The sequence below is a fragment of the Gymnoscopelus microlampas genome, assembly GCF_963454915.1.
Source record: "Gymnoscopelus microlampas genome assembly, chromosome: 9".
Taxonomy (NCBI): Eukaryota; Metazoa; Chordata; class Actinopteri; order Myctophiformes; family Myctophidae; genus Gymnoscopelus; species Gymnoscopelus microlampas.
This window is the reverse complement of record NC_139946.1, coordinates 28,908,533-28,980,621: the sequence shown is the minus strand read 5'-3', so window position 1 is coordinate 28,980,621 and position 72,089 is coordinate 28,908,533. Positions and strand designations below refer to the sequence as shown.

The 72,089-nt window shown below is 40.6% G+C and overlaps 3 protein-coding genes and 1 long non-coding RNA gene across 5 annotated transcripts in view; 2 read left to right on the top strand and 2 right to left on the bottom strand.

Annotated features, from left to right (window-relative positions):
* lrrc8c (leucine rich repeat containing 8 VRAC subunit C) overlaps window positions 1–3,502 on the bottom strand; it is an 8,496-nt gene extending 4,994 nt beyond the window's left edge. The window contains exons 1-2 of one of the 2 annotated variants that reach the window (XM_084067456.1): window positions 3,384–3,502; window positions 502–644 (exon numbers count right to left, since the gene is read on the bottom strand). In XM_084067456.1, the coding sequence (XP_083923582.1) occupies window positions 502–639 (138 nt within the window). In that variant the 5' untranslated portion in view covers window positions 640–644; window positions 3,384–3,502. Of the gene's footprint in view, window positions 1–501; window positions 645–2,653; window positions 2,767–3,383 lie in introns of those variants that run through there. The other variant, XM_084067457.1, reaches the window with a different exon arrangement.
* A 3,477-nt stretch (window positions 3,503–6,979) lies between these two features.
* On the bottom strand, window positions 6,980–8,125 carry LOC311051496 (polyubiquitin-G; the record flags this gene model as incomplete). The annotated part of the gene is made up of 1 exon (XM_084066074.1): window positions 6,980–8,125. The coding sequence occupies one exon, from the start codon at window positions 8,123–8,125 to the stop codon at window positions 6,980–6,982; it is 1,146 nt and encodes a 381-aa protein (XP_083922200.1).
* A 6,524-nt stretch (window positions 8,126–14,649) lies between these two features.
* On the top strand, window positions 14,650–25,763 carry LOC311051974 (kynurenine--oxoglutarate transaminase 3-like). Its single transcript, XM_084066714.1, has 14 exons — window positions 14,650–14,727; window positions 16,484–16,568; window positions 17,524–17,585; window positions 18,079–18,223; window positions 18,634–18,783; window positions 18,952–19,038; window positions 19,203–19,328; window positions 21,209–21,329; window positions 21,597–21,673; window positions 21,757–21,846; window positions 23,050–23,236; window positions 23,863–23,936; window positions 24,058–24,144; window positions 24,272–25,763. Exons 2-14 carry the CDS (start codon window positions 16,485–16,487, stop codon window positions 24,326–24,328), a joined length of 1,347 nt encoding a protein of 448 aa, XP_083922840.1. The 5' UTR covers window positions 14,650–14,727; window position 16,484; the 3' UTR covers window positions 24,329–25,763.
* Window positions 25,764–27,962: 2,199 nt separating this feature from the next.
* On the top strand, window positions 27,963–39,531 carry LOC311052566. Its single transcript, XR_014601523.1, has 3 exons — window positions 27,963–28,082; window positions 30,777–30,825; window positions 39,460–39,531. It is a non-coding gene; the product is annotated as an uncharacterized lncRNA (long non-coding RNA).
* The last annotated feature ends 32,558 nt before the right edge of the window (window positions 39,532–72,089 follow it).

The window sequence follows — 72,089 nt, the reverse complement described above, 5'->3', positions numbered from 1 at the left end:
TTATGAAAAGGGGGTGGGCGGGTTAAAGTTTCCGCTGGTAAACTGCCGCTACAGTGCAATGAATGCTTGCTATAGTACACTAAGTGCTAGATTTGGTCCACACACATAGGCCCAGTGAATGCAGGGACTCTTACTGAGTTGTGGGTGTGTATATATAAGACTGTGTCAATGAACTGGACAGAACAGGAATATATCAACTCTTTGGTGTTTTGTGCTGTTAGAAAATCAACACACGCATACTTCTGAATGCAGCTTGGCAGGCATGCTCTTAGACAAGTGTAAAGCAGTTAGAAGTACTTTCAGATTAGCATGGCTAATTTGCGTTGCTGTTTTGTTACACGTGACACATTTGTTTTGAACCAACGACTGATGTACACAGTGAAATCTGGAGTGTTCATTTAACTCTGAGGGTGTACATTTGCACCCATAAGGGTACATTTTTACACAATAGTGTACTTAAAGTTCTAAAGAATAGACAGGATGGGTGGAGTAGTTACTGACCTGGAGGGTACAGCCAAACACACCAATCATGAGCATCACTACAGAGAGATAGTCTGTGAAGACATCCCACCATGGCTTGAGCACTCGCAAAGCTGGCTGCTGGTCTGTAAACTGACGGAACTCTGTCACAGGAATCATGATGCCTGTTGGGACAAATATTACAAAAGAGCACCATTTCACTTTCTGTGAACAGAACAGTTTTGACAGAGTGATAATTTATCTTTCTTGAGAGAGAAAGGATTGACAAATAAAATGTGAGGAGTGACACATTTGGATAATAGTGAGTGTAGACCTTTATAGGTCCATTTTAAATCAAGAGGGGGGATGTTAAACTAATGCTGGGGATTTTGTTTTATTGTAAAAATGGATTGCTTATTTTACAGAATTCAAATGTACAAAATACAAAATAAAATTATTTCTTAAATTTGAAACCACTCATAATTAACACAATCTGGCTCAAACTGAATTGAAATGCTAGGATGACATTTTATTACATTCTGAAAATATATAAAATGCAGGAGATCATTTGAAAAGAAAAGTAGCCCTACATTAGGCTACTACATTCGAAACATACAGTGGGTCTCAGAAAAAAACTCAATGACTTGGTATGTCTTAAAGTTACTATAATACAGGACTTATTCTAATGAATAAAACGTTATTTTAACCAGTATGTATTGTAGAGTATGTTATTACAATATAGCTAGCACATCTGCAGTGGTTGGAGTTAATCTCCCTACTACTCCCTACAAGAAATGTAGACCCTGCTGTCAGGTAGTCAATAAAGTTTATCATCGCAATAACCTCAGGAGAGGGAGACGGACATAGAATTTATATATTGCAGTTAACTCAAACTATAATCATGGTATAAACACAAAGTAAGTCTGTTAACCCTGACCTACCATTTATTATTTATTATGATATCTCTAATATAAGAACGTTTCAAGAGCATCTTCATCACATACAGTTTAGTGTTTTCACTGATATCTATTTTGTGACTATTGTTTAGCACGGTAATTTCCCCTGGGAATCAATAAAATCAACTTAATCATAATGATGCAGAGTAGTTGGTTATTGGGCTTATCTGATTAAATTAATATCAAATATCTAAATACTGTATCAAGCAACCTAAAAACTGTCTGAGGTGCTCACAAAATCCCCCCCCCCCCCCCCCCTGCCACACGTCAAATGTGGCAGAGTAGGTTCTGGTGGCCTGAAATACCTGGTGGGTCCGACCGTCCGTTCTCGTTCTTGATTGACTATACACTATTGCCTTTTATTGAGTGTACTGTAAGGTTATGATTTTATTAGTATTTTGTCAGGACATGAATGTACAACAAAATTATCTTAGTGGCATGATCAATCCAATGCAGAAGAAGCTATTGTGTACAGTACACTGAGTTACACACTGGTTGTGTACAGTGACTCAACACTTAATATGCGTCTCTGCTGTCCCTGTCCTGTTATTCTGTCACTCTCGGCCGTTTCTCTGGTCACCTTTCGTAATTTGCTTACTACAGCTGATGGTAGCCTATAATGTTTCCAATATCTGAGCCCGGTCCAAGCAGAGAGTTATGTAATTCAGAGGCAAAAAAAAAAAAAATATATATATATATATATATATATATATATATATATATATATATATATATATATATATATATATATAACTATATACTTAGAGTATGTGGTAAAGCCAGAAAATAGCAGAGGAATACACTAATGTCTCATGCAACCAATGTAGTTCAGATAATTTGTGGACCTGAGGTAAACAGCTATTTTCCATTTGTTATGGTCTTATATTAGGCTACTGTTAACACTGTAATATTACAAAGCAAAAAATATTGGGAGCGATGATGGGCAGCTTTGCCCTTTGACTACCAATGACCTTTGATTATCTCATTACTTTGTCTTGAAAACCTTTATTCTTTCTTAAAATAGTAGTGTGTCATAACACTTGGAGCCAGACAGGAAGAATAGGACAATAACTCAGGGGATGTGTAGACAATAGTCTACTGATGGCTACTGTTTTAAGAACTCAGCATTGGTTTATGTTATAGACAAGACTAGCCAAAAAAAAACAAACATGTGTAGGGTTGAGAACAGTTTTATGGGAATTAATTCAAAATGTGAAATTGTTATGTTGTTATGCTACCATATATGTGCTCTCTGTTGTCTTTATGATCAGAGGAAATTACTTCTTTCCACTGGATGAGTCAGCTTGAAGCTGACCAGACTGATCCTTTGTGCCCGCCGCTGTCTCTTCCTGACAGGAAATGTTGCGAATCTCAGATATCCAAAAACAGACTGTTTGGATCACACCCACCCAAGCCCGAGGATACAAAATCCTGTCCAAAATAGGCTTATTGAGGTTATGGAAAAACACACTTTCTTACAATACTGCCTGTCCATTATTTACAATAGAATTAAATGGACTTTTCCCCCACCAGGAACAAAATGCGCACATTATAGCTTATACAGGTACAGTGTTTCATATCGTCGCCACAGGCATATGCCACATCTCCCCCTGTTTCGGCAACTTTGTATCCATGGATGTATTGCTTCCCTTGAAACGGTGAGGATACATTTAAGGTGCGCGGTATCATCGCAGTCACAAAATGCTAGTTTACAGTCGTTTATGGTAATCTATAAATATCCTACTACTACAAGCGCCGTCAATGACAGTACCTTCGCAAGAGCATATTGACGGTAATATTGACAGGCGATTTCTTAGAAATATTAGCTAAACCTCTGGCAACAAAACGTTACTGCTCCGCCGAATAAAGGCTACAACAACACTATATGTCGAACTAATGAGCAGCGTGCTGCTCTCTACAATGAAGTCACCATCATACGTAGTACAGTAAATGCTTTCCATTACTTACATGAAGACGTCAGCCAGAGTTGGGGAAACTGAGCGGTGTGATCTCAGGCAGGGATTCTTAGGGCATGATATGTCCTTGTGCGGTCCGCCGGTCCCTTTTCCGTTATGTCCGGATGGCCTTTCTGGATCCCTGTGTGTTGGCATGTAGGAGCTGCCTGCGCCACCAGGGCGTGGACTTCATGTGGACCAAACGAGAAACTTTTTGGGCTGTTGTTGCTTATGTTTTCAATTTCGTGTGACGGTCTGAAAAGTTTAGGAAACAAATCTTAAATTATGCCATTGAGAAATGTTCAAATAGCACAACCACATAATCACTAGAAATTGAACTTCAACATGTTTAATATAATAATGATTATAATAATAACTAGAAAAAGTGCTCCTCGGAGCACAAGTCTCCGCCAGCAGACTTGTGTTGGGAATGTTGGGAATGTTCTAATTCTTATGTTCTAATTCTTACAAAAAATAGAACATCTTACTGTGTCATAGTAACATGACACAAGTGTCCTATCCGTCTGTATAACTGTCCTATCCGTCCTGTCTGTATAAGTGTCCTATCCGTCCTGTCTATGTAACTGTCCTATCCGTCCTGTCTGTGTAAGTGTCCTATCTGTCCTGTCTGTGTAAGTGTCCTATCCAATTGTTACAGTATCCGCCATTTCTCAGCCATTTCGTGATTATTCCTGTCTTACCTCACTTTGAAAGAGGCTAAGACTCTTTCAAAGTGACACATGTATTTATAGGCCGCTATACGTCACTAGCCAATCAGATCACACTATTTCACCGTATTGTCACGTGTCACGTGAGGCTTGACCAATGTTAGCTTGGCCGAGGGGGGGGGGACGGAAAGTGAAAACAATGTCTCCTGACGGAGACAATTATACGCGAATTATAATATTAATTAATAACTAGAAAAAGTGCTCCTCGAGCACAGGTCTCTGCCAGGTCAGGAATAGGGTATTGTGGGCCAGTAATGTTCGAAATGTGCCAATCAGGATGGAATATGAAAAATCACGTCTTGATCACATGACTATAGAGATAATGTGTACCGATTTGCGTGATGTTTGGACAAAATTTCACAGCAATCACACACTGTGTTCATGATTTGAGGCATTTTGTCCAAACGGACCACTCCTGCAAACTTTGGAAGCCAATCATAGCCAATCAGGATGGAATATGAATGAAAAATCCGATAGACCCGTTTGGTTTAATGACTAAAGAGATAGTGTGCACCGATTTGCGTGATGTTTGGACAAAATCTGTAGGAGTAATGAAAAAAAAGTTTTGCAAAGATCGCCCTGCTGGTGGCACTATAACAGGCCGATGTGAAAAATTTGGGGCAGAGACATCTGCTCTGACATCTAGGGAGTGTGTGCACAGTTTCACGTCGATCTGGCCATTGGCCAACGGTGCCGGAGATTAGCTGTCTGTCCACAGACCGATGGACACACACGGATGGACGGACGGACAGACGGACGGACAGGGTGCAAAGCATAGTCTCGGCCACGCCTTCGGCCTGGTGGAGGCAAAAATAATAATAATAATAACTAGAAAAAGTGCTCCTCGGAGCACAAGTCTCCGCCAGCAGACTTGGGAATGTTGGGAATGTTCTACTTCTTATGTTCTAATTCTTACAAAAAATAGAACATGTTACTGTGTCATAGTAACATGACACAAGTGTCTTATCCGTCTGTATAAGAGTCCTATCCGTCCTGTCTGTATAAGTGTCCTATCCGTCCTGTCTGTATAAGTGTCCTATCCGTCCTGTCTGTATAAGTGTCCTATCCGTCCTGTCTGTATAAGTGTCCTATCCGTCCTGTCTATGTAAGTGTCCTATGTAAGTGTCCTATCTGTCCTGTCTGTGTAAGTGTGATTATTCCTGTCTTACCTCACTTTGAAAGAGGCTAAGACTGATTATGCTGATATGGAGATTCCTGATATCATCAGTATATGCCCATATATGGGCATGGTGATATAGCCATACAGTATATGGAGTTGTATAGCCTGCATATGTCAGTCCTTGCCCCTTTTTTGCCCATATATGGAGATCTCTGTATCTGTCAGTCCTTGTCCCTTTTATGCCCATATATAGAGAATCATATTTATGCCCATGTGGAGATCTCTGTATCTGTTAGTCCTTGTCCTTTTTTATGTCTATATATGGAGATCCCTGATGTCATCAGTAGACTATATAATGATATATGGGCATGGCCCATATATGGAGCTGACGATTTGTTTGCTGATGCCATGACACCACATTGAGGTAAGACGATACACTCCATATTTGGGCATAGCTGCATATGGCTGAGTCGTGATGACATGAATGTGACGTCAGACGTCCGCTCGCCTGCCGGCCGGCCAGCCGGTCCTCCCTTAAGCCAATGGTATAGGATAAAAGAAAGTATGATCAATCAGGCCTTTGTCCTTGCACTTTTGCCACTGTAAATAATTTCATGGAATTACAAAATTGTAATGATCGTTGGGTTCAGCAGGAAGAGAGGTATGGAATGGGGAGGGGGGCTGCAAGCTCACGCTTATAAAATAGCATAGTTGTTCAGAATCAGATCAACTTTATTGTCACATGCACAGGGTTACAGAACCCAAACATTGGGTGAAATTTGTTTTTGTACAAGCTCTGTTTTTGTTATTTCAATAACAAGATTTCAATAAAAAGAGAAAGGGAAACAGAAGAGGGGGGCAGGGGGGGGTGTATCTACATAGTTACATCTATCCGGTGCAGTATGTACCTGAGGTTAGACATAAGGTGCTTGAGCATAGCAGCAGATATATACTGTACATGATATGTGACGTTAGTTAAGGTGCAAGAATAATAAATATCAGCTTGTTGTACATGGGATTGCGGTGGAGAGTGTCCGCGTGTGTCAGGTTCAACCACATACTCCACATGAGGTAACCTTCACTGGTATAATCCACAGGTAGGTCATTGAGGAAGTGCAAAGGTCCAAGTCCAGTCTGTTGTTGACCAATTTGAACAATATTTGGGGACTGGAGTTCCTAGGGCCAAGGAACTCATGCATGACATTTCCGCAGGGAAATTTGACACTGATGGTCCAATAGTAGTTGATTTGTGAGATTAGCCGCAGACAGGCAGAAGTGGGGAAAACATGTTTCTTTCTTCTGTTCCAAGGCCCAGAGAGAGGTTGACATTTGTCATTTGTCAATGTTTATGTAATCTTAATTACATAAAAAATACAATTTTACCAGAGCCCTGTTAGTCAGCATTACCTGCTTCCACCTCTCACGGCGAGGACGTAGGGTTGGATTTTAAGAGGCAAATGTTTTTTAGTTGGGTGGGGGGGTCACTGAGCTAGAGCACACAGAAAACAAGGCATACTTCCCTGCAGCTGAAGGCACTTGACTGCATATATCGTGGTATATGCACTCTTCTCAGTGATCCATCCCACCCTCCCCTTTTTATCTTTTGTAAATTATTTTGTAGGTTTTAGACTAAAATGTACATCATAAAAATTATGATTCACATGGAGCAAACTCTCCTGCCCAAATGGCCAGCTTTTTTTATATATTTATTTACTTAGCCCATATATTGTAAGAAATATATTTAAGATTATGGAATCATTCCTACAGCCCTCCCCTAAGACGTAGCACGAGGTGGAGGGTGGATTCTTTCTGGATGTTGTAGTCAGAAAGGGTGCGACCATCTTCCAGTTGCTTGCCAGCGAAGATCAGCCTTTGCTGGTCAGGCGGAATGCCTTCTTTATCCTGTATTTTGGCCTTGACATTCTCAATGTTATCACTTGGTTCAACTTCCAGGGTGATGGTCTTACCAGTGAGGGTCTTGACAAAGATCTGCATTCCTCCCCTCAGACGCAGCACAAGGTGGAGGGTGGATTCTTTCTGGATGTTGTAGTCAGAAAGGGTGCGACCATCTTCCAGTTGCTTGCCAGCAAAGATCAGCCTTTGCTGGTCAGGGGGAATGCCTTCTTTATCCTGTATTTTGGCCTTGACATTCTCAATGTTATCACTTGGTTCAACTTCCAGGGTGATGGTCTTGCCAGTGAGGGTCTTGACGAAGATCTGCATTCCTCCCCTCAGACGCAGCACAAGGTGGAGGGTGGATTCTTTCTGGATGTTGTAGTCAGAAAGGGTGCGACCATCTTCCAGTTGCTTGCCAGCGAAGATCAGCCTTTGCTGGTCAGGGGGAATGCCTTCTTTATCCTGTATTTTGGCCTTGACATTCTCAATGTTATCACTTGGTTCAACTTCCAGGGTGATGGTCTTGCCAGTGAGGGTCTTGACGAAGATCTGCATTCCTCCCCTCAGACGCAGCACAAGGTGGAGAGTGGATTCCTTCTGGATGTTGTAGTCAGAAAGGGTGCGACCATCTTCCAGTTGCTTGCCAGCGAAGATCAGTCTTTGCTGGTCAGGGGGAATGCCTTCTTTATCCTGTATCTTGGCCTTGACATTCTCAATGTTATCACTTGGTTCAACCTCCAGGGTGATGGTCTTGCCAGTGAGGGTCTTGACGAAGATCTGCATTCCTCCCCTCAGACGCAGCACAAGGTGGAGGGTGGATTCTTTCTGGATGTTGTAGTCAGAAAGGGTGCGACCATCTTCCAGTTGCTTGCCAGCGAAGATCAGCCTTTGCTGGTCAGGGGGAATGCCTTCTTTATCCTGTATTTTGGCCTTGACATTCTCAATGTTATCACTTGGCTCAACTTCCAGGGTGATGGTTTTGCCAGTGAGGGTCTTCACAAAAATCTGCATGTTTGTGCAATTTGAATAGCTACTGTGAACAGCTGTAAGAGGTATCTCAATAGTCCTTTACACTCAGTCTTATCTATGTATTCTATTCACCTCTAACTTATTCTCAAACCCTTCTTAGATAATTGCAAAACCACACAAACTAGAGTTCTTTAACTTTCTGTCTCACTTTTATGTAGGTGGTGATGTCACAGTGATGTCAGCTTGTATGGTGATTGGCTGAGAGGCAATGTAATAGTATCCTAAATTAGATTGTGCACACCCAAACTATATACAGGCTTTTGGGTTATGCACTCTGCATGCAAGTTCTATGGACATGATATCCAAAGCGGCCCTCCGCTCATAAAAGGATGTCTGTGGACACGGCCGCAAAATTGAAGTTCTTTAGCGCTGATCTGTTCTGCCATTCTATGTGTGGCATTGTGTGTGTGTGTGTGTGTGTGTGTGTGTGTGTGTGTGTGTGTGTGTGTGTGTGTGTGTGTGTGTGTGTGTGTGTGTGTGTGTGTGTGTGTGTGTGTGTGTGTGTGTGTGTGTGTGTAAATTGTTTACTTATTTACAAAACTCTTTACTCAAAGGACCACTGATAATGATGATAATGTCTTTAATTCCTCTGTCCTCAAATAGAGTTACTAAGTTTCTCCAAAATATAAAAAATAATGAAAATAATGAAAATAAATAAATAAATAAAGACATTTTCACTTTCCTACATTACTGAATGCATCCAAAATATAAAAAATAAGAAAATAATGAAAATAAATAAATATTCACTTTCCTACATTACTGAATGCATGATCAGGGACCCCATGCAATACCTCCATGGACCACCAGTTGAAAACCCCTGATCTACATCATGACCTTATTTCCTTATCATGACCTTATCCTTCACTATCCTTCTGCTTCTAAGCATTCTAAGGGCATTCAGCCATGCATGGATTGATTCCTTTCTTGATACTGTGCAAATTGTTAAATTGCTATGCAAAATATATAAGCTTGCTTTTGGTTAGTTTAGTAATTCCTTCATCATCTATCTATATTTTCTTTGATTTCTTATTTTTATTAATGTATTAATAAAATGTCACATTGAATATTATCATCATTAGTTTTTGCATATCTTTCTAAGTGTGCTGTTGTGTTTTGGTACAATTCGTATGCTCAATTTCTATTGTTGTGAATTCCACTGGCAAACCCTCATTCATCCAAATTCATAACTTCAGATCATACGTCATTCCCCTACACTGCCATGTATGGTTATGGGAGAAGGATCCAAACACAACACTTTCAGTTTTGAAATAGTTTGAGCTTCTTTGAGAGTCTTGCATCTGGGATCAACTGTGGTCATGAGAAATTCAAGTTCCTTGATATCACACACAGCATCTGGGGACGCCACTTAGGCATACGCGGTGGAGAATTCACTGACCCTGAGTGTTGTAAAACAATTTCTGCTTAAGCTTCTCTAGAGACCGTGAATGATTTAGAATGCCTCAGCTCAGCGTCTTGAGAAGAACTGGTTGTGGTAGAGAAAGGTGCAGGATGAAGGCAAAGTGTAATTCTTAACTTCTGGCATGTCACTGAAATTGTCCTCAGGCAGTAAATCAAATGAGTCTTTGCTAAAAGATTTTCAAAAGATTTGCAATCATTGATTTATTTATGTGACTCATGATCACATGGTATGAAGCTCAAACAGAACATTACTTAATGTTATTTAACATTCTTATATTATTGTAATAACATAATTAAAACATACTGTAGTGTAAATAATGGTGTAAATAATGCTTTGGCAAACAAACACCTTTCTCTATAATTTATTATGCTTACTGTAACATTCTTACATTCAAACAAAGAATGCCACTTATCTCCCAAGCGGTTGTCATTACAAATGTTGCAGATTCTCTGATTTCTATCCAGCCCTTTCTTAAAACGCCCTTGGGTGTTGTTCACCCTAAAGTTACAAATAGCCTGTACTAAAATAATGTCTGTATTTAGATACTTTTACAGAAATATCACATTTCACATTCTGATCTGTGTCTTCTGAAGCTATGGAAACACAATCCATACTATCAGTACAATCAATATACCTGTACATTTTATTTTATTTGACAAAATAAAAAGCATGCAAAATGTTTAAATCATGGAGAATAAGACAATAAAGTCACAGATCATGATCTGCTCATGGAAAGTGAATGAACAGTGAAAAAGCTGTCCTGAAATGGCATCAGAGTTTTTGCTTTCACCACAGTGAAATCAAACAGGATGATATGCTATCTGTATGAATGTACTGCCAAGTGGAATGGGATTAATTCTATTTTGACGATTATTTGCCTCATATAAACGTAATTCATGAGGCTTTTGCCTGCCCCCTCTGTTTTTGTCAAGATCACAGAAGAGTTCTGTTCTAATTGGCCTGTGAGGATCATTTGATGTTGATACTTGAGCATCAAATGACTGAACATTTCCTTCCTTCCTCTTGATTCTCTTGATTCTTGTTTTTGTTTTTTTGGTTGACAACAGTCCCTGACAGGCAACGGTGGTCCATGGGTTAGTCACAGAATAGTGTGGAATGGAAATAAGTGCTTCAGTCTAGATCTAGTGCTGAGTATCTGAACCAAAAGTTGTTCATAATGACACAAGTTACTCTGCTTATGTGAGGATTTTAGCAAAGCTGTGTAATGCATAACTTATTCTCCGTTGTATGAAGGTGTTGAAAATAGACAATCTAAAAGCTCACAACACTCCGCAGTGTGATGCCTCGTGAGCTTTTAGGTCTGCAATTTCCAGCGCACTAAATCGTCATGGGACGAAGTATAAATCAGGCTTGGGCATTCATCATAGGGTAGCCATCCACATATTGTATACTGCATGAAGGTCCAGCCTATTCACCTGTTTCCTAGGCTTTTCACTTCGTATGTGTTTTCCACTTCCTGTCGATTTGATCCAATGAAATCCAATGAAACTGGTCAGATGACTAAAGATATCCAATGAAATCCGACAGGAAGTGGAAAACACACAGCCTAGGAAACAGGTGAATAAACTGGACTGGCACAGATGGGAACTCACTGAAGGGCATCACAGAAATCATCTGTAGTTGTTTGACATGGAAAGAAAACTAATTTGCAATGGGTATCCTGAAAATTACATCCAAGGAGCTCAATTATGAACATTACTATAGAGAGATAATGACTGAAGACAAGACTTCGAAGATAATGTCCCTGGCCTGGGCAATACTGTATCTAATGATTCTATTCCATCACAGATAAGAACACAAATTGCTGAATTGAATTTGGTTTTGGATCAACTATTTTGAGGATATTTGAACAGATGAATGAATACATGAATTAATCTCTTATAAGACCTAATTTAGTTTATAGGCCAATAGAAATAGGTCAAAATGTCAAAAATAGAATCATTTTATTTCTCCAATACAATTTGGACCAACTTAACATACTAAACGTCTATACCAAAATCAAATGATCAGTTTATGATTATTTTTGAAAACATCACTTAAAAGGTAAGTTTCCTAAAAACCTATTTGAATGAAACTATTCAAAGATTCTGTTACAATTAAAGAGCTGTAAGTCCTGTTGTGATGACTTTCAGGCCAGATCATTTCCAAATTGATTCCTAAAAAGAATGTCAATCACATGGTAGGCTACTTTAGGTGGCCTACTTTAGCTGGAAACATTTCTTACAGTCCATTGTTTCTTATTGTCCAGTGAGCAGTGCCCGGGGACCAGCTCCAAATCCAAGGACAGTGGTTTGAGTGTGTCCTTAAAATACATGTCTTTTGGAATGGGAGGAAACCCACATGAACACAGGGAGAACAAGCACCTTCTTGCTGGGAATGGGATACGACAGGGATTTTTATTGAACAGTTGAGCTACTATGCCACCTCCTGGCTGAATGCAGATTCATCATTGCACCGCACAGTATTAGTCTTATCATTGCTGTGCCTTCTGCAAATGCAACCACGTTTTGGTCTTCCCTGTTGTGTGTATGTCATTCTAGAAGAAAATGTTCAAAACATAAAAAATATTTCCAAAATAGCCCATCTACAAGCTCACAAGAATTAACGCACCACAATTTAAAAACAAAAAGGCTTTAAGTGGTTACTAAGCTTGGCAGAGGAGTCCGTAGAACTGCAGTTGTTGGTGTGTGGAGAGAGTAGAGGAGAGGGCAGAGCATCCAGCCTCGCAATGCCTCTGTGCTGAGTGTCAGTTGTGTGTTTGAGATGTACTTTCCCCCACCTCACATTCTGCTTCCTGTCTGTCAGGAAGTTGGTCCTTCACTTACAGAAGGGTTCAGGCATGGGCTGGAGCTCTAGCACAATGGTGTTAAATAAAGAGCTGATTTCCACAAACAAACTCCTCCTTGCCTAGGTCCTCAGGCAGAGAAGGAAGTGCAGGCCCAGGTAAACCACATCATCCACTGACCTATTGGCCCGGAAGGCAAACAGCAGGGGGCCTACCGGCCTAGCATATAGAGTCTGTGATTGCCTTTAGAAAAGCCAGCACAAATCTTTCAATCTTCAGTTACACATCACCTAATCTCTCAAGATAGATTCAGCTAAAAAAAAAGTGTCTTCTTTTTTTTGCCGATGGGTTCCCAGATTGCACATCACCAAACCACAACCTCCCAAAATGTTCAGGTGCTGTAGGCATATCATTAATTTCTGCTGACATTGAAGTTGGTGACCCATTTCTAAACAGCTTGGTGTCCTCTGCAGATCAGCCTATTGCCAGCAAACAGTGAGCATGGCCTTAATATACTGAATATACTGTAGCTCAAATTATGGAGTCACAGACTTTCCAGTTCAGTTTAGTTTGCAGACCCCCTTTGCATGAAATGTGCTGACTACAGGCATATCTGCTCGATGTACGATAATATTGATGCAAACAGTGTGGCTGCATTTATCTTTTGTGCTGTCAAATTGAAACTTGACAGATTGGTTGCTGCCACAAGGTGTCAAGGAAGAACAACCAATATGTTAAGTGCATCCACACTTTTGATTGATTGGCATGGAAATGCAAAAAGTCTGGGATCTGCATGAAAAGCATTGATGGCCCACCGAAGTGTGTGTGTGTGCGTGCGTGCGTGCGTGCGTGCGTGTGTTTATGGAAGTGCAGTGTGTTTAGGCTGGTTTTGTCCACAAACAGCTGGCCAGTGCTGTGGAAAAAAACATTTAAAAATGCTTTCTAAATGAACTTCAAGAAGTTCTAAGAATTGAGTCCCTTGGACATGGGACCCTGGTTTTTCCCTCTATCATTGTTGTCTTCTATCTTTCAGATAGTTCAACTTCTCTCATACTCTTAAAGATCAAATTCTTTATCTATTCAATGTATTTTTTATTTATCATTAAACATGAAAGTTGATACTCAATACCAAATTAGAACTGTAATTGTAACATTTTTGTACATGTAATGTTACAGACTACTGAAACAGTAATGCAAAATAAAAATAAAACTTCTAAAAGTACATACATTCCTCTGAAATGCTATATTTACTCAAACTAAATGTATTTTCACACATCATGTTTTTTCTAGGATAATATAATATTATTGTAACAGGATAGGTGGGCACTACTGATATCTGGACACCTCAGTGTTAAATTGGCTATTTTGTCCAAAAATGTTTAAGTAAGTAAAAGTACACATGATGTGAACATGCTTAAACATTCAACAATTAAGGTCTAATATTTCTACAATAGCTACAAAACCTGTATATCGAGTCATTTGGGGGCATAAACAAGAAGTTGGAGGATAACATTTAGTCTGATAATGATGCACTGTGCATGTTCACATCATGTACTTACTACTTTACATAACTTAGGACCCATTTTTCATTTTGGACAAAATAGCCAATTTTACATCGAGGTGGCCAGATGTGCCTAGTGCCCACCAAGCCTGTATCTAAAATTATTTACAGGATTCCTTTTCTAGCTTGTGTCATCAATCATAATGTTAGATTGATCAGAATGCAATGCACTGCGAGGACGCAGCACGTGGTACCCTGACAATCATAACATGTCATGCGTCCGCAGCGTCCCCAATGTGATTGGACAGGACTGTAGGAGGGGACTACGGATTCATACGAGTGTCTGCAGGATGTGTACAGTGTTGCCATGTCTTCTTATTATAAGCGACTTTGGGATTTTTTTAATGTAAAGTTGCTTGTAAATTATATTGGTGGTTGCGGGTTTTTGGCCTTGTTTCTAAAGTGTAGTGGCTTATTTGGGCTTGTTTCCTAATGTTGTTTAAACCCGTGGTTCTCAAACATCATGTCAAGGAAAGGACCCTCAAATTAATATGCCACTCCAGGGACCCCCATTCAAGATTTGTGTTGTCAAAAATATTTTCAATTTTTTTCCCCCATCATTTTTGGAATAGCAGATCTACAAGCTCACATCGCGACGCGTTGTGAGCTTGTAGATCGGCTATTTTCAATTAAAGGGCTCATGTAGTCATAGTTGCTTCTTTTGGGCTTGTTTTCTTAGAACGGTTGCTTATTTCTCTCGCAATATTTGGCAACACTGGTGTCTTTCAAGAAAGCCAGTACAGTCGGTACAAGAACACACGCAACCCGCTGCCCCACGCTTTCCACTCCACTGCATGGTATGTGTTTACCAACTCAACTGCTGGCATACAGTAGATATAATACTCTCATCACGGAGTGTTAAAAAAACAGAGAGATTTCGCTATCTAGGGCTAAAGCATTTAGCATAGCGTGTGCTAGCAAACGAAACGATAGAGAGAGTGCTATCAGTGCTGCTACACTACACTATTATTTATGGCTGGGGTCATTTGGCTGTTGGATTCCTCATCTGCAATGATTATCACGTCGTGTTAATTCGGAGTTTGTTGCAGTACTACAAGCCGCCCTTGGATCAAAACTATCATAGATGTATTTTATCGAGTTTGACTTTTACTTAAGTATCTACGATAGTGTTTCTTGGCTAGCACCCCACCACCAGTGCGTCCTGCACTTTCACCAGTCAAGCCCGTACTTCTCCGTACATGTACAAAACAAATATATAATGTGCTTACCCGGTTGCCACAAATGTTAACTCGCGCTTCGGAGTCTTTGTGCAGTGTATTAGTCCATATGTTTTCAATAAAGAAGTGTTTTAATCCCGTCTGTGGCCGAACGCCATTTTCCCTCCTCGTTTACTTCCTGTTTACATTGAGTGTAATACCGGCTTTCACCGGACGCGCTCAAAACACTAATACATTGCACAAAAACTCCGAAGCGCGTTTGTGTTGTACATGTACGGAGAATTACGGGTTTTACTAGCCCTAGAATGTCTGTCATCTTACATACATTTCATGTATTTCAAATAGACAGTCATAGAACGCTCTGGCCGACGCGCTGTGTAGCTCACGATTTGCGCGGCGTCAAACTTCTAAACTCCGTCTGTACTCACCCAATAATTAATTCCTAAGACTTGGAGTCAGATATTGTCCTCTAGTTTCATATCATTTGAAAGTTCTGCCAGAAAACGTGTGTTTAGTCAAATATCTCGACTTTTCCACGAGCTGCATACGGACGACTTTCTGTACGGGCTATAGGGGCCAGACTTGAGTGAGGGACCGAATTTATCAAAACTTCCTCTGATCACCACAAACGTGATCACAAATTGACCCAGGGAAGCACAAACGAATGGGGCACACAATTGACAGGTGCGTTGTGATTGGTGCAGGCTAATGCATCACGCCATAAACTAACAAAGCTCACATGAATCACACCACCTGCCAATTGTGTGCCCCAAACATTTGTGCTTCCCAAAGGAAGTTTAGATATATTCAGTCCTGCACTCATTCCAGACCCCTCGCCCGTACAGAAAGTTGTCCGTGTGCAGCTCGTGGAAAAGTGGAGATATTTCACTAAACACACGTTTTCTGGCAGAATTTTCAAATGGATATGAAACAAAAAAAAAGAGAAAAGGACAATGTCTGACTCCAAGTCTTAGGAATTAATTATTGGGTGAGTACAGACGAGTTTAGAGCAGTGACGCTGCGCAAATCGTGAGCTACACAGCGCGTCGGCCAGAGCGTTCTATGACTGTGTATTTGGAATACATGAAATGTATGTAAGATCACAGATATTGTAGGGCTAGGGTTTTACTGGTGAAAGTGCATGACGTATATTGGTGGCTATTTGCCCCAAAGTGTGGTCAGACGCTGCTTCCAATGATGAATGAAAGACATTATCTAACGATACTGAACATTATTTCTTACTGGTCAGAATTTTCATTATCACCTATGGCAGTACACTGTAAATATACGGACAGTGCAGCCTAGTCTGACAACATTCAAACAATAAATGAAAACATCCAGAATTTTAATACAACTTTTAATATATTTTGTACAGCATGAATATAACACGGACAGTCCGGAGGCTCTACCAGGTTGCTTCGGTGCATGTGAACTGTACAAGCAGGTTTTCTACTTCACAAGTAAGTACAATTGTACTTACAAAAAAACAAAACCTATTATTCCAAAACATGCATCAACATCTCAATAGAACTTAATTGCTGCAAAAATAAATTATATTTTAACTAGGTTAAAATAGTTTTTTTTAAACTTTTTTAACTAGGTTAAAATGCAACGTTTTGACAATATGGTTGTCTTCACCTGGCATGCCCAAACATTGAATTTTAGCAGAGGTGATGATTAACAGGCAAAATCCCTCAACAGCGACACCCACCGGCAAATATTTATTTTTTCATTGCAGTTGAAAAGGCTTTAGAAATGTGAGAGCAAAACACCTGCAATGGCTCACTAGAGTGGAATTTTCAGTTAAAACCTTTTATACACCTTTGAAGGACCATGACAAAGACTTTTAATGTGTTGTAAAACTGAATGTCATGAAACCTTTAATTAGTTGAAATACCTACACATCAAGGTCCAGGGCCACCTGTTTATATGGAAATGTGATTGTACATGTTCATTTGCTATTAAATATTGATTACAATGCATACATACATGTCATTGTAACCTACAGTATTATGAGTACAAGATAAGACAAATAAAATGATGAACATGTCTGAGAGCCTTTAAATTTAAATATGTCCTAAATATGTAATAGATTACAAGTTTTCCTACAGTAGGTGGTTTTTGTTCTGTCAGAAACAATTTCAGTAAATTTCCTGATATTGATATCTATGACTAAAGTGCCATCGGTCTGCACTGCTTCAAACTGCACTGTACCCAAAAAACATGCACAATTGCAACAACTAGCCATCTCAAGGCCTTCTTGTCTCGAGTTAGAGGCAGAGAGCACATACATAACACTCTATATTAGAACAGATTCTGATGTTTAAAATCTAGAAATTGACCCTAAAACCACATTGAATTGTTTAAAATAAAAATCACTCATGATGACTAATTGTCTTTGGTGTTCACACACAGCATACAATGGCATCACGGCATAAACCCGCCAAACGAATTGAAGGACTGGACAAGAATGTTTGGTAAGTGGAAGTCTAAACATTTATCATTATCACCTGTAATTTGGAGTTCCGACCAAATTATGCCAACTTTAATTTGATTAATTTGATCTTCTTTTCTGCAACTTTGTCTTGAGTTTAGAGTGTTTGATCGTTGTTGAACTATGGGTCCGCACCCGTGACTACTGATCACATTGCCTTTGCCAAAAATAAACAATGTAAATAAGGGAAACGTGAAAACTCCCTGCATATCCTTGCACATGGCCATTGAGCCCAGAGTTGGGAAAATGCACAAGGATAGACTGACAGACTTGACAGAGTTTTGTTCACTTTATAGTAGGATGGCTTTGTGTTCCAAAGCCAGATGTGAGGTGTGAGCAGTACTTTTGACCAGCCCTGGTATTACAGATATCATATCTACCTGTGAGGTGCTTTTTAAATAATGATATTGATCACAAACATAGGCCTGTGTTCCTGTGTGCTCCACACATGGTGGTTTGTGTCATTGTCTTTCCAGGGTGGCCTTCACGTCATTGGCAGCAGACCCATCTGTTGTAAATCTTGGCCAAGGCTTCCCAGATATCCCTCCACCTTCCTATGTCACAGAGGCACTAGCCAAGGCTGCATCGGAGGACAGGATGAATCAGTACACAAGAGGCTTTGTAAGACTGATTCACACACGCTGAGCTACAAAGGTTTCAAAATTGGCATACGTCTGTGTTCTGGCATGTCACCCTATCTATACATTTACAAGCTTCAACACTATATGTGAACATTTATCTACTATTTTGGGCATGTCATTATAGGCACAACCTTTTTCAAAAAGTGTAAAGATCTACAATCTCGTAACGTGTCGCAATGTGACATGTTCTGAGCTTGCAGATCGGCTATTTTCGTTATTTATCGTACAACAAATTATACAGGGCTTAATTGGCTAATGAACATCTGCAGAATTCAATTGATTTCAGCAGAGCAGGCCACACATACCTTCTAGATATAGCAGTGCGACTGCGTTGGTGGTGAAACGTAATTTCCATTACTCCTGTTATTTCTTCACCCTTTCAATGAATAGGGGCATCCATCTTTGGTGAAGGCCCTTTCTCAGGTTTATGGGAAAGTCTACGGTCATGCGATTGATCCTCTCAAAGAAATACTGGTCACAGTAGGCGGCTATGGTTCCTTATTTAGTACCATGCAAGGCCTGGTGGAAGAGGGAGATGAGGTAAGGAGATTTTCTCTATTAGTAGGACATGCAAACCTCTCTCAAGGACGTTTGCTGATGTGACTGATATGCATTTTATTTATTGTTGGTTTCATTGCATTTTTATCAGGACTCGGACATGCGCATAAACAAACTTATCTGCTGCCTACTGTCAATCTCTTCCTCAAGGTCATTATAGTCGAACCTTTCTTCGACTGCTATGTACCCATGGTGCGGATGGCCGGGGCTACTCCTGTGTTGATACCGATGCGCCTTGTGAGTCATAGCTAATGCTGTTGCTTTTGTTTATTTATCTAGTAGTACATAAACTCACAGTTACTATTCCTGTTGTGCTGGCGTAAGTTGGTTAGCAGCTCCAGGGAACATACAACTCTATATTCACTAAAGATGTTTTTTTCTGATTGTCTTTTATCTATTAGAAGTCTGACAAAGGGAAAGACATATCAAGTGCTGACTGGGTTCTTGACCCAGATGAGCTAGCCAGTAAATTCAACTCTAGGACAAAAGCCATTATCATCAACACCCCCAACAATCCAATCGGAAAGGTATGTTAGCGTCACAATTCTTATGAAAACAGTTTTTCTTTTACAAAGCTCATCCAGCTGTTTAACAATGTTAAGGTTTTCTGAACAAGTTATTTTATCATTTAGAGAACTCTCTATTTATGTGTGCTTGTGTCCTTCATTCATGCATTCACCCAGTGTAATTTTGGAGAAGTAAACTTTGTGTTTAGTGACCTGTGACCTAGGCACATAAAGTTGTGGCCATATGTTGCTGCCATGTGTTGTTGTCAATAGAGATGGGTGCTAAAATGAGTTGTGTGAGGTTTACAGTATGACCATGTGAGAAGGCATTGATGTCAAGTATAGGGTGTAGCTCAGTATGTAAACTGTAGATCCACAAGATATGCTTGGGTCAGACATTTACATTGCATTGTAAATTTAAAGGGGCTACACCATGAATTAAAAAAATATATATTATACTAGAGTTTCGGGGGGCTACGCCCCCCTCAACCCCAGCCGCGCACGGGGCCCAGCGTGGGTGCGTGTATATTGGGGTATCCAAATCGCCGGAGTAAAAGTGTCCAAAAGGAAAAAAAAAAAAAAAAAAAATGTTAATAGTGATTGTTACTTTGGTGGTCCGCGGACCCCCTGGTGGTCCGCCGACCCCTGTGAGTGTTGGGACCCCCGGGGACCCCCCTGGAACATGGCGGACCCCTTCGGCAGTTTTTTTTTTTTTCATGCAGGGTTTGCTTGTTTCTGTCGCTTGTTTTTTAAAACCTGGCAGCAAACTTGGCAACCCGACTGACATCACTGACCTATCCTTGGTATTTGTACTTCCGGGTTGCATAATGATGACATCACTGTCGAGTCCTGTGGTGTCATGAACCTTGCCAGGTTTGTTTAGCAGATTACCGTGGGCAGCGTGCTGTGCTGTGGCTGTTTGTTTTTGTGTTTGGGATGAACATGGAACGTGAAGGACGGACATATTGTGATCGAGACATGAGTGAAGTGAAAGTAACGGCCTGGGTGGAACAAAGGAGGTACGTAAGAAGGGGGGGGAGGTTGAAGCAAAGGAGCTGTGTGTGTGCTGTTGTGGAGGACATGGGCAGAGTGCAATGGCGGCCGCTCGTGTTGTTTCGGCGAAACCCGTCGCCGTGCGGTGTCGGTGGTGTGCACGGTAAACGGTACGAAGCTGCCTCCCCTTCCGTTTTGTCCGACATTTGGTGAGTAGAATTAATTATGTTGCGCGGTGGAAAAGGTGTAGTGAGCAATGAGAGGTCCCCTACGCGACGCGTAAATTCAGCGCGGCCGCCATGGCGAGTCAGTTGGTGACATGTGGTCTGGCGGTGCGTTGTTTATTCGATAACAGAGCTGTGGGGTGTCGCACCTAGGGTGCGGAAGTCGCTCGCCATTTATATAGTTAGATATAAATATTGCCCCCTAATACGTTTTAAACAGGTTGTAAGCCTGAAAAACATCCAGATATTTTTTCTCACAATCTGACTGTCTGTCATTCCAAGCTTTTTCAGCTGCAATACCAAAACGTCCTATTGGGCAGGGGGGAGCTACTGAGCAATTCTGTCTGGCCATCGTCAATGCAAAATCAGTGCAAGTGACATCACTTGCACAGCCATTCTGAACTGGCCTGTTAAGACACGCCCATTCAGGAAATCCATGAAATGAGCATGAATGACTGAATGTTAAAAAAATATATTTTTTGGGGTACAAGAGACACTGGGGAGCCCAAAAAATACTAAAAACCTAAAAAAAAATGAAATTCATGGTGTAGCCCCTTTAAGTCTGCTTTTACTAATAATCTCTCATACTTTGAAATCTGAACTATTGTCTTTGCCTTATTGTGTCATTCTGTTTTCTGAGTACCCAAATACAGAATTTCTTTGACAACAGTTATTCTATTTCAGATATTCACCAGAGATGAGCTGCAGGTGATTGCTGACCTGTGTATTAAACATGACACACTATGCTTCAGCGATGAGGTGTATGAGTGGCTCATCTACAAGGGACACCAACATATCAAAATAGGTACATTTTCAGAAGTACTGGCGATAGCGCTGCACGATCAGTTATGTATTATTGTACGCGTGTGTGTGTGTGTGCGCGGGTGCGCGCCCTGTTGGAGGCTTCATGAAAATACCCAACATATTGATATAAAATGAAAAAAGTGCAATAAAATGTTCCTCAAAACTATCAGTAAATGAACAATCAGAATGTCTTGCAACTTATTTTTGTGCATTATTTGCATTTTATGTATGTATTATTGGTTACTTTTGTTTTATTTGTTCTTAATAGCCACTCTGCCAGGAATGTGGGATAGAACGATCACAATCAGCAGTGCTGGCAAAACATTCAGTGTTACAGGCTGGAAGGTATGAAGATTTATTATTATTATTATGATTATTATTATTTCTAATAATCAAGTCAGTAATTTTCTGAAATGTGTGTCTCTCAGCTCGGCTGGTCAGTAGGGCCAGAGCACCTGATAAAGCATCTTCAAACTGTCATGCAGAACACTCTGTATACCTGTTCTACACCTTTACAGGTAACTACCAACTCTACCGACTCTCCCACTTGACTAGCAACATTTATTTAGGCTTATTGATTTATCAATGATTATCGATAACTGCAGTATCTAGGGTCTTCTGGTGCTGTTCTAGTTTGTCTTGTGAACTGATTCATGGTACAACCAACAGCTAGATTGTAGGGATGATACTCAGCATCTGATTGTACACAAACATATTTACTCACGTTTGGCATTTCCAAACACAGATACAATGCAAGCGTGAGTACCTAACATCGTCCCATGGCTTTACTGGCACGGCACCTTGGTTCTCTGTATGCCTCAGGGCCATTCTGCTGCCAATGACCTCTCCTTCCTATTCAAACAGCTCCTTGCTTGCGACTCTGAAATTGTATCACATGGACTAAACTAATACTGCTCACTTAATCTATTATGAAATGCCAGAACACCAATAAACCAGACAGGAATCTAAAATGCATCTACGATATAAGCCCTTAATATCTTTAATCCATAGGGGTCTAATCTAATCTGATCTAATCAACAGATTAGACCGTAACATTATGTAAAATATTTCCCCATGCATTAGTAAGGTTTAGTGATGTCTCAACCAAGCTTATTTTCCCTCTGATCCTGGTCTGTGTCATTTAATATTGATAATCTGCCGATACTAGTCACCATCCAACATTTATATGTTGCTAGATTATATACAGCTGCACAGTGGATAAGAAAAGTAAAACCATTCCAATTTAGATATAATATGCTTGACAGTTTTGCAGACATTACAAGTGGCTGTTGGGCTGCTTTCATTTTCTATCACTAAATTGTTATTTTAAAGTCTGACATGCTCTTTCTGCGGTGCTCCATATTTGTACTTAAAATATTTCTAGACATTTCTGTCTTATTTTAGCTTAGTTAAACTGTTAGTTTAGATTTTAGTTTTGGTGAAAGCTTAGTAGGTGCATTTCCTTGTTTTTGTCACTGTTGTAAACTGAAGCATTTGATATATCATATGATATATGATATATAACCATCGCTATGGTTGGTAAAGATAGATAAAGTAAAATGTAATTATAATAATAAAAGTATATGTATTGATAATTTTGTCCCGATTGATCAATTCCTAAAATGCATTGTCCCAGCCTTGTATCCTCAAGTACTCTCTGTGTCTCAGAGAAGAAGCCAACTACTAGTAAAGTCTCACTGGCTATGGTTTGTATTGTGCAGGAGGCTGTGGCACAAGGTTTGCTCAGAGACTATGAGCTTATGGGTCAGCCTGAGTGCTATTTCACCTCACTGGCAACGGAACTGGAGGGCAAGAGAGACCGCATGGCTGCCATCCTGCGAGAGTCTGGTATGAATCCCATCATCCCAGAGGGAGGTTACTTCATGATCGTGGATGTCACCGTTCTCAGTGAGTCATTGCACTTCCAGACCAATGTGGGCAATTTTTTTTTTTTAAACGTTTTGTTTATTCGTTTTTGTTCTTTTACATACTCATAGGTAGTACAGACATTTACTGAAGCAAATAAGCAAATAAACAGAGTATCTCCAAACAGTGAAGAAAGTAATTAACAGGATAGACTAATATCAGTAAGAAAAAGGATAAGTTGAGTAAGATATAAACAACATAAAACAAAACAAAACAGACAACACTCACAAAATAAAACCAATGTGGGCAATTGTAGGTGGAGATTTTGGACAACTGTGAACGGGTGATCTGGTTGTGTCCAGTTGATTTAGTATTTCTTAAACACCTAAGAATTCTGCAGAAAAGCAAAATTGAGACAGCCTTTGATGAGCCTTCCAGTAAGACGTATGTTAGTAGCAAAATGTTGTTTGCCTCTCTTGCAAATAAAACAAAACACCCATCGGACCACAAGAGCACAAATATTTACACGTAATATAGTACTATATCTTCGTCTTGTCATGAAAATCAAATGGAAATACCCCCGCCCCCACAAAAAACAAAACAAAAAAACAAACAAACAAACAAAAACGACAAACACATTGAATTCCAAATATCTCTTTTGATTTTAGATCAGGATCTGTCGCATATGGGAGATGATGAGGCTTACGATTACAAGTTTGTGAAGTGGATGATCAAAGAAAAGGTAAGGGGCAGCACTAAGTTCAGTTCATTGACATTCTGTAGATGTTAGGCCTTTTTGGTTTTAGGAGTCAGTTTTATCTCTTCACTGCTGCTTTACTTACTGTAATATGTATTCCTGGTAGAAACTGGCAGCCATTCCAGTCACAGCGTTCTGTGGAGAAGATTCCAAGAAGCAGTTTGAGAAATACATTCGCTTCTGCTTCATAAAGGTAAACGTACAGTAGCACTGCCCCATAATGACATAATAATAATGCTGACCCAGTGTAATTATTATTTTCTTGAGGAACACAGGTTAGTTCTGTTGACTTATCAGTGTTTTTTTCTGTCTCTTAACAGCAAGACAGCACTCTTGATGCAGCAGAGACCATCTTGAAAAACTGGAATAAAGGTTAATTGGTAGGGACGGGAATCTGCAGGGACCCCATTCAGACTGAAACTGTGATTTAGGGCTTTACTAATACACTTGACTGACTTGACTTGACGATATATAGATTTTTAGGTGTTGATTTGATGTTTTGCAAGTATTGCGATGTACATTTTCGGATTCGATATTGCAACTTTTGTTGACTTGCGTTTACTTTTTAAATACTACAGTAGACTTTGAAAAACAGTTTATTCATACTGTCATTGAGTGTTCTACTGTGTCACAAGTAAGATGTTTAATAAGATTAGCAGTGCATCTGAAAAGGGTTTCAATGTTAGGATATACAGTAGTTCACTGAATAATCATGCTCATGTGCTCGTCATGTGCATTTGAAAAAACGGATTTGAAACAAATGTGTTTCATTGTCGTTTTACCCACTTTGAACATAACAAAAACTATTCTGTGCCTAATGTGCAGACATATCAATTCTGCACTCATGCCATGGTCTTGTTTAGTTGATGTCATGCGATTTCAAAACAGCAGTTCAATTTAATAGAGATTTTGCAGCACACGAAGAGGAGGAATTGAAAGTAGTTGAAGAAAGGGCAAGTGAATGAATGAAAACAATAATGCTATGATTAAATCTGTTTTTATTCGATAAACGCACAACCTTATCGTTCATCGCACTGCTCTACTCTGTGCATGATACGTTATTAAACCTACTGTATATACACCAGGATTTGTTTATCAACGGGTTAGACTTTTTGTCAACCAAAAAATCTCATCCACTGAATTCAGTCAAATATTTTTTGTTGAATGTTTTCATCACTGCATTTGCCCTTTCAACAGCTCCACTTCTGTCATATTTAATTGTGTGTTTTTTGGGGGGAATGCCTAGTCAGTCATCTTCAAAGCTTTCCGCATGCTGAAATAAACTTCTCGATCAGAGCTTTTCAAGGGTAAAAAAAATATATTTTATGCTTGCATAGCTGTAGGCTGGCACAAGTTTGTGCAAAGTTCATGGATGTGAATGCTTATTTTTCAGTTACTTTACCTTAATTTACCCTTGTAGGCTACAGTAGTTTGAGCGTTATGGCTTTGATTAAAATATTACATTTACAAAAGCTACATGCCTCATTTTATGAATGAGTCATGTGGGAGGGGTCTGAATGCATTGGCAAGCCATGCCACTATGGGGCAGCAGTGGCTCAGGAGGTAGAGCGGCCCCATGGGAAACGGAAGGTTCCCAGTTCCAACCCGGGCTCCCCCAGAGTTAGTGTCAAAGTGTCCTTGAGCAAGACACTGGATCCCTAATTGCTCCGGATGAGCAGGTTGGTGCCTTGCATGGTTTCCTCTGCCATCGGTGTGTGAATGGGCGAATGTTATGCACATTGTAAAGCACCTTGGATAAAGGTGCTATATAAATGGACCATTTACTATGTAATGACTGAGAATAAAATGTAACTTGGGAGAAACTGGTGATCATATTGAAATGTCCCATGCTCTTCCCTGGACAGCAAGATGGCGATTTGTCTGTGCCACACTTCCTCTGCCTTCTGCAGCTCTTCACGCTGGTATAGGGCAGTGGTTCTCAAACTTTTTCATGTCAAGGACCCCCAAAATGATATGTATTTGGCTGCGGACCCCCCATCTCAAAAATATTTTGTGCCAGTGATTTTTCAAAAATAAGCATTGTGTATACAAGCTCATACACAAGCTTGTATATCTGCTATTTTTGAATAGCCAAAATATAAAATATGGTTAAAATGATTGTGACGCATATTAACCAATTTTGCAGGGGACCCCCGGCTGGTACCCCCTTAAGGACCCCTGGGGTTCCCCAGACCCCACTTTGAGAACCAACGGTATAGGGTACAGTGAGGATATTGGATGATCATTTCCTGTTGATGCCTGTTATTTTTCATTCATATCCTTTTCTTCCTTGCATTTGATGGAGACCATTTCACGAGATTCATGACTCTGCACAGCTCTAATAGATTTCTCTCTTCAGTGCAGTTTGTTCTTGGTGTGTCAAACCCTCCCCTCTCCGCAGCAGTCAGAGCTGTCAAAAAAGCCTGACACATGTCCTGTCTCCCCTTCAGCAGCAGTGGGATGTAATACTGTAATACTGTCACTGTGGAGCTGACATCACAGCACTGTAGGCTACATCTCGCCCTAGTGATTGGTACTAGTATCAGTAAGTAGGCACCGTCGTAGTCGCTGATGTGCAGCTTTCTTGCTTTAGGAGGTGTGACGGGACTTGTAACGCGTATAGACAAGCCTGAAGCCTGGCAAGTCAGATGTAATTGTCAAATTTTACCAGTGAATGACTGTTCTCAGGTATACCATTGTAACTGTGCAGCTCCATTAACAAGGCTGTGGATCAAAACTTTAGTTGTTCAGTTATATTGCACACAACTTACAGTGGCCTTCTCTAATGCGTAAATTATATTCTCCATCGCACGACACGTTGAGATGTGATATTTTAAGTGGGCCTAAAGAAAACGGTAAATATTCAATATTAAATTTAATGTCGTTCATTGCCTTATTTTTACTTTTAACACATGAACCACAAACACATCTAAAATGTGTCAAAGTAGAGTTTGGAAACAGAGTAACCCAATTAAATAAATGTCAATGGCTGATTTTTCTTTTGGAAAAAAAAGTTTCCCTTCTAAATAAAGATAAAAGGTGGCATATGACATCAGTCACATCACAGACTATCATCAAATACATTTCATGCACTTTTTAAGTGCACAGAACTGAACTGTTGCCAGTATTCTATCTTGAGTAATGTGTCAGTTGTATTTCAATTTGTGGGGAAATTGGCAAAAATACTGAGCCAGTCTAGTAACTAAGTACAATAGACTGATTTCAGACATACTGAAGGTACATAGCTACAACAGTATAATGACATCTTGGCATATGGTGTTCAATAAGATCTTGTTGGAAAAACGGGGAGTGAATGGCTTGATATATTCCTATTTGTGAATTGGTGTTGCACGCCAAAAATAGCCAATCTACAAGGTCACATGGAACCCAATGGAAACAAGTCCACCGGGTCTTTTTGTGTTATCCTTTAACAGAGCTTTTTGACTGTACTACTGTACTGTTAACAAACATGTTGAACTTTTTTTAAATTAATAAAATGTAATTTTGTCCAATCTGTATGGTAGAGTATGTTAATAGAATATATCTTATACAATTGGGGTGGTTGTATTTTGTCTCCCTGCTCTTCTACTGAGACATTTAGATCATGTCAAAGGTCATGTCTCACATAGACCCAGGATCTGAGACGAATTTTGACCTGGTGGTCAAGATTACATTTATCCCCCGAGCAAGCAGGCAGGCTCTAGTAGCTCAGTGGTACAAATGTCACTACACTTGCGTAGGACACCGGGTTCAAATCCGGGGTAGAAGAGGAAAGTTACATAGTGAAGCTTTAATAAAGTATTCAATCAATTCAATCAATCAATCACACCACATTGAAGTGCAACGTGAATTTGTAGATTTGCTATTTTCAGTGTGTGACACCAGTGCACCAGCAAGCATAAATCAGGCTTAAGAGAACTGTCATGAGTAGGTGAATCAAAAATAACACAGAAGTGAACGGGACAATTCTTAATGTTTGGCTACTTTGTTTTGTTCTTGACTCTGGTGACAGATGGAGTGGGAGATATTCTTACTGGGGCTCCAGCCAAGGAGGAGGAACGGGCCAACTTTACAGCATATCCTGAGACGCTCTCCAGCACCTTCTGACAGCTCATTAGTCTCACTTCCAAGGTACTGGTGCACAACAAATGCTGATGCCTGGAAGACGCATGCTTTTGAAGCAAAGCTGTCTTTGAATAGGTGCTTTATTCCACTACTTGTACTGTATATGATGGAGAGGTACAGTTGTGCTCTTTGTGTGTGTGTGTGTGTGTGTGTTTGGAGGGTCGGGGGGTATATCCCAAATATATAATATATTGGCATATATATATAATCCATAACCTGTTCAAAATGTCATCAAGTGTTTCCACTTTTCCACCATTTTTGGAAAAGTGGCTGCCCAACCATCCTATTGTTGGGTCCAAACACGTGAGAAATCATTTGGATCCTAGAGGGACAGTCTGAACATGTTAAGATTGGCTAGTAGACATGGCACTGTTCATTGTAAAATGTTGCCAAATATGTTTATATATTCATGAGTGATGCCAGGAAATTAAAACAGATCCAATCTCCGGAGATCAGTCTCACAGGCGTTGATAGAAGTATCAATAGTTTACTGCAAACATGACACTATGACATATTAGTTGTATTGCAAGTATTAATATATGTCCTATATTGACCGTATTGCTATATTGTTATTGAATGATATCAATAATGCATCAATCATCATTTTGTGCCTCCGCCAGAGACAGCGCTGGTCTAAGGCATTATGTTTTTGGGTTGTCCATTGTGAACATGATATCTCTGGAACGCCTTGAAGGAATGTCTTAAAATTTGGGACAAATGTCCACTTGGACTCAAGAATTAACTGATTAGATTTTGGTCGTCAAAGGTCAAGGTCAATGTGACCTCATAAATAAAATGTTTTCCCCATAAATCAATAATTCATAGGCTAAATATGGCTACTGCAATTATATGTTCGGTAGAGGCCCGAACCTCTTGTTAACCTCTAGTCACACCTACGTCACACCGCCAATCCGACGAGTCATATAGTGTCTGGGGCTTTACCCGTTGTACCCGTCTGTCTGGGTCCCTTTTGTGCCCATATGGAGATCCCTGATGTCAGTACAGTATATGCCCATATATTGGAATGGGCATATTGGTTGGATCAGCGGTTCTGGACAACTGGATAACCGAACTACTCAACGGCAGGCACTGGCGCTCCATTGAGTCCTTGCCGCTATGCTCGCCGAGTTTGAAATCGGTTGGTCCCATATGCACATGAGTCATGACCATATATGGGCATAGCGGTCGGACCTGTGGCTCTGGACAACCCCCATGTCTGGTTGGGAGTGGGTGGAGTTGAGGTTACTCAGCAGTTAACTATCTTCACTTACTGGTGGGTGGGGTTTGGTCCCAGGCTAATAGGGCACACCTAACCTTAATACAGGTGAAGGTAGAGGCCTCATATCCATTTTTGTCTGTGGCGAGGTGTGAGGAGGTTGTGTTTATCAAGTGTTATCATATACCTGATGCATTATTGAGTAAGTTGATTTATGTTTACTTGAAGTTTTGAGTTTTGTTTCCTCTCTTGAGTATTTGTTGAGTTGGATAATATTTTGGACTCCGGTTCCCAAAACAAGTCCATACGGACTGAGATACCGCCACGGTGCCGCCCCAAACAGAGCATCTACTTCCTGCAACAGCTAAGGAAGCCAGAAGCTCATCATTATATCACCCTTCCTGGTCCAATTCTATTGGTCAATACTCACCCCCTCCATCACTATCTGCCAAAACGCTGCCCACTCTAAAGGTTGATTTATACTCAGTTGTGCACTGGTGTCACACAACTCCCAGGCCACTAAGTGTGTAAGGAATATTGTAACTGACCACTCCCACCACAGTATTTTCCTACTACTCTCCTCTGGGAGGCGCTGCAGGTCTGTTTTAACCCGGTACATCCGCTTCTTTCCAAAAGCTGTAACCCTCTTCAACCAGCTGGCCTAATCCAATCTCCAGATTATACATGTACATGTAGCAACATCATTCCAAACCAGTTGAACACTTATAGTAGCTGACCTTATAATCCTCATAATTATGTATGGAAGATAGGGATGTGAGGATCAGGGTTTCAGCATCAGACATTAACTATGTTGACATTAAATGGTAAAGTTTAAGCCAATTTTTCAAATATTACGAAAACATTTAATCAATCATCCTTGCAGAACAGCGGCCGGTCGCTAGTAGTTACAAGTGACATTGTCTACATTTCTCAAGATTCTCTTGAGCTTTTTAACTTAATGCAGAGCGTACTCTTTTTCTTGACAGTTGAAAATATTATACTTTATTCTGGCGTTGTTGTTTTGTAACTTCTTCCTCTTCTTCAACTTAGTCTATTGAATTGGGGAAGGGTGGCGTTTCTTATTTGCAGTCAACTTATTATTTAAAGGGCAAAGTATGTGATATATCTTCATTAAAATACATAATAGAGCTTTAATCTTCTCTTTCTGTTTCTTTTTCATCTTTTTCTGCTTTCACATTTGAGCTGAAATGAAACGCCTAACGATCAAATTCAACTAAATATTCGTAATCTTATATTTCTGCATTTAGCCTAACTTACGGAAAGAAGTTTATCCTCTTTTCAGCCTCTCGTTGCATAAATGACCTAAAGTAAATATTTACCAAAGCACTCGTCAAACTGTGTTCTGAAAAAAGACATCTGTAGGAGGCAACTAAGTAACAAGTCAAACTTGTTGGATTTCATAGTCTTATGTTTTTGTGGTTCTGTAAGTGGTTAAAGCACACCTGTTTTCTTCTTTTTAATAGGTCTATTGCACCTCCTCTTGGTCAAGTCAGTCTGAACAAGAGTTGCCTGGTAAGTAATGACGCTGATCAGGTTCAAGTTACCCTTTATTGTCATTCATAACTTTACATCAGAGATGCACAGCAGAACGAAATGACGTCGTAATGATGGTGCTGTTTCTTATCACAAAACCAACAATGTGGCAGATTTAGCTCTCTATCTCCCTTTTCTCTATCACACTATTTTGTCTTTATCTTTCTTTACATGCATAGAGGCCCAGTCAAAGACAGTTATATTATGGATGTGTAGAAAATTGCCCATTTACATGCAGGTACAGAGCTTTTTAATGGAAGGATGGGCATGGTGCAACTCTTTAACAGACATGAGTTTAGCTGGATTCCTCTGAAAGGGGAGATGTATGCTACAGTACAGAACATTTTGTATTTTAACCTATGCTGGTACATACACTGGTTCTCAACGTCTGGTCTGGGGACCAACAGGGTTTCCAAATGGACCCTTACGGGGTCTCAGAGTTGAATTAACACTGAGGATTTGTAATGGTCCATTTGGACCCCTGGTGGGCCCCGGACCAGACATTAAGAGACAGTGGTATCAATTATTGAACCATTGTTGTGACTTTACTCCTCATATCACAAGTGGCTGAGTGAATATGGTGACTTTGGTAGAACGTTGTGGTCTTCATTTTGACCACTTGAGGGAGACAGAGTACATGACACAACAAACCTCACTGTACATCTTCTAAAGCCTTGTATTTCATGTCCCTGTTTGGCATTCAATTATAGCCAATTATGGCCCTTCCTTTTATACGTGCTCAGAGAAGGTCAATCAATCTTATTTTATTGGGTTAGGAATGGGCACATTCTAAAATGTACACATCTCTGCTACAACTGAATTCCTGCATCATAATTGTTTCTTCTTGTCAGAATATTTAGAGAGTAGTGAAATTGCATATCAAGACCATATCCTAACCTAAACATTGAGTGTCATAATAATAAAGACCAGGGTTAAAGATGTATTGATGCTCTGAATACAGACTTAACCACATTAAACTGATTTTTCAAGAATTATTTTCAAAACCTTTCATAAATGGCAGATCTACAAGCTCACTACGCATCGTAATGTGATGCATTGTGAGCTTGGATATCAGTTATTTTAGCTACATTGAATAGTCAATATTATGCTAGTGAATGTTTGTGCCTTGCAAATGATACACCTCCTGTTAAATAGGCCTGTAAGTTCTACCGAATAAGCATGACAATGTCACTTCAATGTAGGTTAAAAAAAACACACCAAAGCAGTAGTGGCTAAAACCATTTGAGCCAGATTACAAGGGCAGATGATTCCTGAATGGGATGGACATACTTAAGCCCCATATACTTCGTCATATGACGAATAGCGAAAATAGCAGATCTACAAGAGCGCTTCTGAAATGTTTTGCCTATAATGACATGCCCAGAATAGGGACAGACGCTATGGTTCATGTGGTTAAACTATGACATGGCTGTGACAATGTTAACTTCTGGGTTGGGGAGGGGTGTGAAGGTACTGTATACTAGTCGCCACCCCCACCACCCAAAATGCCACACTGTACGGATAAACATCCACACGATACAACTGCGTGAACTGTGAACCTATAAATGTACGTACATACAATATACATGCAGGTTGATAATGTCATGGAAACTTGAACCCAGGTGTACTGGATGCATAACCAAGTACAATTGCTGATTGTGACAGACACTGTTCTATTTCCGTACTTACGTACGTTAGTACTTTTTCCCCCCTGCTACTGAAACTCATAAATGTGGAATGTTGACACCTGCTATGACGCTTTGCTGCGTTGATACCTCAATCTGCATGACTTTACCTCCAAACGCTAAGCTACTACCAGCCCATAACCTGATAAAGTGTTTCTTTGGCTGTCCTTCACGTTTTACTGAATTAAAACATGGACGGTGGGTCACCCTGGTGTAAATCTCTCGAGCAGATGGCGGGAGTCATGTTTATCAAATATGCTACTGTATCCTGTGCAGATGCATTATTAGAGCAGAGGCACCGAGTTTGGAACACTCTGTGACATACATGATGTCTTACTCACAGGGACACTGTCTCGACCTGCTAATAATCCTGAGAACATGGCCTGGTATCTTGGTGACAAGAAGCCTTGTGTCTCCTTGTCTGCGGATGCCATCACCTCTGCTTTCTCTCTTCCTCGCGCACTTGAACAGCCACGCGTGATCTACGTATGGCTAAGCTCCAGCAGCATGTACAGTGCAATGGGTAAATATTTGATGGTTCGGAAGATGAATCTCCCTAACTGCATGAAATGACTTGGTCGTAATGTGGTGTAAAAGCCTGTAGCAAGCCGCACAAAAACTGGGGGTCAGTAGTTGGATGGGATTATTATGTAGGTTGCTTTAATTAGACATTTTCAGAGCACAACATCCCTTTGGATTAGACAGTCTGATAAATTGCATAATACCATCATAATTTATGTTTATTACGGTGATTGTGTTAATCGTTCCAATGTCATGATCCTGTTATGAGGGAAGAATTAGGTTGTTATTGCCTTTAAAGCTAGGCCACATGTCACTGTATTACTCTGTGTGACCTGTAGGTGGCTATGTTGCACACACCACCGTACAGTGACACATATTGCCTTGTGGCAGCATACTCCTAACCTAACTCCTTCACTATTGAGCCTTGAGAGGTGCTTTGGTGTAGAGAGGAAACTTCTTGGACTATTTGAATAAAGTCTTCTCTGGTTTGGCTCACTGCCCTGAAAATGGCGTATTGGGCGCCAAACTGCAACTGTTTGCATTTAAATAATGTACTGACAACTTTTCGAGGAAGAAAACTGGGGGAAATGATCGATAATAGAGACCTCACTAGGGGGAGGTGGATACTTCATTATAGTGAGGGGGGAGGCTTTGCTTGTGCGGTCCCCGAAATAGATAAATGTTAGCTATTGTTTACAGAAGCATTCTAAAACAGTTATTTGTATTAAGCTAAGTCACAGTACAATTTATTATATAGTAGAAATTAGCCTTACAGCTTGATCATAATGAATTACCTATTAGATCAGCAGAACATTTATCACCTTAATTCTACCACCTTGCTTAAAGCCTCATAAAAAAAACTAGTTATGCTGGAATATAGCCTAGCTGTAAATAGGACTGGGAAATAAATATCTGGGATAATTGTGAGGGTGTACCGCTGCACCCCCAAACGCTGTCCGTTCTCACACCGGCCATATGGCCGTGTGAGCCTGGCTCTCAATGCCAGCCCTGCACTGTGCATACAGGCTAACAGCTTGGTGGACACATAATTAATTTGCCTCGGCGTCTGCCATTTATTTTCCAACCTACATTTTGTTAATTGGACAGAGGAGGTTAAAATCAAATGGATGTCTCTGGGTGTGTTAAGGCCACTAATTGCATGGAACCTGCGAGAGAGCCATCAGTGTGGGCTGCTTGCAGGAATAAACCCGGTTTATACTACGGCACACAGCAGTGTCACTCGCCAAAAAAACGCCGATCTACAAGATCGCACCGCGTCGAATCCGTGTCACGTTGTGAGCTTGTAGATCTGCTATCTTTGGCGCACAACAGTACAAAGGAGCAAAAACAACACATTACGGTGTCAGGGGTGATATTTGAGGTTGTCGGTGAGTGGGGGGGATACCACACTGAAAACATAATTCACTTTATTCACTCGTGCACTCAGTAGGACTAATACTGCGAATCCTCTGGAGGACCTTGCACAATCACTGGCGATCACAACTGAACATTTGATGGCATTAACGTCACTTGCAATGGCCAGCAGGCTCTGTATACTTTCATGCCTTTTTCCTGGAAAACGACTTCAAAGAAGAAGCATTCTATGGCTGTGTTCTAGCTCCCATTTCCTTCATAAATGCATGAATAATGTTGGCTCTTTGGATTGTATGTGATGTGTAATCTCAGCTGGCCTGTGTTGTTTATAGCATAATGGATCATGACATAACCAGCCTCTCTCTCACACACACACTCTCACTCTCTCTCTCGTGATGGTTTGTGCGTCATTTTGCCAGCGTTGCCATTTAATTCACTAAGCCATAACTTCTTCCCTGTCCCCATAACCAAAGTTGAACCAGATTTAGAATATGAATTTAATCAAGATAATTGACTATTAAATACAAATGTAATTGGGGTCATGATATGTAGTGTGTAAATTTAAGTGACACCAGGGTTTTGTAGTTTGTAAACCGTAAAAGATGGAGGCAGTTAATATCTAAATGATCAAAGAAATGGAAGGCGTGTTAGGAGAGAATCCTTTAATGAGAAATGTTGACATGCGTGACATGACTTTGTCATGTGCTCAGCATGTACTCTGTTACTAATCACTTATAAACACTTTCAACCAGCTGTCCCTATTTTGGGCACGTCATTAGAGGTGTGAAATGTCAAAAGATTTCTAAAATGTAAAGAAATATCAGATCTACATGTTCACAATGCATTGCATCGCAACACGTTGTGAGCTTGTAGATCTGATAACTTTGCTGTTTTTGAAATAAGGTTAGGTAAGTGGTTAACTGGGAAAGGTCATTGAAGTTTGGAGCATAGCTTAATTGTTTTAGAAGAAGAGTACAATTTAGTTAGAATTCAGTTAAATCAACAAACATTTGACTCCTCTCTTCTCAGGCCTGACTTTTGTCCCAACGTCTTTTGCAAACTTGACTTAATCTCTTTTTGTGGTTGAGGATCCAAAACCCATGGCTCATGAGCGCTCAGGCATGGAAGCACCGCTGTAGGGGTTAGCGACAATAGAAATGCATGTGGAGGTTTTATTGCACTCATCCAGCAGTGTTCAAGGGGATGATCCCACTAGATAGTGCCTGCAGCACCAGCTGCGTGGAAGGGGTGCTTGCGCGGTGCCCCGAGAACTGAGCGAAACAGGGCATGCTGTCCGCGGCAGCAATCCCTAGTGTTGTTAATCACCCCCACACCCCTCTCTTCTCTCCTGCTCTCACTCTCTCTCTCTCTCTCTCTCCCGCTCTCTCTCTCTCTCTCTCTACCTCTCATTTTCCTTCGCTCTTCCCCCTGCACTGATTTGCAAGCACAGATTAATCAGAGCATGGGGGCCTTGATGAAATTTTGCTGTTATTGTTCCCAATTTTAGCAACATCTTTTATTGTCTTCATCATTCATTTACAGGAGGGGGGAAGGGGGACTGTGTCAATTATGCAAATGATGTTGCACACTTTTGCAGATTACTTCATTCGCGTGCCATTGTCGGTGAGAATTTAATTATTAAATATTATTATGCTCATGTTTCCTTCAATTTTCGGGGGCTTTGTTTCAATTTGATCCCTCGTGCAGCTGCTCGTCTCTCCGCTCTGAGCCAGAATCAAAGCAGGCTGCCGTGCCAAGGCCAAACAAACTCACCTCAATTTAATGATTTTGAAGTTAGACCCCCTTGTTCTCAAAACTGTGACTGGAGGAAGGCGGGGTGCGTTCATTTTAACCAACTGGAATTGAATTCAAGTTTGCTCCAAATTGACTTAAGTTGGGCTGTGCCTAATGATATTTTAATCTCTTTTCTTTAATTCCTGGGAATTTGTTTTTCAAAGGCTTTGTCTGGCAGCAACACAGTCGGGGCTGAATAAAGAATACAGATTGGTGTTAGATCCTAGGGATGATAGTGAAATTAAAGCTTTTGTAGTCGACTGGTTCAGAGGGAAATGAATGTACCCTTGTTAGACAGTTCCATCCACTGTTCTTGTAGCCGTCATTGCCTTGCCTCCTCTGACATGATAAGTGATGCAATTTGACTAGGGCCAGCTTCTGAGACGGTGTTAATCAATTTACAGAGTCTCATTGAGCATGCATTTCATAGTTAAAAGGTGTGGCTATGCTCATATCCTTTTCGATTGCATAGTTTTGGAGAAATGTACAAAATCCTTAGTGTCATTTTACAGAACATCTTGTCTAACGAAATATATACTATGCAGTAGTTTGTATGGTGAAGATAAAATATTGGAAAATATTGCAACGTAGTGGCATTTGAAGACCTGCATGGGAATTCAGTGCTCCTTTGTGCACTTTGCAGCATATCCGCTGCCCTTGCCATTTTGCTGCACCACAGGGGAATAAGAGGTCTAAACTGTACGACACTCCTTTTCCACAGGTTCTGCAGGACTCCTGAGAGAGCGTTTATCATATGCCCACATCTTTACTCCCACAACCAGTAACGTTTTATAAACTTGGGCTCTATCAGTGACACACACACTGCAGATTAAAGAATTGGCTCATACAGAGTCCAGGCCTATGAAAAGGCATACGACAGGGCTGCGAGACAGACTCACTGTGAGGGGAGTGGCTTGCTTCATAAGGGGTTGGGGGGGGGAATAACCCGAGGACTACTTTCTCTCTGATTACTCATTGACATTTCCCTGCCTCGTGGCATGCTTGCATTTCTGACAGTTGCTCCCGTGGTGGGGGCATTCACCGGCATGTCCGGCGCCGCCGTACTCGTCATGTTGGCCGCGGCCATGGCTGGGAGGAACAGCTGTCTACACTAACGAGGCCGTAACCACACAGACCAGCGAGGCGGTGTTGAACGAGCGGACCAGAGCACCACTCGCGCTCTGCTCCATAAGGCCCCGGGATACATAAACAATGACTTAATGAGAATGCGTGCCATTACAGTAATTAACACAGCTCATGTCAAGCACTGTCAGCTTTCAAGAGTTTCGCTAAGGTCTTGTGTTACACTAAAAAGGCTGGCATGCAATGACCAGAGGCCTGCCTGGGAACAGTCTGCCTTTACATGGAGAGTAATCAGATTCAATAAAACTGAACAAAAAAAGAATGCCATCCACAATTATGTGGCATGGTCATAAAACATCTATCACATATTCCACTATGCACAAGCGAAAGCCTTTTGCTCGGACGTTATAAACTGTCGTTAAAATGTGATGACTTTTGAAGTTATTGAATGCATGTGTGGCTTTAAATATGTCTGGAAATATATCACTGCACAGCAACAAATAGTTCCCATTTTGCTGTGTTCAAGGGAAATTCCACTGCAAAGCAACATTCAAATAATTTGGACAGATTGAGGCTTAACTGATTAAGTCTCCTTATGTGGATGACTATAGTGATCTGTGTACATAAATAGTGGCAGCTGGAAGCTGGAGCAGGGTCAGTAGGGTTAGGGCTCTATGCTGGAGCATGGTCAGTAGGGTTAGGGCTCTATGCTGGAGCATGGTCAGTAGGGTTAGGGCTCTATCCTGGAGCATGGTCAGAGGGTCATGGTCAGTAGGGTTAGGGCTCTATGCTGGAGCATGGTCAGTAGGGTTAGGGCTCTATGCTGGAGCATGGTCAGTAGGGTTAGGCTCTATCCTGGAGCATGGTCAGAGGGTCATGGTCAGTAGGGTTAGGGCTCTATGCTGGAGCATGGAGCATGGTCAATAGGGTTAGGCTCTATCCTAGAGTATGGTCAGTAGGGTTAGGGCTCTATCCTGGAGCATGGTCAGTAGGAATAGGCCTACAGTATGTCTCTGCCTCTGGACTGACCAAGAGAGACTTGGTGGCATTTCCCTTTAAAGGGACACTGCCATGATTTTCAACATAACCCTTTGTTGTCATAGTTGAAAAGGTTCAATTTGAGCAGCCAATTTTACTTTAAATTAGATTGTTTGAAACATAACTCCTGGGGATTATCTTCACACTGGGTTCCACTTGTTAACAATCCAGCTACATTGTACTACATTGCTAGAGGAATGTAGTGATGATTCATTGATTAGCATAGGATAGTCCTTGTTTGGTCAACAGTTGTTTTTACGGCGTGGCTCTGCAGGAGGCTAGCCTGCGTGCGTGCGTGCGTGCGTGGCTAATCTGGCAAACCACTGGACCAATTGGCAGCAAACCATGTAAGCACACTGTCAGCAGGCCACAGAAGTACCTCAACTTTTCACACATTTCATATATGTTAAATCCTAAATATTTAACATACATTTTTATAAAGGAAGTCAATAGGTCTCAGATTGGGCTGAAAACCTGCCACCCGTCATACTGTAGATATGTCATCATAGATGACTGACGTCACAGGCTGCCGCCTGAAGTCCGAGATACATTTTTAGAGTATGAAAGCTACAGCATATGATTTTGAATAGTGAAAGCAATGTATTTACATGGTGTAGTTTAATGTAACGGTCAACAATGAATGTTTCTCACCAAAAGATAAAGAAAAACAACAAAGACATTCCCCGGTTTTAGGCTCCAGCCAGACTTCCTTTTGGGCAAAGGAAATATAGTTGCAGATCTTTGTTTGTTTGTATTCTATGTTTATGCTAGGCTGGAAGCAAGACATGTTTGATGCTTTACATAATAGAGTAAATAAGGTTTACTGTTGCTTATTCTGTGGCGGCTGTGAATGCAAGAGTGGAATATTTTTTTCAGAGGAAATGGTGTGACACGCCGTCCAGTATAAGCTGTCATAGCATAGACAGAAATTGGAATTTTTGTCTGGCTTGCATGCATCGGAAATATTTGTTTCTGTGATAATCAAAAATGAACAGAATTTCCTTTTAATGTAATCTGTAAAACAAATATTTTGTATGTTTCTCATATTCGCGGTTTTGACAGTGATAGATTACGCCTCGTAAATGAGAATAAGTGTCTGTGTACTTTGTTTTGACAGAGAACTGGAAGACTCCATTGGGCCTGGAAGGCGAGGGTGCCAAAACAAACGGGTTAGTTTCAATTACGAGTTTGTCAATACATGTGTGACCATGAGCCAAGTGTGAAATGATACCAGAGGTATCCTTAGGGTTTCATGGGATGCCCCAAACTAAATAAATTCCAAAGATTGTTGCTATATCTGTCTTGTGCTCAAGACATTCACTAGAACAAAACAATTTCATTCATAGGTATAAAACCATTTTGTGTTACCATGCTGAGTACTTACTCACATCTACAATAAGCTTAGTTCTACACACATACTGAACACATGCATGAGTGCATGGACAATTTTCTTCAGCTCCATGTTAATGAATGCAGCCAGAACGCGAGCCGAGCATCCATGCACGGCCAGTGGTTCTCACCTGCCGTGCATGGACGCTCGGCTCGCGTTCTCGGCTCGCGTTCTGTGAAGATGTATGTCCGCTCTTGGCAGAAACGTTTGTCCACGTGCATTTTCAGTGAAATGCATTGACGAGACGTCCCCGCTATGGCCAGGTTTGGTGAGAACAGTCACGCACAAACCCACACGCGCAATAAAGTGCGTGCGCACTTAGCAGATGCTTTTTTGGTGAGCTCGAAGCGATACTGTTCACAACAGAACTGTCCAGAGCTGTTTATCATTTTCTGGTAGAACACTAGTAATTAACGTTAAGCCAACGTTGTATCTATTATCAAGACATGCAACATATTTTCAGGCAATATGTTTGCAACTTTGTTACTGTAGTGACTCTTGCTGGCAACAAGCTGTACTTCCTCTGTCACACCAGTACAAGAAACCAAAGTCAAGTCCACCATGTGAGAACACAGACTTTAAAAGCAGTATACACAGGGGCCTTTTTGCCCTGAGACAACTCTTACTCTCAGGCTGAGATGAAGGTACTAAATCCGGTAGGATTGGCAGATCCTAACATGGTCCTGACCATAACCACCTCTAACCTAAAACTAAACATCACTCGTTGATTGGTGTAGCAGCTTGTTAGGGGCGGCACATAGCGTGGGTGTTGGTGGACAAGAACGTCCCTTAAGGTTTCCCTAAATGTGTCACAGACACATAGGGTTGTGAGTAAATGTCACCTTTATTAGATAATTATTATCTAAAAAGATTATTAAAAAACTTCAATACATTTAGGAAACTTTTAAGAAATATTGAAAATAGCAGATGTATAAGCTCACAGATGAGCTTGAGATGAGATAATCTTGTAGATCTAGATTTTTTAAACTATTTTTGAAAAAGGGCATAAGTGGTTCATTCATAATGTAGTTTTGTATGTTTGGATCCTGGGGAGACACACAATGTATCTGTTGGGTCTTGAGCTGAAAAGTTTGGAACCCCCTGCCTTAACCGACAAGGCTGGTAGCACCAGACTAGTTGATGGTCTTGCAGCGAAACTACTTTTAATGCCAGTGGGTGCAATTTGTAATATACAAGCTCAAGAACAGAACTCAGCCTAACTAATTAATTTAGTAGCGTAGAAGTATTATATTGTGTAACTTTTCAGCATCAGGATTTATTAAAGTTCACTTCCCTCTCATTCATTACACTATTTTGTATTGTTTGCTTCCACCATCGTGCCAACTAATCTCCCAGGCTCTGCAAATTATAGTAGGCAAAGGAACAAGTGAGTTCACGGTTTAGTTTTCTCCTTGACAATGTGGGGCAGAAACTGTCAAATATGAGACCAAATCCCAATATCCCTTACAGTGTAAAGTTAACTCATATTGTTCTTATTTTATTTTGATCAGAGAAGATATGATGCTGATCTCTGAATGCATAGATGCAGTGTTACACTCATTGATTGCATTAGGTGCTCATCAGTGGTGGAAAGTAACTAAGTATATTTAAGTACTGTACTTAAGTACAATTTTGAGGTATTTGTACTTTTACTTCTACTCCACTACATCTCAGAGGCAAATATTGTACTTTTACTACACAATTATTTGAAAACTTCAGTTGCTAGTTACTTTTCGGATATACATTATGATATTAACCCTCTCGCTGCCAAAAACGAGTTATCCCGAGTTTTTTCTGAATGCCCTCAGTGCCAAGAACGAGTTATCCCGAGTTTAAAAAAACAACAAAAACATTTAAAAGAATTTTCAGAACCCAAGATATCGTGATCCGAAGATTTGCTGCTCCATTCACTTCTTGTTTAACTTATTATTATTTTATTTTTTTACTTTAAAAAAATTGCTGGCACAGTATGAACATATTTTTTTATTTCATTGGCACTGACATAGTTAAGAAACATACATTAACCACTTTAGTCATTGCGCATTGCGACACGTGAGCTTGTAGATCTGCTATTTTCAAACATTTTAGTACTTTTACTTTTGGTACTTCAAGTACATTTTGATGCCAATATTTTTGTACTTTTAATCAAGTCAATTTAGAATTCTGGACTTTTACTTGTAACAGAGTATTTCTATATTGCATTATTAATACTTTTACTAATGCAAAAAGAGAATTTGAGTACTTTCCACCACTGGTGCTCATACACAGTAAACTCCTCAGTGTTCATGTATCCATTGTAAATCTGCCAGTGTGCAAAGTAGCCATGCTCTGCTACACTCACAGAGTTAAATTACAGTGTAGAAGGACAAATTACTTATAGATTGTCATGTTCACATGACATCACTTGTTTAATCCACACATCCACATTTCTGTTGAAAAACATAACACAGTGGTGGCTGTTCAGGTTCTCATAGAGCTTGTCATAGTCTTGTATATTGCTCCTTTAGTTGAACATGCAAAAGAACATAGAAATGTGTATATTACTCCTTTAGTTGAACATGCAAAAGAACACAGAAATACAGTAACAAACTATGTGATGAAAGATAATAAGTGACGTGTCATTTTACCAGTACAGATGTATTGGCGAAAAAGACAAATTAAAAATGAATGACAATTACTTAAATATGGAGGCAAACAGGAGAAATCACAGCATCGAAAGCTTGGCAGGAGTTCAAATAAACTGTCCCAGCTTGAGAATGGTAGGGGAAACCCCTAACACATACAGTATTGATACAAGACCATAACAAGTGTGCTGTAGCAGCACACACAGACGTGCACGCACGTGCGTGTGCACACACCTCATTCGTAGTAAAAGGGAGAGAGGCCTGCATTCATGTCAAGGATTGATTACTGTGCCACACTCAAAAGCTGTTGTATATCCTAGTGTCTTTTTAATTAGTGTTGAATTATTGAGGCATGCACGGTGGGTGTTTGTTTGGTTTAGGTCTTGGGGGTGGCCTCAATTTTTACTCGTTGATCCCTCTTTCTGCTACCCCCCCCTCCCCCCCTTTGTCCTCTTGCTCTACTTATTTCACATAACTTGTAATTGAGATTGGATTTCTATTGTTTAGGTCTACTACACTGTAAAATTCTGAGTGTCGACTTAACCCTATGAGTGTATTTCGTTGTATTCCACTTTCAATCTGTCGTTCCTATTTTGGGCATGTCATTGTAGGAATGCAGAAATCAGAAATCAGATCTACAAGCTCACAATGTGTTGAAACCTTGTAGATCTACATTTGTTTTGCTGTGGGATAGCATTGTAGCAACGAATTACAAATTAGGGCTTTTATGACAAATTAAATGTTTAATGACAAGATACATGCTGTGCACTATGTGTGTTAATATTGTGTGATTGCTGCTCTCCTTGTTATTTGTGCTGCTTCACAAAAGAAAAGGTACTTTCCAGTTGTTCTGTCTCTCCTATATGACCAATGCTTTTAGTGTTGTTTTATTGTGTTTGTTACATGGAGTTAGAATTTGGAAACAATGGGTGAGGACATCGTTTGCAGTGTTTTGTATCATGGGATTGGGCTGGCCTTGTCTGCAGTGGCCAGAATACTCTCTCTCTCTTTCTCTCTCTCTCTCTCTCTCTCTATCTCCCCTCCCCTTTCTCTCCTGATCTCTACTCTACCTTGTTCTCTCTCTCTCTTTCCCATTCTCTCCTTAAGAAAAAAATAAGCCCTTGTATTAATGAGTCAATGCAGAGCCGTATTATGTTTAATTAGGTAGTTTATATAATGAGGTGTTCATTTCTAATGGAGGGACATGCTGTGAGCAGCACATCTGCAGGAATAACTCAGGCAATCAGCAGCGTGAGGACCCATGGAACTGCAAATGAGACTTACTTACTCAGAAATGAATTATGTCTCGGTGCCTTTCCCAAAGCCCATTAATTAAATCCACTGGCATCAAGGTCTTTTTCTTAATTTCATGTACCATTAGCATAATAAACACAATTTGAGTTAGCACAATGTGATCAGTTTAATGGATGTTATTTATTTTACTTTATTATTTAAAGCTCTGGTAATGGGAAGAGAAACATAAATATATCTCTATGGCCCCCTTTGTGAAAAATCCCCATCAGAGCCTGGCGTCGACGCAGATGTTCGTTTGAGTGCCTCCATACATTTTGGTGAAGCCTGATTTATATACTTCGTTGATGGTCGGTAATGCGAAACGTTGTAGAACTTGTAGATCAGTTGTGGAACTTGTAGATCAGCTATTTTTGGCGTGCAGCACGGTGCACCGGCGCACGAAAGAGAGCCATCCGCCGGCCTGTTGTGTGGCGCGGCTCAATCCAGACCTGGGCCAGGTTTCACGTTCATTAAAAACGGCCTGCGGTCCTGTATGTCACAGTCTCCTTAACTCATAATGTTTGGTGTTCAGAGGTGTACAGTATTTCACCCGAGTGTATTTTTCCTGTTAAGTGAGAAGTGTGCGAAGAGAGTTAGGAGTTGGAAGCATTTGCACATTCACTCAAACACGCGCACGGGCACACACACACACACACACACACACACACACACACACACACACACACACACACACACACACACACACACACACACACACACACACCGAGGACATTTGAGGTGCAAGTGCAATCGAGAGCGGCAGGCATTCATGCACCTTCATTAAAACAATACACGGACTTAATGTATGGTAGTGAATTTGTTCTGACCTTAAAGCAATGCCCTAGAGGTGAGATATGATTAGCGTTATTGTTGAGGACAGGTACATCATTATCTCAATGTACCTCTACCATAGCCTAGTTACACAGCCATGCTCCATCCTCTGACTTGGGCACCGGTACAAGACATAATCTCTTCTCAGGAGCAGAAGTGCACTTAATCATCTACTCCAGTTTCAGGAACTGCCCCCGAGTGCTCTGTCGACTGTAACTACAACGACTGCTCCGCGAGAATATCTGCAGCCATGTTTTAAGTTCCCAAATTAATTGCCTAATGGATTAGGAGGTATGGAGAGCGTCCTACTTTTTCCCCGGGATGGAGCAATGAAATAAATTGGGCCAGGTGAGGACAAGGAGAAGTTGTGTTTCAGGCAGAATGTATTTGCTTTAGATACGGTAATCTTTTACTGTCCCAAATACTGTAGCAGCCGCCCCCTCCCCTCCCCCACCCTCATTGCCATTCATGGGTTCATTAGACAGTGGGAGCAGTGTACACCATCTCACAGTGAGAGATATAACCCTCCACAATAAATAGTTCCCCAGGTCTTGGTTACAGATGGTCACTGACAGAGACGGACTGACAGACGGGGACTTACGTACATGCACGCTCGCACACAAACACACACAAAATGTAGTCGGTATATTTTATTTTTATTTAAAAAAGTAAAACGAAACGACTGAATTACAAGGATGCAAACCACTGATTTTTTTCATAAAACAAGGGAAAGACATAAATGTAAGTCTTAAAAAGCCTTTCAGATGCAATCTCATTTTCAGATGGTCTATCTGAGTCAAATGAACACTGAGGATTTTAGCGTGTACCTTGTCATAATGGACATAAAAGCGGGGCGGGGTGAAGGGTGAATGGCTCCATGTGTCAAGTGCTGAGTGACAAACACACGACACCAAAAGCCATTAGTGTCCTCTAGAGAGACAATGCCCAGAACTCTCCCCTCCTTCTCACTCCCCGACTCCTGGGTGCTCTTCTCGAAAAGCCACTCTCTCCACTACGCTACGGATGAAAAGCCCAGCGATTAGCCCGCACTGTAATTTAACTCTGAGCTGTACAAATGTAACCAAATGGACCCTTGCCGGTCCATTTGGTTACATCTGTAGACGCTCAGAGTTACAAATGGATAAATTAACACAGAGGAGTTCAGTTTACTGTGCAGCGGTCGAAATGTTCTCCCTTCCAATTTCACTTTTCGTAAAATGAGAACTTGGAAGTAATGTCAATACAGCTCAGTATCTAAGGGAATTCTCTAATTATTATGCTCTGCTTGAAACATAGCTTTTTATTGAAACCACAAATTCTAAGAACATGTTTCTATTTGTCTTACTTGATGTTCAACTTCTAATGTAACTGGTGTTGGGTAACCAGTGCCTCTAACAGCTCCCCACTCCATTTCAAATACTGTATCTCCATTTGGGTAAAAATGCTACTAAGCAAAAGTTTCATTGCCAAATACATTCACACATACAGTTCCTGGAATTTTGCATTCAACCCACCCCAACTATTAGGAACAGCTATATTGAACAGTTCCTGGGGAGCAGTGAGGGATTGTTAGTGTCTTGCTGTAGTTTGGGTCGAACTGGGAACCTTCTGATTCCCAGGCCCTCTGTTAAGCCTGCCCTTTCTGCTACAAGATATCTGCTGTTGTTATAGAGCGTCAAAGTTTCTCCCAAATATAACTTTGTGCTTGACATCTAAGCATTTTTCATTTTATCTGTATGTATGCAACTATTATTTATTAGAACAGAGGTGAAGTCTAGATTAAAGGAAAAATGCATTTTGAACCCCCGTAAGTCTAGATCACATGCTCGGTCATATTGTGTCACATTTAACAAATTCAAACAAAAAAAACGTTCTTATATCATAAGTTATATGAAATCCAGTCATTTTTTCTTTCTGTTTACATTAGCTTGAAGTAACCAATTTCAACAAATATCATGACCTCCACCCATCAAACAATCTTCAACTGTAATCCATATCTGTTAAGACATGCCCACTTTTCAGTGTTCAAATCAAATTCCTCCCAAAGTTATGTCTTACCTTATCCTGTTTCACTCAAGGGCCCAGCATTGGCCTTTGACATTGAGTCTATATAGGAAGTGACAGTTCATATGAATGGCCTGTAGTTTTGCTGTTTTACCCCTGCTGGTGTCAGAAAGAATCTTTCTCAGTGCAAGTGGGTCGGTTTTTGACGAACTTTAGACTTGATTTTCTTACCTTAATAAACATTGTCATAAATACTTATTATTCCAGTCGCTAGTTGTCTCCGCCAGGCCAAAGGCATTGCGAGAGAGTATGTTTTGCACCCCGTGTGTCCGTCCGTGTGTGTGTCCATCTGTCTGTGAACAGCTAATCTCCCGCACCGTTGGCCCGGTCGCTGCGAAACTGTGCACACACACTCCCTGGATGCCAATTCAGAACCTCTGCCTCAAATTTTTACATGGACCTGTTATAGCGCCACCAGGAGGCCGATTTGTGCAAAACCCATTTTTCCCATTACTCCTACCGTTTTTAACCAAACCTCATGCAAATCGGTACACAGTATCTCTATTGTCATGTGATCAACCCTGATCTGTCCGATTTCCCATATTCCATCCTCATTGGATAAGGTTGCCATCCAAAGTTTGCAGGATTGGTCCGTTTTGAATAAACTGCCTCAAATCATGAACGCAGCTTGCCATTTCCATAAAATTGCACACACACATTCCCATTAGGCCAGGAAGAAATGGCAATTGAAATGTTTCAAATCAGCCTCATGGTGGCGCTATAACAGGCCGATTTGCATTTTTAACTATAACTGCACCGATCTGCGTGAAACTTTGCACGCACACTCCCTAGAGGCCCAGGAAAAACATCTGCACTGCATTTTTCACAAATGCTTTTTACAGCGCCACCAGGAGGCCGACTTATGTACAATACATTTTTGGATATTAATCCTTCAGATTTTATCCAAACATCACGCAAATCAGTACACAGTATCTCTATAGTCATGTGATCAAGACGCATCTGTCCGATATTTCATATTCCATCCTGATTGGCCAAGGTTGACTTCCAAAGTTTGCAGTATTGCAAAATGTCTCAAATCATGAACGTGGCGTGCGATTTCCGTGAAAATTTGCACGCACATTCCCACTAGGCCGAGGAAGAAATGCCACCCTTTTCACATTGGCCTATTATAGCGCCACCAGGAGCCCACAATAACTTACCTGACCTGGCGGAGACCTGTGCTCCGAGGAGCACTTTTTCTAGTTTAAAGTATTTTCTTTCAATCATCACGATATGCGTTTTGGTAAATTACGTTCTCATTTATTTTAAATTTGACTATAAAGTAGTAGGGTATGCTCTAGGAGGGGCGGAATGATTTGATTGACAAGCTACCCAACCAATAGCATGCATTTCCGGTTGCATTAGCTATGACGTGATATGACGCGATATAGAAAGATGGTGGATTTGAAATTCCTGAACAATCGGCTTCATTTACGGTCTGTAGAAACCAATGACGTCGCTTTGTCCATTCATTTTTACAGTCTATGGTTTCACTAGGAAAGAAAGGTACGATATGGAAGTTAGATACTCTCACCATTTCATCTGGATTTGTATGTGGCAAACGGTGGCAAACTGGCAACTGTGAGTTACTGGGGCAGCTTAAATCATAAATTAGGTTCATGATATATGATGAGAAAAAAAGTGATATATCCCTTTGACAAGCTTCTGCAATTGTTTTAGAGCTTTTATATTGTGCTTTATATCACATTTAGTGGGTCAACACAAGCAAGTTACCTAGAATCCCATTGTAAACAACAGGCCACAGTAAGGTACCATACTGTAGCACTGCTTACTGGGTGTAGCAGACAGTCGCAGTGTTTCACGACACCCTCTCCTAACAGCATGTGACACAAAAAAAGAGGTGTATGTGAATCAATAGTGGAGTTGGGTGCTTGGGTTACCTTGCAAGTCCTTCCTAGTCATCGTGTGGCGCCATGAGCTCATGGCTAATGACTGGAGATCGATGGCTGGTAACCTGACTGCGGTTTGTTTCGGTGTTATGTTTACCATACAGTGTCTGACGCCCCGCCACTGACACACTTTACCCCGGGGACACAAACCAACCTCTGACCATACATTTGGCTGTTAGTGGTTTTGGTTTCTTACTTTCAATTTTCCAGTGACATGACGAATCACTGATTACATTAGTGCGACAAGGAGGCTTATCGGTTGTACAAGTGTCAAATAAAACCTCCTTGGTGTCAGATTTTGCTCCCTTATTTCTTGCTTCGGTCTTCGCCAACGCTAAGAGAAGTCAATTTTTCATACTGGTGTTAAAATAATTCTCTGCTTTGAATTTTTTTTTAAAACTACTACAGTACAATATCAAGATTGCTTTGTAAGTGTGTTTAACAACATGAACCCTAGAGTCCCTATTCTGGGCATGTCATAATGGGCGATCATTCACAGAAAATAGCAGATCTACATGCTGAGAGCCTGTAGATGCTATTTTCACCCAAGATTTTTGATGTTGAGGGAAAAAGGAGGTGGCTTAGTATAGACCCCTGGGGGACCCCGATCAACACTGATTGATTGATTGATTGAATACTTTATTAGTTAAAAATGTAAACATGCAGTATAGGGTTTAAAAATACAAAAACATTTGGAACAGAATGGTTGGATCCGCCATCTTGAAGGTTGCTCTCCATCCATACAATCAGGAATGCATATAGAACTCATGCACGGGAATTCATGCAGTGAACTTTTCCTCCTAACCCGCCAGTGTTGCAGTCAATGATGGCTCCCTCTGCAGAGATAGATTGAAAATGACTCCCAGTGCTACCATGAGCCACTGTGGTTTCGGGCTCAGAGCCCACATTCAGACAGCGGCTCATGGAGTCCACTTTTTCTGATGCGGACTTATTATTACCTTCCCACAATAAATTGCTCCAGAGGACTGGGGAAATGCTCCTCTCCGCTTCTCTAACGCCGTCGTCTCAGATATCATTAGGAGAGTACCATACAGGGGGACAGCAGATCAATGGATTCCTGCACAGAGGCATTAGTACAGTCTATGTATGATCAGTTTACTGAACAACAACACCGCCTCCGCAGCCCTTACTGGAAACAATTGATGCATTGTTGCAGTGAAATTAATCCTCTGAATTCATAAACCAAATCAGATATTCAATTGGCGCTACCCAAAATAATTATGTGGATGCTTACAAATGAGAAATAACTTCCACGCCAGGGCCTCATCAAGACTCGAGCAAAAAGCTGCCTTTTCAATAACGCATGCTGCTTTGTCATCTTAATAAAACACTAGCAACATCTAAGCATGATTTAATCTTCCATTTAAATTACTTTCTCAGTCATCTTAGTGCTGTACCTCTGTTTTCCAATCCAAGGGGAAATGTAGCTGAGGAAAAAGTGTTGGTTCTACATAATGCTTCTGTGTGCTCAGTCTTAGTGTCACTTTGAAAGTCGTGCGTGTGTCTAAATCGCAAGGATTTCTTTTTTTTTCCTGGAGAAATATTGAACTCGGTGCAATCCAAACATGATCGACATGTTTGGACTCTGCAATCCTCCGCTGAAAATATTCTCCCATTCAAGATCGACATGCTGAAATTCTAGCCTAATATGATCCAGCGGGTGCATTGCCAGCAATTAAACAACAGAGCGAGGGTGCAAACACATACTAGCCTTTTGAACACTGGCTGAATCTAAAGTGACCTTGGATGCCTCCAACGGATGTAATGTTTATGGACTCTGTCCAAAATCACTTCTTTAACCCATTTAGACTTGTGGCTGATTCTAAAAACGCCTTCTAAATCCTATAAAGTTTTCTAAAAAACAAATATTTATTCAAAAATTACAAAAAATATATTTTGCTATTTACTGTACATAGCAACAACAACCCCAAAAGGGGTTCCCGTCTTGAAAGGTATATTTAGAAATAAGGGTTCCCGCTCTAAATGGGTTAAAAGGTACATTATTTTAGGTCGCATAAATTCTCATATAGTCTATGAACTGAGGTGAGAAGTGAGCCATTAACTACAATGCCTTTTTTGTGTGCAGATAACACAGTTCTGTAGACTTAATGAGAATATAAGAGTATATTAATACGCACCCGGTATAATGATGCTGTTGCCACCTGGATCAGGTTGAAACAGATGTACTATTTTCAAAATAGGTAATAATGGGTGCCAGGAGGCAGTTAAACGCCATTAACGCCATTTCAACATCATCAGTGTGTAAATGGCATCGCAACCAAATAAGACTTTTCAATTAAATGGATCTTTAAGTGTAAAATATGATGCAACGACACATTGTAAGTAATAATAATTAATAAAATAATAATGTATTAGTTTCTCCAATATTTCCCAACGCAAAGCCAATTTGGACTATGGTTTAGGTGCTCCAGCAGTGTGGCTGGTGCTTGCCATTTAACCCATGCATTTATGGATGACTTTTGATTATAGTCATTATGGATGTTATGCCAGATTAGACCTGGAGGTCAAAGGAGCTCACAAATGAAATATGTTTTCTCCCACAATTCACATAATGCAGCTTACCCAGCAAAAAATGCTGTTTTTTCTCAAATGCCCTCCAAATTTAAAGTCACGTCTACTGCAGGGGACAATAAATATTTCAGAGGGGTTGCGTCAGCTAAGTGACATGGTCACAATGAGAGAAGCTTGCAGTCTGAATTAAAGATGTGCTCTGTACAAACGCTGTGGCCGCATTAGATTAGCCACAAGCCGTAATCTGTCACTTAGCTGTAGCATGCCTTGCTGTTTGAACTGATGTAAACTGCTGCTGCCCGGGCACATGGCTGGGGAGTGTAATGGGGATTCATTGATCCACTGGTCTTTTGCTGATTGAGTTAGATAATTAAAAAGCCTCTTGTATCAGTTCCATTAAGGATTGTTTGTGTTGCTTTTCCCCCCATTGTTCTTGTTCTTGAACAGCAAAACTTGGAGCTCCTGAGTGCTATTGGTAGCTTGAATCATAGGTACTTTGCCCTATTATGTCATAGTAGGCCTATCATAAATCATCATATAATCAGGACGATTGCACATTTTTTACATCACTGGTGATTATGCAGTGATGATATATCAACCACTTTTAACCTGGCGTCCCTGTTTTGGGCATGTCATCAAAGGCGGAAATACGCAATAGATGTTTTGAGAATAGCAGATCTACAAGCTCACAACACGTTGTGTCGCAAGCTTAGAGATTGACTATTTTCATTGCACAAAACCATCTTTTGTGGCTAAACCAAGTCAGGCATTCCTAGATTCATTCTAGATTACACAGAGCGCAGATCAAATGGAGACACTGACTTTGTCAAGTGGAATATTAAGCAGAGACTAGTGTGCTGGGATCAGGGGGACTTATCCTTCCAAACGGGAACTGTCTGGAGAGACGGCGCACAGTCCTGCAGCGAGCCGGCTGAGGTCTGCTTTGTACTTCCTCCAGCAGACCAACTGTCCTCTGCTGTCACTGGAAGCCGGGCCAGGTCTCCTCAGCGATGGCCATGAAGTCTGCGGCAACGCTGAAAATAGCCATGCTGAGCTCATTAGCAGATTAGGTGTTGCAATGAATCTGTGTGGTTCGAGCTCCACGGCCTCATATTGTTCCTCCAGGATGGCAATTACAGCTGATTGACACGTTGGCACATGGGGTTGGAGGGGTGGGGCCTGTAGCTCACGCCTGCAGAGGGAAGGGGGGGGCACGTGAAGGGTAAAATATAAATCTGTAAACCAGACCTTAACAAATTACCACCCATGTCATTGGCATCCAATGACTGATCTGCGTTGAGATGTCAAAATGTGTAGCCTAATTCACTGCACGTCAACGCAAACTAGTTCTGACACTAAAATAATCAAAGAGAGATAGTTAGATATAGTTAGTTGCTGACATCCAAGGTCGTTTGCCACTTGTAACTTTGCTTTTAGTCACGTTAACCGTTTAAGCCCTACAGTATATTCTTTGTCGTACTACGAATGGAGAAAATAGCCGATCTACAAGCACACAACGCATCGCGTTGAACACTTTTCCCTATAATGACATGCCCAAAATAGGGATGCCAGGTTGAAAGTAGTTAAGATCCTACAGTAGCTTAAAAAACAAGCCCACAGAAATGATTCCTACTGTACTGACCAAGTAGCAGGTTTCATCTGGTCCAGTGCTTAATTAGTAACCCTGCTTCCATGCTTGGCCCAGTGGCACTGGGTGGTGGTGGATCTTCATGTTGTGATTTCAGCCAGTCCACCCCCCTTTTGATCAAGGATGCTGCGGCCTCTCTGGAGCTTCACGTCATGGCTCCTAATCAAATAAATGTGCCCTTTTAAATGGATGTTGTATGTGATTTCAGCCTGCCTGCTCCCATTTGAGAGAGAGGTCCCAGTGCCTGGCTGGCTCCTCGGCTTTTAAATGTATGGTCCATCTCAGACTTGGCTCCTTCAACAGCTTTTGAAGAATATATGAAGCTTAAAGGACAGTACCTTTTTGTTTTGGCATGATGTAGCGCAACCCATACAAATCGCATACAATACTGTAATTTTCCAAATTATGTCATAGCTTTTTAGATTTTCCAGGAAGCCATTGGTTACCATTCATTTCAGTAAGGTCTACTTGCGGACGCTTGAAATGTGTTTGAGATGGGTAATACAAAAAAAATAAAAAATAAAAATACAAAAAATCTGTTTCATTAAAAAACAAACCAATTTTATAAAAATGTTTTTGCAGTTTAAAATGTAAAGTATACATGACTGGTATTCAATGGGTTGAAACATGCAAAAACAACAGTATGGACCTTTTAATTTCACACCATCAAACATGTCACTTGACATAAGAGAATATTTGATCTGGACAGAATCCTTACCCCACAGAGAGCGGTCTGATCACATGCTGTTTGAAGAACCAACGGAAAACTTAAACATGTTTTCTAATGCAGTGGTGGTGACATTCTTTACTGACCAAGCAGACTGCCACTGCCAAATCTGAAAGGAGGATGCTATTGATCTAACAAAAATGCACAAATAGTGCTTGGAACCACACATTACAGTACATAATATGGTTGTTATGAATGTGGCTAACAAGTAATAGGCGATAACTTACTATACCCACTAAAATAACCATTAATTAAAAAGACCAGTAGATTATCTTATAATAAACATTCTATAAATATAATTAGTCAGGACCAATTACTATGCTTTCAAAGTGCTTTCAACCTGGCATCCATATTTTGGGCATGTCATTATAGTAAAAATAGGGCTTAAGTGGTTATGAGCAACAATGGTCTCTTGAACTATTATTGTCTCCGCCAGGCCGAAAGGCATGGCGAGAGAGAGAGTGTCCGTGTGTGTGTCCGTCTGTGAACAGCTAATCTCCGGCACCGTTGGCTTGATCGCAGCGAAACTGTGCACACACACTCCCTGGATGCCAAATCAGAACCTCTGCTCCAAATCTTTCACATGGGCCTGTTATAGCGCCACCAGGAGGCCGCTTTTTGCAAAACACATTTTTTGACAGTACTCCTACAGATTTTGTCCAAACGTCACGCAAATCGGTACACAGTATCTCTATAGTCATTAAACAAAACAGGTTTTTCAGATTTTTCATATTCCATCCTGATTGGCTCAAAATGGCTTCCAAAGTTTGCAGAAGTGGTCCGTGTTGAACAAAATGCCTCAAATCATGAACACAGCATGCAATTTTGCACGTACATTCCCACTAGGCCGAGGAAGAAATGCCACTTCAAAATTTTTAAATCAGCCTTATGTTGGCGCTATAACAGGCCGATTTGTGTTTTTACCTGTAACTGCACCGATCTGTTTACACTCCCAACAGGTCAAGGAAAAACCTTTGCCCTGCATTTTTCACATCTGCCTTTTATAGCGCCACCAGGAGGCCGACTTATGTAAAACACATTTTTGTATATTACTCCTTCAGATTGTATCCAAAATAAATGTACACATGGTCTCTATAGTCATGAGATCAAGACGGATCTGTTTGATTTTTCATATTCCATCCTGATTGGCTACGATTAACATTTGCAGGAATGGCCCGTATTGAACTAAATGCCGCAAATCATGAACGCAGTGTCTGATTGCCGTGAAACTTTGCACACACATTCACACTACGTTGAGGAACAAATGCCACCCTTTCAACATTGCCCTATTATAGCGCCACCAGGATACCGATTGAAAACTTTCAAATCAGCCTCATGGTGGAGCTATAACAGGCCGATTCACGTTTTTAGCTATAACTGCACCGATCTGCGTGCAACTTTGCATGCACACTCCTTAGAGGCCAAGGAAAAACCTTTGCCCTGCATTTTTCACATATGCCTTTTAGAGCGCCACCAGGAGGCTGAGTTTTGTAAAACAATTTTTTTGCTCTTACTCCTTCAGATTCTGTTCAAAGATCACGCAAATCGGTACACATTATCTCTATAGTCATGTGATCAAGATGGATGTGTCCGATATTTCACATTATATCCTACTTTGCTAACATTGGCTTCTAAAGTTTGCAGGATAGGTCCGTTTTTAACAAAATTCCTCAAATCATGAACGCAGTGTGCGATTTCCGTGAAATTTTGCACACACATTCCCACTAGGCCGAGGAAGAAATGGCACCCTTTTCACATTGGCCTATTATAGCGCCACCAGGAGGCCATAATAACCTACCTGACCTGGCGGAGACTTGTGCTCCGAGGAGCACTTTTTCAATTTTTTTTTGGATAATAGGCCCCACACCATTTCCGTCTTAACAACATTGTGCTTAAGCTGGGTATAATGAAGTCTGTTTTATATACAGTAGTTACAAGTGTCTGTCCACAGTGTTGGCAGACAAAAAGTATCTATTTTATAACGTGTTTATTTTGAAAATACATATTTTGTGTCACCAAAAACTATGGATAGACACTTAATTAATTTAAACCAATCTGTATGGTAGAGTACACAGTGGTGTTAAGTACTGTAACAAAGTACAAATACTTACAGTGCTTAAGTTGTTTTGGGGAGGATCTACACTTATTTTTTAATCATGACTTTCACTTTTACTTATACATTTGAAATATGAAAATAATGTTTTTATCCCATTACATTAACATTTGTTGCTCACTATAAAATAACATCTCTCATTATCGTGATATTGGATTTGCCAGACTGTTTTGTGCGTATTCACACAAGAACAGCTGGTGCTCTCATCAAGACGAGTTGCCTGCTGTCCATTGTTGTACACAAAGCTTTCTTTCAAAATAAGTACAGACTCGGAGCTACATTACAAGTTACTTAGTAAAAGTAGCTGGTTACGATTGGTAATGTGCCTGTCTGAGGACATTGAGTGTAAATGAGTAAGAGCTAAGATGTCGGGGAACATCACCTTGATGGTGATTCTCGGCGCTGGCAGATAAGGGCACAAGATCTTATGGTGTGTTTGGGAAGATACAATAATAGACTAGAAAAGTGCGCTCCTCTTAGCACCGTTCTCCGCCAGGACAGGTTGCCTACCCAGAGTCTGCACACTTTGGAAGCCAATGGTGTGGTAATCTGAAAGATCTGACTGATACATCTTGATCACATGACTCCAGAGATAATGTATACCAATTTGCGTGAGTTTTAGACAACATCTGTATAGGAGTTCTGTACATCTGTAAAGTGTGTTTTGAAGAAAACTCTAAAAATTAGCTTGTAGATTGGCTGTTTGAACTATTTTTTTATATTTTTCAAAATAGCAAAAATGGCAAAAACGTTTAGGGATAAGTGGGTAATGAGACGTGCAAGATAGGTCTTGGAGCTTGCGTGCAAAATTTCATGGCAATCACACATCCTTTGAAGTTCTTAAGTTCTTAAGTTTTTAAGTTCCACATATTTGCTATGTACAATGTCAAATATGCATTCCTTACGGGAAATGACATAACGTAAGGACATATTGATATTTGTTACTGCATGATGGCAGATCAGTTGCCATCATCCAGCCTGATTCAATGGATGTTTCACTAAAGTACATCTATTTCTGCTCTGGAGCCAACAGCCAGTCACCACTGTTTATTTAACTTGGTATAAATCTAGTGAATACATCCCATTTTTTCCTGCTCGGACTCTCACGCCAACGTTACCTTACTTATTTTCCTTCTCATTCTCACACAAATTATATTTTTCAGAACACATGGAATTATCCATCTGGTTCCAATAGCTTTGGCCTAACAATATGTTGATTACAGGGTCAGGCCAAGCCAGGAATAACATTACTGAACCAACAGTGTTAAAAAATATACTTTTAAACATACCGCTGCCTCTGGGTTGACACATTAGAACTTTCTGAGAAGAAAAATGAGCTATTATATATTCCTGGAGTTGCTAAACCTTCAGTCACAGCCCAGGGCTACGGAACTCAGTGGGGGATCCAGCACAGAGCATAAATGGCTCACTAAAAATGTTTCAGCCCTGGCGGGTGTGTGCTCCGTGCACCCATGTGCAAAAAGATCAAGACTGCACATTGATACTGAGAGGTATATGGAAATAGGAATATTTTATCTACGAATATACAAACGATGCACCTTAAGTGTATTCCTTACAAAGCTTGGCTGTTGAATGTGAAGCCAAAGCATTGCTTACAGTATAGACATCGTGCAACCTCACCAGTTTACATTTTGTGTTCTGATGCGTTATTAAATGCCTCTTTTACTGTATTTTTTTGTTTAACCAGTCTCCCTATAGCTTCTAAAAGCTCATCCATAGAGAAGTAGAAGCTTCTTGTTAAACATGTAACTATATCAATAATTGTCACCACCATGCTGATTCACAATGTTTGCCCAAAATGGGAACTGCATTTAATGTATGACCATTGTTGGGGCTAATTTCATCGCTAAGGGTATCTGGTACAGTACTGTAATATTCCAGGTTCTTGAGGGACTTAATTATATCAATACAGTAATTCCAATTTGTGATTATGTAAAAGATATGGACCGCCTAAACCATATATACTTCCATTAACCAGGGTCACCCTGGGGGTTTATCCATGGTCCTCTCCTTTTCCCCCTACACACCAAATCTCTTGCGACGCGTTGTACAGTAAGCTTGTCGATCTGCTATTTTTGCAGGATGTTCGCCTACTATGACAAGCCCAGAATGGGGACGCTAGGGTTCATGTGGTTGACAGTATTAGATCTGCTTGAACTGGATGTCAGTATGGAATCCTAAAACCCCACTTAGGCCTCACAGCCTTGCGGTGGGGTGTGTACTGTATCTATGGTCACGGGGGTCAATGTTGACTATGGCTGTCAGGCTTTATACAGTAACATTGTGCCTGCTGTTGAGATATCAAGCTCTTAGCTTGAAATGGGATCTGACTGTAAGAGATACTTCCTCTATCTAGAGCTGAGTGAACCGGTAAAAGCTCAGCACGGGACGATGATGGCTGCGCTCACCCAGGATATAAAGTATTCCACTGGCCAGACTCGTTTTCCTCCCTCTGTGTCTCTCTGCTGTGACAGATTTATCTGTGTGTGTGGAGGAGAGAGGGTCACAGGACACTGAGGAATCCAAAGCAAGAGACTGCTGAACTGAGACAGACAATACAATATCTGCCCTGCCCGATGCCCGGGTGATGAGAGGTGCTGGGTGAGGCACAGGGCGGCTCAGGATTTGGTGTCCTGGGCAAACTTTTGGTCTAGCACCTCTTGACCCCATCTGCATACAGAGGTGATTTGCAAGGTTATTATAGATAAGTAAAAATAACAGAATAACGAAAAAAAAGATTGACAAAACATTTTAGTTAACTGAAATAAAATAAAATAAACTGTGTTTACAATACAAACTAAAATCATAGAATTTGTTTTCTGAACTTTCTGAATCTCAAACCTGACAAATACCCCATAATACAATAAAAAAACTAAATCTAAAACTAAAACTAAGCCTTAAAGAAAAACTAAACATGCACATTCACAAACGAATAAAAAATAATGGAAATTGATAAAGTCAAAACGAATGAATGTGATGGTATTGTAACTGTATTATAATTATGCTTGTTATGATTCCATTTGTGATTTATGAAGACAAGTAAGACGCGCGAACGCTGGAAGCGAACGCAGCTTGACTGTACTATTTCAGCCACACTGTAGTAGTGCACTCTGGCTATATTTCAGCCAGCGCGAGCCAATGAGAGCGTGAGTCACATGGGGGCGCGGCTGCACACATACTGCACACACACAGACAGACAGAGACACAAGCCGAGCCGAGTTTCATAGTAGGCTCCACTTGGGCGGAGGCCTCCTTCCGCGTTCGCAACAAAACATATGTTCAATTTCCTTTCATTGTCAGTTTACTTTATATTATGTGCACAAATATTGTTTTCAATAAATATGTTAGATATGTTATGATAGTCTTTGAACATGCATGCATTAAATACAGTATGCTTATTATGTCAACATTGTAATGAGCTGTTAATTTACAGAGGTTTACATGATCATGTACGTAGCGTGGTTAGCTGTCAATCCCCCATGATGGGCAGGTTTTTTGCATTAATTTATGCCACAATGGCAGCACAACATTGTGCGTAGTTGAGTGGAAAGTTGTTTTTGCTGTTGTTTGGATGCACTTGGGAACAGACAGATGTAGGAAGGTAGGAGGATAACCTCAACTTTTGGATTTTCTCCCACTCAGTGACCATATTCAGACTGTCAGCATATCAAGGAAAAACAAAAAGGCCACCATGTGAATGTGGTCAATAGTTCTGATGAGTTAAAGGTGTCCTACCCCAGTGATTCTCAAACTTTTTCATTTCAAGGACCCCCAGTTTAATATGCATTAGGCCATGGGCCCCCCCATTTGGTCCAATTTCTTATCTCTGAAACACCAATCTACACTTTAAAATCATAACTCTGAGAGTTACAAATCGTCATCTTGCTAAACTAATGGCCTAATTCATTTTTTGAGGAAAATGATATTTTTGCCTAAGTCAGCTCCTCATGACACTTGCCACCTCTGGTAAAATCGCCCATATCCTAATTGAAAAGGATCATGCTGTTCACTCCCCTTTTTGTGACTTAGAAAAAAATATGCCTTCTTTTTTTGCTTAAGTCACATGGTTTTGTGACTTAAGCCAAATTATTTACTGATTTAGGCCATTTTGTATTTGTTTTTGCTTTTTTTTTTGGCCTAAGTCAGATGTAATCCTATTTAAACCTATTTAAATCTCTTATGTTACATAACTGACAGACAGTGTTATTTCTATTTAAATAGTCATAATTTGTTATAAACATTTTGGGTGAAATTATCAAGAAATATCATATAGTTCTGTTTTGAATCAGTTTTTTATTTTTCCTGAAAAACTTAAAAACATGACTTAGGCCATTAGTTTAGCAAGGCGACGAAATGGAACAGGTCCATGTGGTGTCATTTGTATACTCTTGGAGTTACAGACCCATAACTGCTCAAGGACCCCTGGGGGTCCTCGGACTCAATGGAGGAGTCGACAGACCGCCTCCAACCACTGCAGATCTCCAAAAATCCTAACCCTGAGGGCAAATCGTGCGGTAAGGGGTGCTGAATCCAAATCTGTATGTCCAGCTCAAAAATGAGTGCTAATGCCTCAAAATGGACAATTTAAAGATTGCAAGATATGCAAAAAAACAAAACAAACAGGTATTATGACTAAACAAGGTAGAAACTTGATTGCATTTTGCTTGTTTAGGTTTTCATGGGGAATCCAATGACATATTCTGATTTGAGATCAAATGCAAGGAAATGCGTCAAACTCATATTGTGGAAATTGTAACTTATTGTTTCCGCCAGGCTGAAAGGCATGGCGAGAAAGTATGTTTTGCACCATGGCCATCCGTCCGTGTGTCCTTGACTCCTTCTGTCTGTGACCAGCTAATCTCTAAATTTTGAGATCAGCCTGTCATAGCGCCACCATGAGGCAGATTTTTGCTAAACACATTTTTTTTACTTTTGCACGCACACTCCCTAGAGGCCAAGGAAAAACATCTGCCCTGCATTTTTCACATCGGCTTTTTATAGCGCCACCAGGAGGCAGATTTTTGTAAAACACATTTTTGGATATTAGTCCTTCAGATTCTGTCCAAAAATCACGCAAATCGGTACACAGTATCTCTATTTGTGATCCTGACGGATCTGTCCGATATTTCATATTCCATCCTAATTGGCTTACATTGGCTTCCAAAGTCTGCAGGATTGGTTCATTTTGAACAAAATGCCTCAAATCATGAACGCAGCGCGCAGTTCTGTGAGATCTTGCACGCACATTCCCACTAGGCCGAGGAAGAAATGCCCCCCTTTTCACATTGGCCTGTTATAGTGCCACTAGCAGGTCTAATTTAGCAAATAAATTAATAAATAAGTAATGTCATACAGTATATGGATTTGAAAAGCTCCAGAGTTGGAGACTGAGCTGGGCCATCAGGTGTATGGGGAAGATGGACTCCTCAGTGGGGATATAGGAGAGACATGGCCCCTTATCGGCCTGGAGGGTGTGGAGATCAGTGCAGAACTGCCAGAATCTAAGTGTCTACCAGTTGTCTATAGGAAGGGGTGGTGAACGAGTGTAACAGGGCTATGGAGCTTCTGAGGCGGGTAGAGGGGGTACACTTCAGGGCACTTTGTAAACAGCTGTGCCTCAACTTGCCCACTTTGAGTTTCTGACTGGCAGGTCAAAGTCGACAATACTTGTGGGTGATATTTTTTCATCACACCGTTCCATCCACCGTCCATAGGCTGTTGAGAGCCATGTATTGTGATTATTTCCTTCAAAGAACAAATAACGCACATCCTCCGTTCCTTGGTGCTGAGCCAAACTGTAAGAACAGAATCATAAGAACAAAGCGGGGCTCGCAACTCACTTGTTGAATGCTCCAAAGGTTTTTTATAGGTTTTTTAGGCGCCAAACAGCAGAAATAATTGTGATTTCTTTACATAGATTAACCATTTGCTGTTGTCATATTACATTTTTTTTACTTTCATGGAGCAAGCTTACAATATGTGGCAAAGGGAGGATTACATCTCCCCTTTGCTGTAGTGAGCAGAGCCAGTGTCTTAGTGTGGCCACACACACACACACACACACACACACACACACACACACACACACACACACACACACACACACACACACACACACACACACACACACACACACACACACACACACACACACACAGATCTGTGCACATACTAGTAGGGTCATTTTTGGCACTTCCGTGACCGCGGAGAGCAAAGGTCCGTTTCTCAATGGATTTGTCATCTAGGAGGGTTATTAAACAAATTTGGCCGGGGTGTATTTTTAAAAGGGGCGCGGAAACTTTGTGAGAGACCAAAATCCAAAATGGCTGCCGTGAAAATGAACTTTTTAATGGTTTGACCTACAATGATGCACAATACATGGTTCCAGACCTTATTTTGGTGAAGGAATACATATTTGGTGTTTACATAATGATTTGACCTATTGTTGACCTTCAAATACAAGATGGCTGCCAATTATGAGCTCCAAAAGGCTTTTTTTCAAAATCGTCACAGAGCCTTCTTATTAGGCTCTAATGAAAGCTCTGCTCATGATGAGTTGAATAATATACAGTATAAGTACACAGAAGTAATCTCTGAGGTCAATAAAGTCAATGTTTGTGTGTAAACAACAGTTACTGATTTGCGGTTTCCCATTAAATAGGGTCTCAGTAGCCTACTGAGAATATGTTCATCCCATCACATTTTCATGATGAACCAAAATTAAATTAGCGCTATAGCCTAACATAAAAGAGTATTCTGTATGCAAAGCTAGAAAGGTTAGTTGCTTAAGGTGAATTTAAAGGTCAACTCATATGTCACCCTTATTTTGTAGTATTGCTCCCAGTGTTTCCTGTCTGCCTACTTACTTTTACCTGCCTTGTCTAACCAGTCTTGTGATTGTGTCAGTGTTTCCACCTGTGTCCTCTTAGCCCCCCAGCCTACCCCAGTGTTGATTTAAGCAATATTACACGAGAGGGTGTGCTTTACCGTCATTATTGGCACGCCAGTGATGCGGTCAGGAACGAGGCGCAGCCGAGTTCCGCCAGCATCACTGAAGTGCCAATAATGTAAGGTAAAGCACTCCCTCGAGTGTAATATTGCGATTATACAACAGTTACCAACAAAACACATCCAAATGTATTCATATTGTGGGGCAATTCATAATAAAAATGTTTCGCTATTATGTTTCCCTGTAAAGAGAAGAGTTTATTTGACTGAGACAAAATAGTCCCTGTAGCAGCGCTCTGAGGCACTCAGAGCGCGCAGCTGAGGCACAACACCACTGATTCCAGTAGGCTATATGCTCCGTCGTACGAAGGTATCGCGCGGCGAAAATAGCCGATCTACAAGCTCACAACGCGTCACGTTGTGAACTTGTAGATCGGCTATTTTATAACATACATTGGACTGTTAACGAAATGGGAGTAATTTTACTTTAACACAGGAGGATATTTATACAGTATGGATGTTACCATTGAAATAAAGCACACTTTTTTCCCAGTTATTCCTTTTATTATAGGATTTTAGGCGATTTAGGCTACAACATACATAAACATAGTCCATTTTGCGTAGCTGTTTGTTCTCCGGTGGGTCAGGATACTCTCTGTTTGTTTTCGTACCGTGGGACAGCGTGACGTCACAGCACAGCTGTGCCATATATGGTCTAAGCAGGCGCTGACTGCAGTGCGGAGTGATTTATTAATGTGATTCGGCCCGTGCTATGATGCTGGTTTGAAGCACGGCTAGAAAGCTATTTCAACCAATCAGATTGCTTGGTCGGAACTACCTGTTGTATAATGTCTGTTGAGTTCACCTGTGTCCTGTTAATCGCTGTCTATTTAAGCCCTGTGTTTGCACTGTATCCTTGTTGGTCTGTAGACCTTTGTCATGTGAGGTAGTTAGTCCTTGTTCTTTGTGCTCAAGAATCCTGCACAGTAGATTTTGGATAAGAATCTCTCTCCAGAGCAGGATGCACTGCCGCACGTCCCGTCTGTAATGCTTGGTCTACCAACCCCTCCACTACTACCCCTGCTGCCTGCTGTAACCAGAGTGTCTGCCATTCCAGAGCCCTTGAATCGCTTGTAGATGGCATATATGTAGGACATCAGCTGGTGGAAAGGTACGAGGATTGGGAGGATGTCCTTGAACATTTCTGGATTCTCCGCCTTGAACTGAGTGAGCCAACAAGAAAGGAGAATGGAATATTCTTCTGCCACATGGCCTCCACACCATGATGTCATTCACCACTGACTTGCTTGGAGGTTCATGTTGTGTGATATTAAGGCTTGCTCTTATTGGGTGGTCGATGACAGCAGGACTGGGCACCACTGTATCCTGGAACTCGCTGCTCTTTAGATGGTGGTCTTGTACCATGATTGTCTACACGAGACAGTGCATGTATCACAGAGCGAGCACGCTGCAGAGCTCCGCTATCAACCTGGGCGTAAACGTCCATGGCATGACAAGGAGTAAAGATCTGGTAGACACTCTGCACAGGAGCGGTGTCTGCATCAGCTATGCAGATACACTGCTCCTCTATGACCATTGGGCTCTGATGGATGTGGAGTCATAAGCAACCTGCCCACATGAGATCGCAGACAGCAAGCCAGCTATCGTGATCATCGACAATGACGACTTCAAGATCGACACTATGACAGGTGACTCTACAGGAGTCCATCGAACAAATGTCATGTACAGTATGTGCAGCTAGAGAGCTATGAAAAGAAACCAGATGAAGAGACTGGTGAAACACTCACCAAGAAGAAGGACATCTCTGCACAGCTAAAGCAGAAGTGTGCAGAACTGACAAAGTTTTGCCAGTACAGATGCCCCACTAGTAGCAAGAGTAGATGGGTCAGCTCCGCAGCGTGCTCGCTCTGATACATGCACTGTCTCGTGTAGACAATCATGGTACAAGCCTTATTACCACACAACATACAATGAACCTCCAAGCAAGTCAGTGGTGAATGACATCATGGTGTGGAGGCCATGTGGCAGAAGAATATTCCATTCTCCTTTCTTGTTGGCTCACTCAGCTCAAGGCGGAGAATCCAGAAATGTTCAAGGACATCCTCCCAATCCTCGTACCTTTCCACCAGCTGATGTCCTACATATATGCCATCTACAAGCGATTCAAGGGCTCTGGAATGGCAGACACTCTGGTTACAGCTGGGGTAGTAGTGGAGGGGTTGGTAGACCAAGCATTACAGACGGGACGTGCGGCAGTGCATCCTGCTCTGGAGAGAGATTCTTATCCAAAATCTACTGTACAAGATTCTTGAGCACAAAGAACAAGGACTAACTACCTCACATGACAAAGGTCTACAGATCAACAATAACTCAGTGCAAACACAGGGCTTAAATAGACAGCGATTAACAGGACACAGGTGAACTCAACAGACAATCAACACTGGGATAGGCTGGGGGGCTAAGAGGACACAGGTGGAAACACTGACACAATCACAAGACTGGTTAGACAAGGCAGGTAAAAGTAAGTAGGTAGACAGGAAACACTGGGAGCAATACTACAAAATAAGGGTGACAAATGAGTTGACCTTTAAATTCACCTCAAGCAACTAACCTTTCTAGCTTTGCATACAGAATACTCTTTTATGTTAGGCTATAGTGCTGATTTAATTTTGGTTCATCATGAAAATGTGATGGGATGAACATATTCTCAGTAGGCTACTGAGACCCTATTTAATGGGAAACCGCAAATCAGTAACTGTTGTTTACACACAAACATTGACTTTATTGACCTCAGAGATTACTTCTGTGTACTTATACTGTATATTATTCAACTCATCATGAGCAGAGCTTTCATTAGAGCCTAATAAGAAGGCTCTGTGACGATTTTGAAAAAAAGCCTTTTGGAGCTCATAATTGGCAGCCATCTTGTATTTGAAGGTCAACAATAGGTCAAATCATTATGTAAACACCAAATATGTATTCCTTCACCAAAATAAGGTCTGGAACCATGTATTGTGCATCATTGTACGTCAAACCATTAAAAAGTTCATTTTCATGGCAGCCATTTTGGATTTTGGTCTCTCACAAAGTTTCCCCGCCCCTTTTAAAAATACACCCCGGCCAAATTTGTTTAATAACCCTCCTAGATGACAAATCCATTGAGAAACGGACCTTTGCTCTCCGCGGTCACGGAAGTGCCAAAAATGACCCTACTATACACACTTCCTCACTCCCTATCTTCCTCTGAAAAATGTTACCTACTAATTAATATTCTTAACTGTGCTTTTACTGAAATATTAACTAAGACAGAAAAAGATGAATACTATTTTTTTTATTCAGACTTTCATTTCTTTGAGTACATTCAGAAAAGCATCTGGGGACCCCTCCAAATCATTTTGAATTTATTTGGCTATTAAAAAAATAGCAGATATACAAGCTCATAGCGCGAGAGTGCCACGCTAGCTTGTAGAGCTTGTAGATCTGCTATTTTTGAAAATGTGTACAAATCTTTGAATGTATATTTTGTAAAGCAAACATTTGTAACTCAAATCTTTGCTTCTGGGGATTCTTCAAAATGTCTTCTAAATCCTAACAGTTTTTGAAAAGCTTATGTTTCTATATCAGTGGTTCAATATGAGTTACAAATGTTCACTTTAAAAAATACATATATATTCAAAAATGTGCACACATTTTCACGTTTTCTCAAAAAACAGCAGATCTACAAGCTTGTACCTTTTCATGTGAAGGAACCCCAAGCCAAATTGATGTGTACTCACCCATCTGAATAGATTTTGTGCCGGGAACCCCCAGAAGAGAAGATTTGTGTGTCTTTTTCCACCTTTTTTTCTCCCAAGATTTTTTTTTAATCTTTCAAAAAATAGAAGATCTACAAGCTCACAACGCGTTGCATCACGACACACTGTGAGCTTGTAGATATGCTATTTTTTAAATATTCGTACTATAAAATAGGGTTAAAGTGGTTAAACTCATTGTGATGCTATATCAACAAATTAAGCTGGGGATCTCCTAATCCCTTCAGGACCCACAGGGGTTAACAACACAAATCATCTATGGGGTTCCCTGGCACAAATCATTTTCAGATGGGGGTCCACAGCCAAATATGTATTCATTTGGGGGTCCTTGACATGAAAAAAGTTTGAGAACCATTACCTTACAGCACCTCTCTTATTTGTCACTCAAACCATTGTGTTATTTATTGCACCTCTGGGAAAGCCACAGAATGTGAAATGTATAATAGGTTTGTGTCATCATAATGTTAGGGACCTGTATGGAAGCCTTACAATATGATGACGTTAGCATTTTTCATAGATTTTCAAGAAGGAAAAAAAAAACAGCTGTATAGCACGTAGCTTATGAGGTTTTTTTTTTACGTCCTTTACTGTATAACAAGGACCCAAGCTACAGTTGTTATGATTAGTTGCTTTCCTCATCAGAATAGGCACTTTGTCACATTGAGAGCATGACAACATGGTGACATTTTGAACGTTTGTGCCAAACCAAAATTTGTTTGGATATTTGTATATAGGCCTCACTTGTCAGTCCATTATTTTGATAATGCATTTAGTATAGAAGGGAACTATCGAATGTCTTAGTCCAATGTATTTTATCGCAAAATGTTTATTTTCTAATTCTGAATTTCATGATAGATTATCGTTCATATCATATTACATTAATGCAATGTATTTGTATTTGTCTGAAATTCCTTTAATTTCTCAGCAGAAGCCTGATGGAGTGTTTTTTATTAAATTAATCAACCACAGATCAGTTTTAGTGTGTTTAATTGTAAAATATTTCATTTGGCTGCATTAGTTACTTAGAATATGAGTTATTTGAAGGGGTTAGAGAAGAACCTCACTCCAGAACAGAACATTTCTTAAAATTGGAGTGAAATGGAGTTCAATTTGTTTGTTTAAGAGGTTACATTATGATGAATATGCTGTCACTTTGTCACGTTAAAAGCCGGAGCCTGACACAAAGCATCGCTATAGCATACCGTGTGCAAATGCTTGTCGCTTTATTTGACTTTATTAACATGGACTTTGCATGGCATCTCCTACATAACTGCCTATGTCTGAATGTGCCTTGGCCTTTATCACTTGATAAATGATTTTCCTCTGAGTGCACGTCTAGTCCCCTTACAAGAATTCCATGGCTATTACCAAAAGCTATCGCACCAGGAAGTAATCTAATAATGAATACAACAACAGTTTACACACTGTCTGCCTTTGTGTCCGTAATACAAACAATGGCAGTACAAGCATTCAGACTTCCTCTAATGGAGCAGCAGTGCAAACACTTCCATTCATTTAATCACAATCCTTTCTTTCAAAGCAAACTGGCTGAGCAGCCGTGGATGAGAGTCTAATGACCCATGAGCAATAAGCAAGAGTTTGAGTAAATGTACGCTTGAAAAAAAGAAGAAAAAAAAACCTTTTACAGAATAGCATATCAATATTTTAAGCAAGGCTTCTACAGCGTCGCCCCACTAACGGGATTAGCTGTGTGATGTGTTCTGACAGTATGTTGTTAGTGATACTCCATTTGCTTTGTCTATCATCCTATTTTCCCTTGGTACTCCACAGAGCACCGTTATATTTCATAATTTGTTTTGCTATCAGGGCTGATTTGTAAATGCGCAACTTCTAATTAGCCATAGCTACTGTTTCTAATTTATTAAATATTAAATGATTCCTGTGGTGGAGTCTTTCCTCACATCCCCAGATGGAAGTTTGTGGTATGCAAATGCAATTCCTTTTAGGTTGTCAGCAGTTTTTAAATGTCCCATTTTCCAACTAAAGCCCATTTTCCCCCTGTTTGTTTTTCTGTCTCCAGTCTTCCTTAAGTTGATATTTATTCATCTCCAGTCTCCAGTTGTGTTTGGCTTTTCAATAGGAGTCACATACTATGTTCAGCTTCAGCACCACTGCTTTGTTTAACTTCATTAGAGCTGTCTTGATATCTGCTTTGGCCGCTTAGAACAAAGGATCTCTTACATTCTCTCTGAAGTTAACTTGCAGCACAGAACACAACCACAAGGCCTGTCTTTTTCTCTTTTTTTCTTTTTTGCACTTAGCTTACAACTATTTCTCTTGTGGCAAATTAGCGGAACAAAAACATTGTTGTGTAGCCAAGCAGTCACCCAATTTACAGGCCAGGATTGTTATCCATAGTCTAAACACTAACGTGATCAACACTGGAACCAGTTTCTACCGCTAGTCAACGCTCTCACCTCTCCATCCCTGCAGTCTCTTAACCACTTAAGCCCTACTTTGTTGACCGGGTTACCTCAGGGGTCTATACTTTTGTCCCCTCCCTTTTCCCTCTACACCAAATCTCTTCCCAAAAATAGCCGATCTACAAGCTCTCAACACTTTGCTTTGTTTCGCGTTTTGAGCTGCTGATTGTTCACCTATTATGACATGCCCAGAATAGGGACGTTGGGGTTCATGTGGTTAATCCGATGCATTCTCTGTTTATCCACTGTGTAGCAACATAATATAAAAGGTGCCGATGAATTGCACACGATTTGAAATGTTCCTGAACGCTGACTGTACGTTGAACTTGCAGACGTTTATGAAATGCCCACTTATCTTGAGTGAACTTCACACTAATTGGGTTTAGAGAAACACATCCATCAAGCTATTGAGGCAGTTAATTTACTATTGCAGTCTGGATGAGAATTTCTCCTCAGAATGGCACGCATGATACTCATAACAGAAGTGATGGGAGTGTACATTCCCATCACTTCTGTCCCCTGATTGGATTACAGATGGCACTGCATGATCGTTGTTAAGTATCTTCCTTTGTAATTCAACTATGACATACTGTAGACATTATTGACCAAAATGTAAACTGCACTGCAGATATTTACAGCACATGCTGTAAATGCAGCATTTAATAAGAAATAAAGCCATGCACAACTTGTCTTGCGAGCGGCATCGTTCCAAGTATTTTCAGTACAAAACAATATGCAGTAGAAGTTTCCAAGAAAGAAAAAAATCATAATGTTCTCATTATCATCCAAATGAAATAGGGCAAGAATATAACCCTCCTCCATCCTTCCCACGCAAACAATGAGCGCCTCCAATGTACCAACAGCGGTTAGCAACCAAGCCAAAATTGTACAACTCATTAGCACAATTATGCCCATTCCTAACTATACCTCCCTCTACTTTTAGCTCCTAGCGCTCTGTGTTCTACCTCTTCCTTTGCATAATGTGCCCCCACCCAATTTGTCATGAAATCCCTCATTTGCTGGATACTCAGAAAGGCAGATTATGCTTATTTTTCATTTGGACAGTGGGAGATGGAGCCAGGTGTTTGGCAGCAGCAGAGTGTTCAGGTGAAACTGTGCCGGTGATGGGACATGACGAGAGGCCGCAGATGAAGGATGAGGCGTGTAGATTTTTGGGGAGAGGGGCACCCTGCGACCTGCTCCCTGAAGAATACCCCCACACTGAACTAAAGGAGGCGGAAAAAAAGAACTTTTCTTTTGAATCACTTCTTGCTGGAATCAGCTCCTATCTCTTAATTAGCATGTTAAAGCCATATTGAATAAGCAGCTGTTCATTTGGAAGAATAGTGCTCTCATTGTGCTAAGCTCCACAAGATTAATTCATGCCTCTGTGGACAAAAGGTGTTGTAATCCATAATGAGTCTATCAGATCAATGCGCTTTGGCTGTAGTGAGTCACATAACATTGGGAAAAATTGGCACAAGTGTTTTTCTTTGAACCACTTTCACGCTATAGCCTCGGTACCCAGGCTTTTACTTTCACCCTGGCATCCCTATGTTCAAAGATTTTCAAAAATATCAGATCTACAAACTAAGTTGTGGGCTTATGGATTGGCTATTTTACTGTCGATTGTCTTGAAAAAGAAATAGGGTTTAAGTGGTTAACAAGAACCCTAATGTCCCTATTCTGGGCATGTCATAATAGGCGGACATTTGACAAAAATAGGTGAACATTCGGCGGAAATAGCCAATCTACGCTTGTAGATCGGCTATTTTTGCTAGGCTACTTGACATACAATGAAGCATATACTTTTAATGTTTAAGTGGTTAAAGACTTGATCTCGGAAGTTGATTACATGCACAGTGTACATTACCATTGTGCCCCAGTTAGTCAACCATGTTTGTCAGGAGAGGCAGGTCCATGACTCAGGCCAATCTTGGCACCATGTTGTCTGCAGACGGAGAAAACCAATCCTATGATAGAAGATATAGTTGGTTGATTATCCAAAGTGCTGATTCCAGACCTGACGGGTCGATTGATGTATACAGTATATTATACTGCTCAACTCAGTCTGTACTTATTTCATGCGGCGATGCTTGCAAATCATAAAATTGGCATTTTTAGCTGTGAGTATTTCACAGTTTCTAATATAACTATAGACATTATTGCCAGATTTTAGGTCCAGAATTATTGAACATTTCATTCCTGTGACTTGACTTCAATCCATCGCAGGTTTTTGATGAACAAAAAGCTCCTGTCCTGAACGACTTGACAGTCCAAACTGGATTCAGTAGATTAGCTCACATTGGGACTGTCAGAAATATGACCTTGAAACTATCTCGAAACAGAGGTCAGCCACCTAACCTTAGCTTGAGGTGCAAAGGCAGCTTTATAAAGTTAAGAATCGATTGGCCCTAACGAATGCAGGTGTAGGCTTACCATTGAGCAAGGCAACTCTTAATTGTTCCAGTGGAATTGACCAAGTGTGGAGGACTGTCATTATGTACCATATATGAATATATATTATATAAAAATTGTATTATAGCTGACTATTTATGTTTCTTTGAATAAGAAATGGACCCAATCGATGTTAGTTTTAAACGGCTGATGAAACAGTGTTGTAACATGGTACTGTACCATATAGTTTACAGCAAATTTGAGTTAAGAGAGCTTGTTGCCCTTTTCATAGGGAGCGTGGCATTGTACTTTCAAGGGTTCAATGGCTTTAGGCACTTCTATATGTCATGCTGATTTATATCAACATCTCTCTTATTTATTTATTTATTCTTTCATTTATTTTCCAACAGGCTAATCTTCCGGCTAATTTTCTGGCGACACTTGTCTGCAAGTGTGCTCATCTTACTGCCTGGCCCCTATCATGTAAAACCCGGAATTGAAATATCCTCTCCTTGAAATATTGACTTTAATATCTCATTTGAAAAATTCATGAAAGCTTTTGATGTTAAATCCATACTCAATTTTGCAAAATGCCACAAGAATATGCAGAGGGGGTCAGTAGACATGTTGTGTTTTTCTTTCCGTTTTTTTTTTTTTGTTCTGCAGAGAAATTACATTTTATGGTTGTAACACCAATCTCCCCTGTGTTCTCTGTTTTAGTCCATGAGGGGGACACGAAGGAGCCATTAAGGCAAAATGAAAAGAGCTATTGATTGGGCTCTTATGCCTTTTCTATTTGCCTCATTTCCTAAATGCATGATGATAAGAGCTCAGCCAGTGCAGCTCACAATGCCCCTTAATGAATAGAACTCCAAAGAATTAGCTCATGTTTGCATGATGATTCACAGATGTTGTCATCAGTGGAGTATGATATGATACAGTATTATAACA

What these genes read in the sequence shown, in the direction of transcription:
- LOC311051974 (XM_084066714.1), top strand. Translation starts at nt 16,485, where the DNA reads ATGAATATAACACGGACAGTCCGGAGGCTCTACCAGGTTGCTTCGGTG. An exon ending in GCAGGTTTTCTACTTCACAA is followed by an intron (nt 16,569 to 17,523) that starts GTAAGTACAATT and finishes GTTCACACACAG; the next exon opens with CATACAATGGCATCACGGCA. An exon ending in TGTTGATACCGATGCGCCTT is followed by an intron (nt 19,039 to 19,202) that starts GTGAGTCATAGC and finishes TTTATCTATTAG; the next exon opens with AAGTCTGACAAAGGGAAAGA.